Source organism: Myxocyprinus asiaticus, chromosome 26, assembly GCF_019703515.2.
Source record: "Myxocyprinus asiaticus isolate MX2 ecotype Aquarium Trade chromosome 26, UBuf_Myxa_2, whole genome shotgun sequence".
NCBI classification, from domain to species: domain Eukaryota; kingdom Metazoa; phylum Chordata; class Actinopteri; order Cypriniformes; family Catostomidae; genus Myxocyprinus; species Myxocyprinus asiaticus.
In genome coordinates, this window is record NC_059369.1 from 12,497,774 (window position 1) to 12,569,862 (window position 72,089).

The window sequence follows — 72,089 nt, forward strand, 5'->3', positions numbered from 1 at the left end:
ATTTAATTCTACTTGGCTAAGTTCTATAATAGATTCTCGGTTTACCGTTTAGCCCCAGTCAATAAAGTCCTGTTTTACAGGTTCTCAGTCCTACATTTAGTATTCCAATTTAATTCTACTTGGCTAAGATCTATTATAGATTCTCGGTTTACCGTTTAGCCCCAGTCAATTAAGTCCTGTTTTACAGGTTCTCAGTCCTACATTTAGTATTCCAATTTAATTCTACTTGGCTAAGATCTATTATAGATTCTCAGTTTACCGTTTAGCCTCTTACATACTTAACTAATGGGTTACTTCTGAAGTAGCTTAATTAAGCCAACTCTGACCATAGATTTGTAGTTAACAAGAAATATACTAGAAAACAGTCCTTCAGAATGAATCATAATAATTTATTTACCAGGTAATAGTAATACATTCAAACAATCCAATTAAAATAATAAATCAAACTCAAAGCTATCAGTGAACCAAGCATAATAATATAATTAAAGTTGTATTCCATTCAAACATTTACCAAACATAAGAAATACAAATTGCAATTACCTGGTAGTGAAAAAACTACATGCAAACGACGAAGCATGGGAGATCTGATTTACAGATTCCCCGAGCTTCTCTGCCATCCTTCCTTAAGTACCAAACGACTGTCCATTGTCCAAACCATTGTTATTTCAGATGTGTGTGTTTGATGTTATTTAGGATTTGGTTTACAATTTAGGGAGTTGTAGGTCGACCTTTGATTGAGTAGGTTGTTTGATGTTTACAAAGAATACACCTAATCTGCATACAGCATCTGGTCTCTGTGTGAGACTTGGGAGGGGCATGCCCCGGATAGAATACTGTATTTTATTAAGTTCTTAAATCTTACTTGTGATTTGACTTTGCTGAAAGGGAATGAGACCATTTTACCAGTTGCACTAAGACCTCTTGAATGATACCAAACACGTATGATCAGAAAACCTTTTACATTACAGAACAGGATAAGTCATAACTTAGTTTTTAGTGTCCTTAAAGTGACCTAAGGTGAGAGAGAGAGAGCAGATGTGAGTGTGATTTGCGTTTTATGGTCCCCAATCAGTGGGGTGCGTTTTCTCAGGTGGAGCTGCTCCTCTGTGTGAGAGTTTTATGATGTTGGTTCTCGCAGAGTTCTTTGACTTTCCCGGAAGTGATGCAGATAATTTTTGTGACAATCTTACAGCGGGGACTGGCCACAGCCTCGACACTTTGTTTTTGTCCCCAAAATGTAATAATGACTGTCACTACAGGATCATTTTGAACATCCCCATGCACACACCTTATCTTTACCCTCCGGCCTGTATCCAGAGCCTCGGATTGAACCAAGCTTTGGTGAATGGAGGTTTGGTTACAACCTGAACCCACCAAGGTGTGGTATGTACCCCCATTAATACTCACAGGTATCCGGTACGCTCCTGCACGATCGTGGGCGGCCTGTGGCAAGTCGGGGATCCGGACCAGTGTCTCCACCTCCATCGTGGACCATTGGTCCAGGAAGAGCCCAGGTTCTCCGCAGCTCCAGCAGACCGGCCCAGACTTCACGCCCAAACCCACAGCAGCGGATTCACCAGCCTGTGGGGGAGAGAGATAAGAGAAAACGGTGGGTTGAAAGGTCCACGGGGCCGGGGAAATGGTTTTGGGCTCATAATTCCCCATTTCCTGTGAATAGGAACAGGATGGTGGGAAGGAGAGGGGGAGGAAGGAGAGAGAGAGGGAGAGAGAGAGAGAAGAGGGCTTGCTGGCCCCTGAATACACCACCATATGGTCCTCAGCCAGCTGGACCGCCTCGTCCTGCAATGCCAGCGGAAGCACTGGTGGTGCTGTTCTGTGCTGTGGCCGACCAGTGCAAGATGGCTCGCTTCAGGTCCTGGCACCCCAGGAGGTTGGCGACTGTTTTCGGGCTGCCAGTTGAGCTTCCTCTGACAGCAGCTGCAGCAGCCGGACCATCCACTGGGACTCTGGCCATCCCGCTGCTTCTGCCACATGCTCTAATAGTGCCACAAACACCTCCAGGTCCTCCTCTGGTCCCATCTTAGTGAGTATGAAGTGGGTCATGGTGGGTGGCGGCCAGGATAGCGTCAGTAGAATCCCCCTTGTGTATCAAGCAACGTAGCACCTGCTGGTCCTCTGCTTGAGCTTGAAGGATGCCTGGAATCACTACTCCTGTTCCTGGTGCAGCTCAAGCAGAGCCTGATGTTGCATTTGGTGTATGCTGGCAAGGGTCTTGATAATATCGGCGAAAGGCGAGGACTCCATGACAGCGTATCTTCCTCCCAAGTCCCGGGTTTCGGCACCACTATGAAAGATCCCTTGTTACTCTGATGAAGGAGGAAGTGGGGCTGGGTAAACTGTCCACAACAGTTAACTGAGGAGCTAAGCAATGACAAATCACTTATGTGATAAATCAAGTAGGCAATGGAAATGTATGTTTTGAACCAGAGGCTTTCAATAAGGAGCTATCAGAGTGCAGAATCAGAAATATAAAGGAAGCAAGGGAAAGGAAGGAGGTGGTCAACCATTTTAAGGCCTGTTTATATGTGTAATATGTACCATGTTCATTTCAGTGTTGGGAAGTAGCTAACTACAAGTAGCGACGCTACTAACTTAACTACATTTTTCAGTAGCTTGACAGTAGCTCAGCTCATTTTAAAGCAGTCTAGCTTTTCCAGTAGCGAACTACTTTTTCCAGCAACTAGCGGTGTAGCATGATCAAACGCTACATCATGTTTTGGTCAGATTTTAACTAATAGCTTCCTTTATTGCGTAGAAGCCAAACTTCTACCGGCAAAACGTCTGATGAACTTGAAGCGTATTCTGGCTGCTGCTCAGAATCAGGCAGCGTCTTTCTTCTTCTTTTGTAACAACAGATCACAAACTAAAATAGTGTATTACTGCCATCCACTAGCAGCTTATTACAGCTCACGATGAGAAGAGTCTGTCTGATGATAATGTAATGCGACCAACCACAGTTTGTTTACTTTTAGAAGATGTACAGGGGCAGGCAAATGGAAAATTACAAAATGGAAAATTTTATTTTATGAAACAAAGAATGTTTCAGACACTTTGTTGTAAATAGACAACACAACCATATATTTACCTTTACTTTTTAAATTAAATACTTAACTTATTATTGCTTGTATTTTTTTTTATTTTTTTTTTTACATTTCTGTTCTGAATATGTTTATTTCATTCCTATCATGCATATCTATTTGAAAACACATTTTTTCCATTTCTTAGCATTTAATTAACTATTATTTTCATGTAAATGTAATAAAATTACTGGTAAAAGAAATACATTTAGTATGGCATGCATGTAGTATGACACTAACCATCTCCAAGATGGCACCGAGTATGGCTGCTGCGCTGCGAGTTCCGACCCAATATTGCAGTTTTTTGTTTGTTTTGTCTACAATTCTTATGTTTTTGTCTTGGATGTTGTCTGCCTTATTGTCTACGATTGACAAACACTTTTGGACATTGGTTCTGCAATAGCACACCGAAAAACCAGACTTTAAATACTTCAATGCTGACCCGCTGTTTACAAACACGACAGCGGAGCCCTTTGTCTGGGCAGCATGGCCACGGAAACGTAGCCGGAAAAGGGGAAGGAGAGCCGGCATTCTCATCAGACTAAGACGTCACGCAAATCGACCCCCACTATCCAGCATTCTACTGGCAAATGTTCAGTCTCTGGACAACAAGCTCTGCAAACTGAGAGCACGTATCTCTTTCCAACGAGAGTCGATGGACTGCTGCATTATCTGCCTTACAGAAACTTGGATGTCTGCGGAGATTCCAGACCCTTGGGGCTTTCCGTGCTTACAGGCAGAAACTGAAACGGGAAGCACCCGCTCTCAGAACGATCCAGTGCTGGTTGGACCAATCAGATTCTACGCTACAAGACTGTTTTGATCACATGGACTGGGAGATGTTCCAGTCCGCCTCTGATGATGACAGAGGTCACGGGTCCAGACGGCATTCCGGTCCACGTCATCAGAACATGCGTGAACCAACTGGCTGGTGTTTTTGTGGACATTTTCAACCTTTCCCTCTCCTTGTCTGTGGTCTCCACATGCTTTAAAACGTCCACCATTGTGCCTGTACCAAAGCAATCCAAAATCACTTGTTTAAATGTCTGGCATCCTGTTGCTCTGACCCCCATCATCAGCAAATGCTTTGAGAGACTAATCAGAGACAACATCTGCTCTGTGCTGCCTGCCTCACTGGACTCACTGCAGTTTGCATACCGCAACAACCGCTCCACTGATGATGGCATTGCATCTACACTACACACTGCTCTCTCCCACCTGGAAAAAAGGAACACATATGTGAGAATGCTGTTTGTAGACTACATCTCAGCATTCAACACCATAGTGCTCCAGGCTCTGGGCTTAAACAGCTCACTGTGCAGCTGGATCCTGGACTTCCTGTCAAGCAGTTGCCAGGTGGTTAGAATGGGCAGCAACATCTCATCACTGACCCTCAACACTGGAGCCCTGCAGGGCTGTGTTCTCAGCCCACTCTTGTATTCCCTGTACACACATGACTGTGTGGCAACACACAGCTCCAATTCCATCAAGTTTGCTGATGATACAACGGTGGTAGGTCTGATCACTGACAATGATGAAACTGCCTACAGAGAGGAGGTGCACACTCTAACATGCTGGTGTCATGAGCACAACCTCTCCCTCAACGTCAGTAAGACCAAGGAGCTTGTGGTGGACTTCAGGAGAAAAGAGAGAGAACACAGCCCCATCACCATCAATGGAGCACCGGTGGAGAGAGTCAGTAGCTTCAAGTTCCTCTGTGTCCACATCACTGAGGAACTCACATGGTCCGTCCACACTGATGCCGTTGTGAAGAAGGCTCACCAGTGCCTCTTCTTCCTGAGACGGCTGAGGAAGTTTGGAATGAACTGCCACATCCTCACACAGTTCTACACCAGCACTGTAGAGAGCATCCTGACTGGCTGCATCAACGACTGGTACAGCAACAGCACCGCCCTCAACCACAAAGCCCTGCAAAGGGTGGTGCGAACTGCCCAACACATCATCAGAGGTGAGCTTCCCTCCCTCCAGGACATCTACACCAGGCAGTGTGTGAAAAAAGCTCAGAGGATCATCAGAGAATCCAGCCACCCGAGCCATGTGCTGCTCTCACTGCTACCATCAGGCAGGCGGTATCGCAGCACCGGGACCCACACCAGCCGACATCATGACAGCTTCTTCCCCCAAGCAATCAGACTTTTGAACTCTTGATAGCTCATGATACATATATCAGCACTGCACTTTATTAGCCTCAGACTGGACCCATATTTTATACTTCACTTAACACACAGGCAACTGACTATCAACCGACAGCTGAATGTCAACACAACACTTCATATTTATTTCCACTGATTACATGAAGACTGTATACAGTCTTCTTATTTTGTGTATACTGTATATTATTATTTTTATTTTTTTACAGTCTTATTTTGTGTGTACTGTATATTGTATATTATTAGGTGTATATTGTGTTGTGTAACAAGATGTATAAACTGTGTTATTTGTAAATCAGATGTTTATTGTAATTGTCATACTGCTATGTTGCTTGGAACTGCACCCAAGACTTTTACCCACTGTTGCACTTGTGTATATGGTTGAGTGACAATAAAGGGATTTGATCTGATTTGATTATGCAACAATCTATTATAAGGTGACCATATGTCCTCTTTTTTTGGACCTGAAAAAAGCATCCAGATGGGATTTCAAAATTGCCTCTAAATGTCCAGGAGATATTTGAAGAGCAACCTCTGAATGTGACCTGTAAAGCTGGCACTTGTGTGCCAATGGCAAAAAAATATACAAGAACACAGGTGATAGGAAAAACAAGCCCCGAGTCTCTGTTCATATGCAGTGTTATCCATACTAAATATTATGTGACAAAAGCACAAAACTTCAGCCCAAGGAGAGTTTGTCAAAAAAATTTATCTTTAGGAACGTAGGTTAAAGAGGACTGAAAAGCGTGAAATATAGGATAGAATTATTTTTCATATTATTTATTAAATTATTAATTTTAATTTGAATGGTGTTTTTATTTTCTGTTGTTGTATTTTTTATGGCCACTATTAACTGTATTAATGTAACTATTCATTAAATGTATTACATTTAATTAATACATTTATTAAATAATAAATGTTAAGTGTAATTTTTGTTATTATTATTATCATTGGTTTGATAGTAACAAAAAAATTGCCTCAGTTAGTAGCTTCAATGTAGCTAGCCATTTTTTTTTATAGTAACTTGTAGTGTAGCTAACTACTTTTTCAAAAGGGTAGCGTGACTGTAGCTTAACTACTTTAAATTATAAGTAGCTTGTAGCTTGTCAAACTACAGTTTCAAAGTAGCTTCCCCAATACTGGTTGATTTCTTAAAGCTGCTCTACTGAACTTTGTGCTCTCTAGCGACATCTGTGGTTGAAACTTAAAATGCAAGCAATTTTAAGAAGAACACTTTATATGAGTTCCCTTTTATGGAACTCGAGCTGTGTATGATCACTATGGGACACTATCTGAGTGTCACTTTGTCTGAAACCCTTATACAATCATGGCAATTTATTGGCTGATGGCGCTTCAGCGACGCTCCCTAGTGTCCATAAAGGCACTCGCTTTCACACCATCAAGTCAGATTTTCTGTTCTTCAGTGCATGATATCGTATTTAGGTGCTCATCATTTATGCCTGAATACAATAAAGGCAGAAACATTATTAAATCCCATTCAGACGTCAAAATTAAGCCAAGCGCACCATCTAGTGGTTACATGTCACGCTACAGGTGAGAGCAATGCATTAATTCCTCTGTCTGCCCATCTAGCGGCTTGGCAGTCATTGCAGGGCATTTCGAACTGGGTAATTCGAACGATAGAGCATCGTTATGTCATTCAATTCAGGCAGGCTCCACCAGTATTCAATGGGGTTGTTCCAACAGACATCTCTGTTCAGGAAATTCACTCTCTCTTAGAAAAAAGGGCAATGGAGGAGATTCCACCTTCTCTGGTGAAAATAGACAGCGGCTTGCATCCCATTCTGGATTTGAGACGTTTAAAATTCACCCTAATTAACTGTCAATCCAGAATGCTGACGCAGAAACAAATAATGTCACAAGTACAGCCAGGGGACTGGTTTGTGACAGTAGATTTTGAAGGATGCTTATTTCCATATTCAGATTGTGCTGATTCACAGACGTTTTCTCATATTCGCTTTTGGGGGCAAAGCGTACCTACATATGGGCATTGTGTAAGACCTGGTGGTTGTGAGCAATGTACTTTAGATCTCTGTGGTACCCAGTTCTTGATTTTTGCCGACACCTTGCACGTTTCCGTGTCAGCCGGGGGTCCGCCTGAGGCGATCAGAGGTGTCCCCAAGCGGCTGTGCCCCATCGTGGCCATGCTAGGAGCCATTGAAAATGGCTCCCAAAAAGAATCCCTCTTGCAGTTCAACAATCACCCACAGGGTGCTGACACCACTTCCCACGGCAAGTGTATAGGAATGGGTGCTCTCCATTCATATACATTGCAGGTGGATGCATTCTCGGTGGGTTCAGGACCACCCCCCTGACCATGTATTTGTCCCCTTACCTGCTTTTTGGGGAAAGAGCCCCCCAGTGACAGGGCTCCGATTGGCTGATGCCGGGGGGGGGGGGGGGGGGATTGTCTGGGAGGGGGCGGGGCTGTCCAGAAACATAGTATTTGTCAACTTACCAAGTATATTACACCACTTCATCCCAGGGGGGGGTCCCTGGACCCCGGGGGTGTGTCTGGGAGGGGCGAGGCTGTCCATAAACATAGTAATTGTCCACTTACCAAGTATATTATGCCACTTCATCCCTGGGGGGCTGAGGACCCTGAGGTGAATCTGGAGGGTGCAGGGCTGTCCAGAAACATAGTATTCGTCCATTTACCAAGTATAATACACCACTTCATCCCTGAGGGGCTAAGGACTGCAGGGTGTGTCTGGGAGGGGGCAGTGCTGTCAAGAAACCTAGTATTTGTCCACTTATCAAGTATATTACACTAATAATCTCCACAAAGCAAGTATTCAGAAACCATTGTATGCATAGCACGTGGGACCATCCTATTTACAATATATTTAATGGGTGTTCAATACATGGTTGATGGACATTTGGCTTATACAATTTTATTAGTCTTAATACTTTTATTAGTCTTGACATTAAACTTGATTGATTAAACCACATGTAATGCACTTAGTCTACTCAATAGAGCCCATTTATCTAGCCAGCAATTAATTTGCTTAAAAAAAAAAAAAGATTTCCTGTGTTTTTGCTTAGTCATACAGGAAGATCCCACCTGTAATGTATTTATTGGCTGCCAAATACTAGTTTTATGGACAATTCATTTAAATTTATTTAATTGTCATTTATAATATTATTATCGAACCATCTGTTTTGCACTCAGGGTATACATTGCACGTGGGACCATCCCATTTCCAGTATATTTAATGGGTGTTCAATACATGGTTGATGGACATTTGGCTTTTATTAGTCTTGACATTAAACTTGATTGATTAAACCACATGTAATACACTTAGTCTACTCAAAAGAGCCCATTTATCTAGCCAGCAATTGATTTGCTTAAAATATGTATTTGCTTATTAATTTTGAATAAAACATTATCCATATGTGTTTATTTGTATTCCCTGAGTGCAAAACAGGTGGTTCAATCAATAATATTTATTATAAATTATAATTAAATACATTTAAATGAAATGTCCATAAAACTAGTATTTGGCAGCCATTTAATACATTGCAATGTATTTAAATGGCCGCCAAATCCATGCTTCATGGATATTTCATTTGAATGTATTGAATAATTATTTATAATAAATATTATTGATTGAATCACCTGTTTTGCACTCAGGGCATACAAACAAGCATATATACATGTCATTTTATTCCCAATAATGTCTAATTGGTGTAAAAAAAAAAAAAATGACTGTCCATAAAGCATGTATTTGGCGGCCATTAAATACATTGCAGGTGGGACTTCCTGTGTTTTTGCTAAGTCATACAGGAATATCCCACCTGCAATGTATTTAATGGCTGCCAAATACTAGGTTATGGACATTTCATTTAAATGTATTTAATTATCATTTATAATAAATATTATTGATCGAACCACATGTTTTGTACTCAAGGCATACAAATAAGCATATATACATTACTTTTAATTCCTAATAATGTCTAATTGGTATGAAAAATGACTGTACACAGACCATGTATTTGGCGGCCTTTAAATAGAAAAGATGCCTTCAGAGATTCCAGTCAGAGCGAAAATGTTGTCTCAGGCATGGGGCAGCATTTGGCAACCCTGGCCAGACTTGTGGAAGTTATGGGTGTGGCCCCTCAATGGGGCACTCTTTTGAATGATGGGTTATCCCACGCTGTGGTTGATACCATTCTAAATGCTAGAGCTCTATCAACGAGGAGGCTATATACGTTTAAGTGGTACATTTTTGCATCTTGGTGTACAGCGCGAAGTGAAAATTCAGTTCACTGCCCTGCCGGTACAGTGCTGGAATTTTTGCAGGAGCGTTTCAGGGCCGGGGTTGCCCCAGCAATGCTTAAAGTCTATGTAGCGGCTGAACATGCCCTTATCAATGGAGTCTTTATTAGTAGACATTCTCGTCTCTCGCTTTATGCATGGGGTACGCAGGCTCAGACCTTTCCATTCCTTTATGAGATTTATCTGTTGTTTTAGAGGCGCTCTCTGGTGCTCAGTCACTGACAGCATCCACGGCCATGGAGGCTGTTCCCCTGCCACTGCCAGCGTCCATGGACATGGAGACATTCCCCTGCCGCTGCCAGCGTCCATGGCCCCAGAGGCCATTCCCCTGCCGCTGCCTGCGTCCACAACCACGGAGACCATTCCCTTGCCGCTGCCAGCGTCCACGGCCATGGAGGTCGTTCCCCTGCTGCTGCCAGTGTCCACAGCCACAGAGGCCATTTCCCTGTCACTGTCTGTGCCCACGGCCATGGAGGCTGTTTCCCCTTTCCTGCCTGTGCTCATAACCATGGAGGTTGTTTCCCTGTCACTGCCAGTGCCCATGACCATGGAGGTCATTCCCCTGGCACTGTCTGTGTCCACAGCCACGGAGATTGTTTCCCTGTCACTATCTGTGCCCACGGCCATGGAGGCTGTTTCCCCTTTCCTGCCTGTGCTCATAACCATGGAGGTCGTTTCCCTGTCACTGCCAGTGCCCATGACCATGGAGATCATTCCCCTGGCATTGTCTGTGTCCACAGCCACAGAGGTCGTTTCCCTTTCCCTGCCTGTGCTCACGACCACAGAGATCGTTCCCAGTCACTGTGTGCGCCACAGCCACGGAGGCTGTTGTCTTGTCCCTGCCAGTGCCCATGACCACAGAGGTCATTCCTTTGACACTGTCTGTGTCCATGGCCACGGAAACTGTTCCCGTCACTACCTGTGCTCACGAACAAGGAGGTCATTCCCCTGCCAGTGCCCATGACCACTGAGGTTGTTCCCCTGTGACTGCCTCTGATCACAGCCACGGAGGCTGTTCCACAGTCCATGTCGGTCCTCACAGCCATGGAGACTGTTCTCCAGTCCATGTCGGTCTTCACAGCCACGGGGGCTGTTCCCGTCACTGCTAGTGCTCACTGCCATGGAAGCTGTTCCCGTCACTACCTGTGCTCACAGCCACAGAGGCTGTTTCCCTGGCCCTGTTGGTGCCCATGACCACAGAGGCCGCTTCTCAGTTGCAGCTGCCAGTGCTCAAGGCTACGGAGGCCGTTCCCTATCTCAGCCAGCATCCATGGAGGCTGTTCCCCTGACGTGACCAGCGCCCACCCCTGAGCCTTCCATGGCTCCGCCCCCTGAGCTGCTCCCTCCTGAACCCTGTCTGTTGACCCCTGTCAAGCAGCCATCATCCAGTCCTTTGATCCCTGTCCAGCGGCCATCACCCAGTCCTTTGGCCCCTATCCAGCAGCTTCCGCTCAGTCCTTTGGTCCCTATCCAGCAGCCGCCACCCAGTCCTTTGACCCCTGTCCAGCGTTTGCCACACAGTACTCTGTCCCCTCTGTCCTAAGGCTGCCACCCAGGCCTCCAGACCCTGCCTCTGCCCTGAGGCCTCCTCCCAGGCCTCCGGACCACACATCTTTCCTTAAACTCCCTCCCTGGTTTCCCTCCCTTTTTGTTGTGTTTTCTGTTCTATGTTAGGGCTTGTTTTATTTGTCTTGTTTTTTCGTTTGATGTTCCTGTTTGGGACGGCAGGAGGCATCCCTTTGTGGGGGGGGGGGGTAATGTCACACCCCATGACATAATAATATCATCACCCCATGTTTTGTCTTGTGTTTTGTGTCCTATCTTTGCGTTGAGCGCACGGGTCTGGGTGCGAGTTACCGCCGTGCACTCTTCAGTAGTGTCACGGTCCTGTCACTCTGTCAGGTTGGGGGTTTTCTCTGACGGAACCATGACATCGTCGTTCCCTGTCTGTCTTGTTTCGTGTACGTTCTTTATGTGAGCGCACGGGTCCGGTTGCGAGTTACCGCTGTGCGCTCTTCAATCGGTCTTGTCTGGAGCATGGTGTCTGGATCCTGACTTCCTGTCTGGTTCAGTTTTGGTCTGTGTCAGGATCTGGACACTCATGCTCCATGTTCTGTTTGTTTTGGTCTAATTGTGTTGACGTTTTTCCTCATGTGTTTCAGGTACCGCTGGCACGCAGAATCAGCATTTCCATTGGAACTCTGATTGCTTCCATGGGAACGCTGATCATGCCAACTTTCAGCTAGCGAGCGGCACCTGTCCCGTGTTTGTTCCTGCTTATTTTAATCCCTCGTGTGTTGTGTCCCTTGGTGGATTGTTGAATGTGTTTAGTGTTGAAGTGTGTCTGTTGTGAAGTAACTTACCTCACTCTCTCTGCCTAGTTGGTCTTGTCTTGTGTATCTGTTTGGTTGCCTGTCTCTGCCCAAGTGCCGGGTGTGTGGTTGCCTTCAAATTTGCTGTGTGCGTGTTCTCTGTGCTCACGAATCTTCAACCGAGGATTCCTCGTCTCTGCCCACCTGTCGGGAGTGTGGTTGCCTTCCAGTTTGCTCCGTGTCAGCTGCGCTTCAGCGGAGGTTTCCTCGCAGCTCTGCTCCTTGCCGTCATGGCGAGTGCGATCGCCTGCAGGAGCACTCTTCTGAGGATTCCTCATTACTTTGCTGAAGTTTATTATTTACTGTAAATAAATCCTTTGAACTGTTCCTCTGCCCTTGGGTCTCTGTCTCGTTCTCGCTCGTCTGTCAGACTGACTGAACTAAACAGCGTAGTTTCCCCCGGCACAAACACTTGACAGCCGGTACTTTTTTTCTGTGTTTACAGACATAATTTAATTAGGTATGGATAAAAGACATAAGCCTGTGATTTTAAGCCAAATGTGACCCAACAGCTCAAAATACAAATAGTTTTTGTAGGCTTACTAAAGTCAAGGTAAGGGCATTGTTTTGAACAATGTTTATGTACTCAATTAATAATGTCATTTTAACAATTTTTAACGAAATAATCTTCTGTAGTGCAGCTTTAACTTATGTACAATGTTATGTCAGCTGATTAGGTTTGACATATTTCTTTAAATTAATTTAATACTGCCAAAACAATCAGCAGTCATCAGGATATACAGTAGTAGTCATTTGTATGAAAATAGCATTCATTTGTCTTGTAATAAACAAAGAATTAGATATCCTGTGATAATATAATTATATAGATATGAAAAAATAAAATATGATTAATGGAAGTGCACATATGTATTGCAACTCTTTCATTTCTCTGGTCAGCAATTTTATTAAAATAATAATTTTGGCATTTATTTGTTTATTTATGTTTACATTATTCATAAAAGAAAGATTGAGGAATACTAAAGAGGTAGGGACATGGCTCCAAAAAAAAAATGGAAGAGGTAAAGAGGGTGGAATGAGATCCCTGGTCAGACCCGAGGTATGCATTAAATGGTTAGATACAAATTTTTAGGTTGCATTTTAAAAATGTATAATTAATCATATCTAATGTTTTTGGAAATCCCCTGTATGTTGTGACCTGTTAATGGGAATTTTATACTGAAAATCTGAATTACATTGGAATTTAAAAAGCATTCTTAATCAATTCTGAATGGTGTACAACCTTGTTGTCTTGCCCATCAACTTTAAAGCAATAGCCATGGCAAAGTGGCCTTCAGAATATCAGTGCTTTTATTTCACAGTCAACTTAAAAGCCTCAAAAAGAGAGAAGCCGCAGACACTATGCATGGTCAATGGCCGGCCACTAAAACATATTGATATTTTTAAAATGAACTAACAGATGATGAATGCGCTAACAAACTTAGAACACTGGTCCTTTGGTGAGCAAATGCAGATAAAAACTATCTGTAAGACCCTCAAATTATTTTCCAGATCGATATTGGCTTTATTTAGCACATGTATTTAGATTAAAATTGGTTTTCTAGAATCTAGTTTTTCAGCCATTACCTCCTCTCTAATTCTTCTATTGTGATGAATACAAAATGATATGGAGGCAATGGCCAATCGATACAGCTCTGCCTGATCTCTCTGCTCTAATGAGGTTTATTTGAACTCATCTAAGGTCAAAGCACTTACACCAGGGACAAACGCCAGAGCCAGCGATCAAATAAACCTCCACACTGAGGTATGTTTACACAGGACTGTATTGAGCAGAATATGTACCACAGCTCTAATGTATTCATGCCTGAAGAGATACCTATTGATTAGATTAGCCGGTTGAGAAATATAGCCAGGGCTGCTGTATCTCAAATAAGTAAAATTGTATATTGGCACCCCCACAAAATATTATGGATGTTCAAATAAAATGCAAGGTTTCTGAATGAAACAGCCTATATTATTACAATGATAAGTAAGGGATAATGTACAGTCAGCCGGTTGTTATAGCAAAATAAACCTGGCAGGGTGATCTGGACGAGAAGGCGCGGGAGGGGGTCTTGTATCACCCTGAAGGGTCTTGTTTTGTGATAACAATCAGCTGACTGTATATTATCTTGCACGTTACATGGCTACTAACCACATAAATAAATGGATGTAAAATATTGATTCACGTTCAAATTATGTGGAAAGAAAGAAATTGCTGAATGGTTAAATTCCACCTCGGGCATGCATCAGAGTTCTTTTGGGTTTTATTGAGTAAAAATGACTATCTGATTCCTCATTATGCATCTTATTACAAGATTGCTTGCCAAATAAATAAATAAATGGGCATGAAACATTGATTTGAGTTGATTTTATTAGCTTACTAAAAAGTAGGAAAGATGACTCGCAATACCCGGATGACTGTTCTGATATGATTTAATCCCAGGGCCACCGCTACCTATACGCATATTACGCAGTATTCGAAGTGCACCATCTTACCCTTGGGGGATCCTGAAGTACGCCCCATGGAGTCCTTGCAGTTGGCCGAGATCCTCAAGTCCCTCGCCAGCCTACACCAGATGCAGCAACAATCCCTGCTTGAGCTACGTCAAGACCAATACTGACAGTTCTTTGAGATCCTCAGAGCTCAAGCAGAGGACCGGCATGCTTTTTGGAGCCTCCTCAGCCAGGAGAGAGCCCCGACCGCGTCCCCGGACAACCACACAGGTTTCTGAAGATGGGGGCAGAAGACAACCGGGAAGACTTCCTCGACTTGTTTGAGCGAACCGCCGAGATCTGGAGCTGGCCGTGTGATCAGTGGGTGGCCTGACTCCTCCCGTTGCTGTCCGGGGAAGCCCAGCTTGCTGCACAACTGCCGGCGGCTACCCTCCTGGCCTACAAAGATCTAAGGAAGTCCATCCTGCAGCGGGTTGGCCTCAGTCCAGAGCAGTACCACCAGCTCTTCAGGTCCATGAAGCTGGAGAAGACCAGCCACCCGTTTGCCTTCATCCAACGGCTCCGAGACACCTGCCGGAAATGGCTGCTGGCGGGGGATCGCAATGTCGTGGGAGTTGTTGACCAGGTGGTGCTGGAGCAGCTAGTCCATTGACTGCCAAGAGGAATGGCAGAGTGGGTCCAGTGCCACTGCCTGGACCATATGGTGGTGTACCCGAGGGCAGAAGAGCCCTCTAACTCTCTTTCCCCTCCCCCTGTGTTTTCCCCACTCTCTTCCCCCTCCCCTCTTCTCTCTCCCCAGAGCCTGTTCCTGCCCCGCGGAGGCGAGGAGTCCTGCCACCGAAGCCAGTTCCCCACGTGCGGAGTTTTGCATCGCCCACAGCATCAACAGTGCCTTGCCGCTCTCCCCCTCGGGTGGAAGTGTCCACCGACGCAGGTGCGGGCGGGGCCTGGGCCAGTCTGCTGGAGTTGCGGGGATCCGGGACACTTCCGGGATCAATGCCCTGTGATGGAGCTGGGAACGGTGGTCCAGATCCCCGACACTCTGCAGGCTGCCCCTGATCAATCTGGAGCGTACCGGATACCTGTAAGAGTCAAGGGGGTACTCGCCAAGCATTGGTGGACACGGGCTGTACTCATACCACTATCTACCAACACTTGGTTCAACACGAGGCTTTGGGCACAGCTAAAATGGTGAGGGTGAAGTGTGTGCATGGGATACTCACAACTACCCTGTGGTGACCCTTGTGATTAAATTCCGGGGAACAAAACAGAGTGGAGGCCGCGGTTAGTTCCCACCTCACCAATCCGCTGATTTTGGGGACTAATTGGCCTGAATTTAGAAATGTATTAAAGGGAATATGCGTGGATGTGTCCTGCACAAAAGTGATGAGATGTGAAATGTGCAATGCTCTGGCAAGGGAGGCGAAGCCAGGGCCGTCTTCGTCAGCTCCACGTCAGGATGACGTGAGGGGGGAGAGGCTGCAGCCCCTCCCATCCTCAGGGGATTTCCTTTTGGAGCAGTCGCAAGAAGAAACCCTCAAGCATGCCTTTGGCCAAGTGAGAGTGATTGATGGTCAAAAACTCCAGCCGAATGTCGCACTTTCATATCCTTTTTTCACAATTATAAACGTGCGGTTGTACAAAGTGATGCAGGACGCTCAAAGGAAGATACAACCTAGCTCTTAATACTGCAGAGCCATTGGGAAATGGTGTTCCAGGCAGCTCCTTCAAGAGAATTGGAATGAACCTCGTCGGGCCATTAGAGTGGTCAGCACGTGGACATTGCTTTGTATTGGTCCTAGTGGACTATGCAGCGCGATATCCAGAAGCAGTGCCTCTACGCAGCATCTCAGCACACAGTGTTGCGGAGGCACTCTTCAAAATAATCTCCCGGGTGGGGATTCTGAAAGAAATCCTCACCAATCAGGGCACAGCCTTTATGTCATGGACACTATCCGAGCTTTACGAATTATTGAGCATTAAATCAATCCGCACCAGCGTTTACCATCCACAAACAGATGGCCTGATGGAGCGATTTAATAAAACCCTTAAAAATATGATTCGTAAATTCATGCACGAGGATGCTAGAAATTGGGACAAATGGCTCGATCTCGTTATTCGCAGTACAAGAGGTCCCGCTAGCCTCCACTGGGTTTTCCCCATTCAAGCTGCTGTATGGGCGGTGCCCGCACTGCATGCTTAATGTCATATGCGATGCTTGGGAGGAGGGACCTTCAACCAGTAAAAATGAAATTCAATACGTTCTTGATCTTAGAGCAAAATTACACACTTTGGGGCAACTAACACAGGAGAATTTGTTCCAAGCTCAAGAACGACAGAGCCGAGTGTATGACAGGGGAACTCGGCTCCAGGAATTTGTACCGGGAGTTAAGGTACTTGTATTACTCCTCACACCGAGCTCCAAATTACTTGCCAAGCAGTAAGGACCCTTTGAGGTCACACGACAAGTGGGGGATCTCGATTATGAGGTTAAGCGAACCGATAGAGGGGGCGCACGTCAAATACATTACCTCAACCTCCTGAAGTTGTGGAGAGAGGTGGTCCCTGTGACATTGGCTACGGTAGTTCCGGAGAGGGCGGAGCTCGGGCCGGAGGTGAATACAAAACACCCCGGTCACTTGCGGAGACCACCTCTCACCGTATCAACTCGCAGAGGTTGCCAAGTTGCAACAGAAGTTTGCAGATATGTTTTCCCCTCTACCGGGTCGTATGAACCTCATCCAGCACCACATCAAGACTGAGCCGGGGGTGGTGGTACGTAGCCGTCCCTACCAATTGCCTGAGCACTAAAAGAAAATTGTCCGGGAAGAGTTGGATGCAATGCTTGATATGGGAGTAAGAGAGGAATCCCACAGCGATTGGTCCAGCCCGGTTGTTCTAGTTCCTAAGAGCGACGGGTCTGTATGGTTCTGTATGGATTATAGAAAAAAGTCAACACGGTGTCTAAATCTGATGCATATCCAATGCCTTGCTTTGATGAGTTGCTCGATCGGTTGGGCACTGTTCGATTTTATTCGACATTGAATTTGACAAAGGGTTATTGGCAGATCCCCTTGACACCAATTTCCTGTGAAAAAACGGCCTTCTCCACACCGTTTGGACTACACCAATTTGTGATGCTTCCGTTTGGTTAGTTTGGGGCCCCGGCTACATTTCAGCATCTCATGGACTGAATACTCAAACCGCATTCAGCGAATGCCGCTGCCTATTTAGATGACATCATTATTTACAGTAATGACTGGCAACGGCACATGCAGCATCTGAGGGCGGTTCTGAGATCGCTGCGACGAGCGGGACTCACAGCAAACCCCAAGAAGTGCACGATTGGGTGGGTGGAGGTACGGTATCTGGGATTTCACTTGGGCCACGGCCAGGTGCGTCCCCAAATTGACGAGACTGCAGAGATTACGACCTGCCTGAGGCCCAAGACCAAAAGGGGGTGAGACAGTTCCTGGGGCTGGCTGGCTATTATAAGAGATTCGTGCCTAATTATTCAGACGTCACCAGCCTGCTGACTAATCTCACTAAAAGGGGAGCTCCAGAACCAGTCCAGTGGACGGATCAGTGTCAACAGGCGTTCACGCAGGTTAAAGTCGCACTTTGCGGGGGGCCGCTTTTACAGTCACCTGATTTCTCTCTCCCTTTTGTCTTGCAGACGGACGCTTCAGACAGAGGGCTGGGGGCCGTGCTCTTGCAGGTGGTGGAGGGGGAGGAGCGCCTGGTGCTGTACATTAGCCACAAGCTCTCGCTGAGGGAGACCAAGTACAGCACCGTAAAAAAGGAGTGTCTCGGCATCAAGTGGGCAGTCCTCACTCTCTGGTATTAGCTGTTAGGGTGGGCCTTCACCATCTGCTCGGATCACACCCCACTCCAATGGCTCCACTGCATTAAAGATACCAACGCGCAGATCACCCGTTGGTATCTGGCTCTTCAGCCGTTTAAGTTCAAGGTGGTCCACAGACCAGGAGCGCAGATGGCTGTCGCCAACTTCCTTTCCAGAAATTTGGGGGGGGGGGGTAGTGGTGGACAGGCCGGATGTCTCCCCGGCCTGAGTTGGGCGGTGGGGATATGTGGCAGTGGGGGCGTGGTTAAGCGTCTGTCAAGAGAGAGAGAAAGCGGTAAGGGCACTTGCACCTGAGCTAGATTATGTTTAACACCTGTTTCTAATTCCAGTGAGCATGGGGAGAGCGGCATATAAGCAGCCACGCCACCAACAGAGGAGAGTGTGTGTCCGGCACAAGGAAAGCCACGGTGTTCCTGAAGCTGTTGCGTTTAGTCTATTGTGTTTGTGAAGCTGATGTGTTTGAGTGACTACGTGTTTGTGAAGCTGATGAGTGTGTGAAGTTGTAAAGCACTCAAGTGGCCGATTAAAAGTCTTACCTGAACCTGGAAAACCCGCTTCCCTGTGTTCTCCTTCCCTTCTGCTGTGAAGCTGTGTTACAGTCGAGTACGGAACATGATGCACGAGTCACAAAGGCTACACTTTTAGGTCCTTTTTGAAGCTCGAGTCACTACCCACTGCCACTGTATTGAAACGAGGGACTGGGACAATCTTTTAAAAGAGACAATCCCAAAGTGATGTAGATCGCCAACCAAGCAGACCACTCTGGTGAAGATGTTTCATGGTTAATCGAACTGTTTGTGCTATTTCAATGCAGAATATAAATAGGTAGTGAGATAAATAAAAACCCTTCAGGCATTGTTCAGTTCCTGCTGTGCAATATCGATGAGTAATCCCCCCAGAACAGTAATCACTTCATCTCAACTCCTTTCATCTGTCCCTCTGGGAAATGCTTTTCTTGGAGAAAAAAAAAATCATCTGATAGGCCACTCATTCAAGATTTGGCTCCTCTGACCTTCACACACACTAGCTGACAGAGGAAAGGTAACCATACAGCCGAGAGATTACAAATGAAAGCAAATGTCAACACACACACTTACATGTGTACACATTAGTATTATACATCTGTGTGTACCTCTTGAAAACATGTACAGGTAATATTTTACCTCAAAAGAGAAAAAGCCATTACATTTATCATAAATACAATGTACTATAGTCAAGGGTAAATGGGATTTTTAATTTTTTCAAGAAAATAGTCGGCACACCAGAGCTCCAAGGAATAATCATTCAATAGGTGGGATTGTTAAATTGTTCATTCATTGGATCTGTGGTGTGCTGACTTTTTTCTTTAAAAAGCATAAATTGAAGCATATGACTATAATGACTATTTCCATTTTTTGACATTATTTTCATGACAATTAAGCACATTTTCAGACCAAATTTTCATTACCATAATGTATCTAGACATTTTATATTTGAGTTATATTATATATTATATTCTCAATGGTATATCATTACAATGTTTTTTTGTTTTTGTTTTGTTTTTTTACTGTATTACTGTAAAATCTCTGTAATACAATGATTTTTCTTAATTTCAATCAGCATGCATCTCAAGACAGGTAATATAACAAACACTACCATGATGTACAATACATTGTAAATATTTGATTTTTACTCACAGTAATGAGAAGGGTGATGGTAATGTTTTTTATTTAGTATGTTAATTGGGAAAGGAGTTGAAGAAATAAAGTGCTTTATTGTAATAAAAATTTACAATGCAAAAAAAATAAAAAAAATAAACTCAAATGGTACTAAAAAAGGTGTCAAATTATTTAAGTGCTTTATGATATCTTATTCACTTTTTATTTGGGGATGAAATCTGTGCTTCTGTACTTTTGTCGGGGCACAAAGAAAATCCAGAGTTTCCCAGGATCAGGATAACAGCAGAGTTAAGGTGGGATACATGAGTCCAGTCAGAACACTAGCACTCAGGAAACACCCTACAGAGCTCAGCCTATCACTGTACTGGTTAAGCAGCTGCAGAGCAACACCATTGGTCCATCCAAATCCCAACTATGACAAGAATTGAGGAACAAGAGTCAGTCTCATGTCTCATTGGTGCTCCATGAGAATGAACAATTTCTAATAAAACTGGATTTTTACATTTCCTGAAGAAAATGTGTGTGGTGTTTGCTTTTGCAGAACTCACTGCCACAGTGCTAACTTGTTGGTGGTTGCCAGGGCATTGCTATGCAGTTGCTAGTGTTCTTTGTGGTTGCTAGGACATTATTAGGTGATTGCCGTTCACTTGCATTGTAAGGACCTACAGAGCTGAAATCTTCTTCAAAAATCTTCATTTGTGTTTAGCTAAAGAAAGTCATACACATCTGGGATAGTGTGAGGGTGAGTAAAAAAGAGAATTTTCATTTTTGGGTGAACTATCCCTTTAAAAGCCCATGTCATTAAAGTGCAACACTTCTGATATAAAGATTTTTCATTACTCTGAGCTTGGAATTGCATGATCTGGGCTCAAATAATTTGTCTCTTCCTTCTTTATATTGGTCCTTTAGGGTCCCAGAGGAAATGAGATTCTACATTTCAAGAATGGTTCTGCTGGGTTGAAAAACTCTAATTTATCCCTAATTCCTCCAGAGATTAAAAGGTCTCCGAAGAGCAGGGCTCAGCTCGGAAGCCACGTTGGAATTTGAATATGTAAATATGAACAGACCATTAATACCTGAACTTCATACTCGCCACCTCCTCCAGGCTTTCAAACACCGTTGACACCATACTGTCTCAAGGATACCGGCTGAAGATAAAGGGTGAGCAAAAGAGAGCGAGCGAGAGAGAGAGGGAGTTTAGTAATGTTCCCACCCAAAAAAAGTTAAAACAGGGTTCCTAAGCACATTCATTGTTCTGAAAAACAGATAATCCCTATTCCAAACTCATGACATACATATGGCTACACAAATTGGTTAGCATGGTCCAGTTAGCCCCTGCTAGTAGATGTGGTATCTACACCATTACGGGGGCGAAAAGCATCTTTTTCATTGAAGGCCATTTAAAAGTTGACAAGTATTTGAGAAGGGTACAGCTGCAGGCATTGCTCCAAAAAGGGGCAGTCACTCCAAACCACCGTTGAAAATATAGGGAGCTCTTTACCTAACCCTTTTCCTAACCTTAACCGTGAGCGATGCCCCTTTTTGGAGTTGGCACAACCCCTTTGAGTAACCCCACCCTCTTTTGGAGATCCCACCCCTATTTGGAGGTCTCCGGCCTGCAGCTATACCTAATTGATGTATTCAGACTAAATTATTTATTTATTTATTTTTTTACAAGCAACATATAAATCACAAATAATTCATTATGTTATAGATGTTTGCCAGTAATACATTTCTGAAGGCTTCTAAAAGTGTGAAATGTATTCTTATTTTTCCCTGTCTACTGCCTTTGAAATCACATGACAGTCACTAGTGAAGAGCTTGAGACTGTGCACACAGCGTTTACAGTCTTCTGGAAGTCAACCTATGAATTGCTTACCGTTCTCTCTGCACATTACACTGAAATCTGAGAGAAAGAATTTCCCATTGCATTAAACTAGTGCAGAAAGTAATAGAACTCAAAAAGTGATGTGCAATGGACTTCACCTTCTCAAACATGGCCTCATATTTGACATACGCCTGCCAGTTGGTCTGAATCCACCATTGGGCCAAAACAAAGGCGAGCTCTTTAGCGTGGGCTGAATCGAGCCCAGAGAGCCCTGAAGAAAAGAGATGATTGATCGGGTGAGAAGTGTGTGGTTAATTTAAATGGTAAATCAACTACTGAGCATCATTAATCACATCTTATTAGCCACTTCCAAAACTCAAGACAAAATGTGACAGCAGGTAAATTGAATTTTGACAGGAATGTGATTTAGCCTGCACATTTAACACAATTAAGTCTCTTCATGTGCATTGCTTCTTAGATATAGTGGCTGAGGTGTAAAATGTGTATTTGATGCGGTTGTATCTGATATCTGCCAGCTTGTGCTTTTGGATAACCAGTAAACCACTGGCCTAAGTTATATTGTCCAAAGTTGAATGATTGTGTTTTAATTTTCAAGTGGTGTTTTCTATTGGTTATTTGGTTCTGGGATCTGACACTGGATATGCATTTAAAGTCAACATGAAATGGCATCTGCAATCCATTTTACTTTCATAATGAGATATATTTCCAAGAGACATAATATTCAATGAGAAAACATTGTAAGACAGGGTTTGGGCACAATTTTATCCAGTGTGAATTGATTGGATTAACAAAAGTGGGTGTTCCATAACACACTGGAGCCAGACCTAAATGTAAGTTTACAGTGGATTGTGGAGGACTACTCACCTCCTGAAATATCCCACCCATTTTTGAGGAGGCTATTTAACTGGAACATCCTCCGCCACCCAGATTGAGTTACTACGCCACCACGAGGACTTAGAGTGCATTGGGAATTGGGCATTCCAAATTGGGGAGAAAAGGGGAGAAAAAAAAATCCAAAAAGAAATCAAAATATTATCTGGAAAATATTTACTTTGTATTAAGTTGACCACACATCTTTTTCTACCCAGTGTTAATGTTACAAGTAAAATCCAAAAGCAAAAAAAAAAAAAAAATGAAATTCAAATCTATCTGAAGTCCTAAGAAAACAGAATGAAATAACATCAAATATGTTAACTTTTTTTTATCCTGTTTTTACACTTTTTGTTCTCTGAAATTTCCCGTGGACCACCTAGCACTCCCTTGCGGTCCCCGGACCCCAACTTGAAAACCCCTGACCTAGGTGTCTTCAGCCAAAAACAAAAGTATTTTAAGAGTCAGAGCAAAATAAGACATTAAGAAAATTATGAAGGCAAACATGTGTCTTTGAAATACTGTTCATCGGTGAATATTGGGGACATGATATCATCCATTCATTGGAAATTGTTTGGCCATTACATTTCAGAATGGAGCCATGTTGTTGCGCGGGAGCTGAAAAGTAAAAGGGATTTGTGACAAAGGCAAAAATCCATTTCAGAGGTGAAATAAGATATTACAATTTGATAAAATATTACAAAGACAAACTTTTTTTTTCCCTTTGGAATAATGTGAACTAATGAATTGTGCACAAGACTGTAAAGTGTAATGGGAAGTGTGGTTAGGAGAACTTATACCCTCTATAATTATGCGTTGAAGAGGAGGTCAGGCATTAGGCATGTCCCTCTGCTGCCCATTCTCACTCAGAGAGGCGAGAGTCCCGTTAGGATAGTCCAGACCTCCACTATTCTAAACAGAGAGAGAGAGAGACTTTAATCAGGAAAGGTTTTTTTTTTTTTTTTATCAATAATATTGTGCATAGAGTGCCATCTGCTGTTGAGTAAAGAGTTTTGCTTCAGTTAAACCATTGCTACCTCCCTCTGTTTGCAAAATAACACATTTCCTGTGAAACCTAAATATACATTTTTCCTGGTTATTTAAGGTCCTTTGCAAATTAACTGGGGAAAGAAACTGGGAAGTGAACAGGAGTGTAGCTCAAGAGGGCTTATTAGACAAAGAAATTACAATTTTAATTTACTCTAAGTGTCTAAGAAAGGTGCTAATTAAAGCAGCATTAGGTCACACGATGAGAAATCTGGAGTCTGTCTATACTAATAAAGTGTGAGGAAGCATTGCACAAGTTGTATAAAGTCTAGGTGTCCTGACCATGGGGGGAAGAAAAAAAATAAAAATAAAGAGCACACTAAAGATTCAGGATCAGGGTCACACATGTAAATATGTAAGGGAAAATGTACAGTCAGCTGGTTGTTATTGCACAATAAACCAGGACAGGGTGATTGGGACTTGGGCTCATTTTGCGATAACAACTGGCTGACTGCACATTATCCCTTTTAAATGGTTTAAATGGCAATTAAAGGTTAATTTCCTACACCTGTGGCTTTTTAAATTGCAATTAGTGTCTGTGTATAAATAGTCAATGAGTTTGTTAGCTCTCACGTGGATGCACTGAGCAGGCTAGATACTGAGCCATGGGGAGCAGAAAAGAACTGTCAAAAGACCTGCATAACAAGGTAATGGAACTTTATAAAGATGGAAAAGGATATAAAAAGATATCCAAAGCCTTGAAAATGCCAGTCAGTACTGTTCAATCACTTAAGAAGTGGAAAATTTGGGGATCTCTTGATACCAAGCCAAGATCAGGTAGACCAAGAAAGATTTCAGCCACAACTGCCAGAAGAATTGTTTGGGATACAAAGAAAAACCCACAGGTAACCTCAGGAGAAATATAGGCTGCTCTGGAAAAAGACGGTGTGGTTGTTTCAAGGAGCACAATACAACGATACTTGAACAAAAATGAGCTGCATGGTCGAGTTGCCAGAAAGAAGCCTTTACTGCACCAATGCCACAAAAAAAGACCGGTTGCAATATGCCCGACAACACCTTGACACGCCTCACAGCTTCTGGTACACTATAATTTGGAGTGATGAGACCAAAATAGAGCTTTATGGTAACAACCATAAGCGCTATGATTGGAGAGGGGTCAGCAAGGCTTATAGAGAAAAGAATACCATCCCCACTGTGAAGCATGGTGGTGGCTCACTGAAGTCTTGGGGGTGTGTGAGCTCTAAAGGCATGGGGAATCTTGTGAAAATTTATGGCAAGATGAATGCAGCATGTTATCAGAAAATACTGGCAGACAATTTGCATTCTTCTGCATGAAAGCTGCGCATGGGACGCACTTGGACTTCCAGCACGACAATGACCCTAAACACAAGGCCAAGTTGACCCTCCAGTGGTTACAGCAGAAAAAGGTGAAGGTTCTGGAGTGGCCATCACAGTCTCCTGACCTTAATATCATTGAGCCACTCTGGGGAGGTCTCAAACGTGCGGTTCATGCAAGACGACCAAAGACTTTGCATGACCTGGAGGAATTTTGCCAAGATGAATGGGCAGCTATACCACCTGCAAGAATTTGGGGCCTCAGACAACTATTACAAAAGACTGCACACTGTCATTGATGCTAAAGGGGGCAATACACAGTATTAAGAACTAAGGGTATGAAGACTTTTGAACAGGGGTCATTTCATTTTTTTCTTTGTTGCCATGTTTTGTTTTATGATTGTGCCATTCTGTTATAACCTACAGTTGAATATGAATCCCATAAGAAATAAAAGAATTTTTGCCTGCTCACTCATGTTTTCTTTAAAAATGGTACATATATTACCAATTCTCCAAGGGTATGCAAACTTTTGAGCACAAATAAATATATATATATATATATATATATATATATATTAGCATAACAATTATGTAATTTGAGAAGAAATAAATAGCTGAACAGCTGAAATCAACCTCCGGTTTGCATCTGAGTTCTGTTGATGTTTATTTTGTGAAAATTACTCTTGACTCCTCAATATTCAGACTATTACAAGACTACTTGCCAAATAAATAAATGTACAAGAAACATTGATTTCAGTTGAAATTATTTTATTAGCTTACTTGTAGAGATCACACAGTGATCCGAGAAGCAGGAGTGGCTCGCAGAACCCGGATGAGCGGTTGTTACAGAGCAATATCTGACCGCTGGATGGCGCTATTGATCAGAATAGAGTATTCCAGAGAGCCGTGTAATTTTATATATTAGTATAGGTTATTAGGACAGACTCACGCTTAGGTACTGTACAGCCTGATCTGCCATCTCAGGTCTAGAGTAACAGCGTGCCCATAGAGGTACCAGGTTAGATGGGTAGAAGGCTAAGTGTTGAGTCTTGGTTACTAGGCTAAAATCAAACCAGCCTCCTTTCTGCTGTCTTAATTCTAGCAGAAATTGTCTGCTCATATTCCACTGCCTTGTGCTCATTTCCTACAGGAAACTATCGGGTCAGACAATGTCACATGGTGGTTTTAAACAGCATAAAAACCACATTGAACATATACCACAACCTTACAACGTTACCTTCAGGAAACAGAGCTTAGGATATATCCTAAAGTGCTTATTAACATACAAAACAACAAGCTGTATTCTACAGATGCTCTCATGATCACAATATATACATGGATAGATTATTTAAAAAATTGCATGACTGATGTAGATTATTTTCTAATCAGTTATTTAAATCGATTTATATAAATATATATTTAAAAAATATTTTAAATTAATAAATATATATATTTTTTTTAAATCAATTACTGTACAGTATGTAAATATTCAAAATAATCTTTTACTAGTCCTAGTCATTTTGTTTTCTAGTTCTAGGCCACTAATTTTGAAATAAGTTTGGACACATACATGTCTTTGGCCATTTTTCCATTTTTCTTTCATAATATGGTCCGGTTAGGACAGAAAAATTATGGGGAAAATCAGGGGAATGGAATTGTGTTGGCCAAATGAGCATCATAGCTCAATATGTCCGAGAACGTTTGCTAACCATTAAGCCACAGTTACGACTGGACCTTTATATTTTGCTTTTGAATGCTTTAAAATTGATGTGTTAAATATTACATTAAAATAAGGTTTTGTGTGTGTTTTTTCTCTATTACCCAGAATCCTGTGGAAAGACACCAATAGACGCTCATTGCGACAGATTATGGCACTGAGATCAACAGGCAGGATGGAGCTGGTCTATGTGTCACGCAGGGTGCCATTGCTTCAGCCCGTGCTGTCAATATACCAACGAGAAGAGAAATCCCAGCCCGACTCCACTCCAGTTTTTAGTTCTATCCACAGTTTCTCCTGAACATCTGCAATACACAAACATATTCACGCACATAAATGTCACACAGTGAAGCTGATGAATATCTACGTCAACGTTTATCTACAACTCATCTTAAAAGGGCCATATTGCTATTGTAACGCTTTTGTAAAATGTTATGTACTTATAATCCAAAAAGTAAATTTAATTTCAATAAGGTTTTATTATCTGATCAATATTTAAGTCATTTTTTGTCATAAATTCTCCTCCCTGCCCAGTAGGGGGCGATATGCACAAGAATGTGAATCACCAAAAACAGAAGGAGAAAGTGAAGGTAAAAGGTCTTAAATATTGATCTGTTTCTCACCCACACCTATCATATCTCTTCTGAAGATATGGATTTAACCACCAGAGTTGGCTGGAGTACTTTTATGTTGCCCTTATGTGGATTTTGGAGCTTCAAAATTTTGGCACCCATTCACTTGCATTGTTTGGAACTACAAAGCTGAAATATTCTTCAAATCTTTGTTTGTTCAGCAGATGAAAAAGTCATACACATCTTGGATGGCATGAGTATAAGTAAATCATGAGAGAATTTTAATTTCTGGGTGAATTAACCCTTTAAGTAGGCTATTTATGCATCTTGTATGCCTTCTATTTTACATTGCTTTTAATAAACAGATATTACGTCCTGACTGTATTACATTTGAGAATCTAATGCGAATCCTTCATTGAAAATAATGAAAATTGCAAATAAACTCAAAAGTAAAACGTATAACTGCATTACAGTAGCCTTATTATAATTCAGTTGTTTTACAATAGTCATGAAAATTGGGTAAAAATGTGCTTAAAGGGATATTTCACCCAAAAATTGTAAATTCTGTCACCAATTACTCACCCTCATGTCATTCCAAACCTGAATGCCTTTCTTCTGTGGCTCACATAGCAATATTAGGCAGCATGTTAGCCTCGGTCACCATTCGTTTAAAAAAATAAAATAAAAAATGCAATAAGTGAATGGTTAAAATGAGGTTAACATTCTGCCAAACATCTGTGTTCCATGGAAGAAAGGAAGTCATACGGGTAGAAAGCACAGGGTAAATGATGAACTGTCCCCTTTAAATATCATCAAAATCACAATGATCCTAACACTAGGTTTAATTTTCTTTATGCTAAACATTACATCTTTCTTTTGATTTTGGGGTGAAATATGATCTAGACATGTTCTTGTTAGGCTTTGTGAAATTCACCCATCTATGTACAGTGTTTGTTAATGAGAGGATGTACCTGGGCCTACCTGTCTGTACATTGTAACGATTTAGGATATGCTTCACTCTATTCACCTCCACAGCAAGAGAGTGATTCTGCATCCAAAAGCTGTACTCTTTCTCTAGTGCTGGCAAAACTTGCCTTAACACACACACATACACACACACACAGAGAGAGAGCACACATGCAGCACAGAGGTGATGAGAGCAGATCTGCACAACATCTCAATATTCAAGAAACCTGTGGGAGAGCAATTTGTAGAGGAGTTTACCTGAGGAAGTCTTTGTCTCTTGTGACCTCAAAAAGCTTTCCACCATTGGGGGAAGGAATGGAGGCTGACTCCGCCACTCGTAATAAATTCGGCCTCCGTTTGGGACAAAGCCGTACCTGAATGGAATTGAAGGAACAGAGAAATAAAGAACAAGGTAGCGTTTCACTGCTTGAGTCATTTTGTACCAGAAAGCAACATTTAGATAACATATTGTCATTGATTGATAGCATAACATGAAAAAGGACTCATTTGGAAATGAGCCCACCTTTCCACCAAGTACGTGAAGTTCAGGATCATTCCTCGAGCTGTTTCAGTCATCTCAGACAAAAGGAGACCATGTATTACCCAATATGAGTCACTGAAAAACAAAAAAAGAATTAACTTGATTCTTACCTTTTCTGAAGAAAATATGAGTGTTGCTTGCCACTGTATATGCCTGGTTGGTTGCGCAGTGATTACAAACTGGTTACGTATTGGCCAATGTCAAAAGTGCCCACCTTCAAGTCTTCATGATATTCTCGGGATAAGCCTTGGGTCACGTCTTCAATGCAAGTCTATGGGACAAACACGCCTTGTCAAACCAACGAGCAGACAGCACAGCCTTCCACAGACACGCTTTTGCGCTCAGTGACAGCTGGACCGAGCACAACAGAATGCAGCGATCTTGAAACGGGTATTTCACAGTTTCAAACTACGTTTAACTTGACACAGCAGCCTAAAAACACAGCTCTAAAAACTAGCGAAACACGAAGCAACCAAAGTGAGACACTCCAAAAGCATCCGTCTGATCCACAAGTACATATAGTAGACTTCAATTTAAAAAAAAAAAAAAGAGCAGAGGGATGTAGGCCAATAAATGTATTGTTCAAATTTAGAAATAAAACAATATTTTCACTTTTTGTATTGTCAATATGCTGTACTTATCTGTTGCCACAACATTATGTAAAATATTTGAATGATCTGAATTATAATATTTATTAAGCATAAATACAGTTATAATTTAATTATTCTAAATTACCTTTATTGTCCTATCTCAGTAAATTTTGGTATGCCATTAACGGCGATTTCTTAATTGGAACATTGTGTAATTAATTTGATTTAAAAATATTTAATTGATTGACAGCCCTAGTTACAGACTGTACATGTTTAAGAGAGAGACTAACCAATAATAGAGTTCCCTGAAGTGTCCACCTGGCACAACAACAAGGTGTGGGGTGTAAATCTGCAAGTACAGCTCCGGGTGGTCTCCGACATCACAGATCTGCCCAGTGATATATACAATAATAAGAAAATAAACATTAGTTCATTGTTATGGGTCATTCATGAAGACTTTAAACAAAATACTGTCCCATATATTACTGAAGCAAAACAATACCTTTCGACCTAATGACTTCCACAATCCATGCAGTTCTTCAGCCCAGCTGTTTTACTTTTGGTCAGAAATTCTGGAAAAGATTGTTGGGCTATGAAGTGAAAAAAAAAAAAACCCCAGCCAGTTTCATTAATTTTAAATTAGGTTAACCCAAGAAAGAAAATTCAGTCATAATGTTCTTCTAATTTCAAGCACTTGTAGGTCATTCAGCATCAACTCAGAGGTCCCCTCATCACTATTTTGTTTTTGTTTTGTTTTTTTGTGAAAGAAACAAATAATTATCAAAGCCAGAATAAAGTACATATAAAAGGATCTAATTAAATGAAGCATTGGAAAATAATGCAACACAATGTGTTAAAGTCAACTGATTTTATTAAAAGATCTACCTATCTATGTATAATAATAATGATGCTGTCACCTATAAATACTGGTCAAATATTGTAATTTTATATTTTGGCTTTGATGATTATTTGTATGCATTTCAGAAAAAAAAAAAAAAAAAAAAAAAAGAAAAACAGTAGTTTCTGAAATTGTTTGATTTGACATGGAATAACCCTTATAACTTTCTTCTGAGGTACTGTACTATGTTGCACGTCCTGGCTCCATAAAATGAAAGTAAATGGGAAATGGGGCTGTCAAGGTCCAACAAATAAATAAATAAAAATCACCATAAGTTTCATAGTAGTAATTATCACATCAAACATTGTTTCATGTGTCTTGTCTCTTATGTCAAATATGGTGCAAGCAATGGCACCAAACATGGCTTGACGCACCATATTTGTTCATATTATAGGAGAAAATGAATGAGATTTGATATAGCTACAGTAGAAGGGAAGATTTTCAGTGGATAATGACTAAGACTTCACAGTATAGTGCATACATCTTATGGACTTCTTGTATGGTACTTTGTGCTTTTTTGCCATTTTTAGAGCTTGAAAGTCCCAGTCTATATTTAGTTTCATTCAGGGACATTGCTGACATTTTGGCACCCTAGGTGAGATCCCTATTGGCGCCCCCGATGGGGGTGTGGGGATTGAGGGGGGTGTTTATGGTGGCAGCCTCATCTTAGCAACACCCCCACCCTCTCATTTTTTGTTCCACTGAATAAAATAAGTCAAATGGGTATGGAACAACATGAGGGTGCTTTTTGGGTGACTATTCCCTTAAAATCCTGTGTATCAAGTTGACAATCCATTAATGCACACAGTGTTGTCTTACTTAGAATGCCAGTCTGTAGGAGTCCACATCTCAAATTCTTTACCTGGCACTTCAAAGTATATATGAAACTCAGTGGTAAGATTAGCAAAAGCCTCCACAACAACCTCTACAGGTAAGCAGGGGAAATAGCAGATATCACATGAAATCAACAGACTGCAAGCCTAGAGCTTTTTCTAGACATCAGAAGAAACCAAACAACAGACTCACCAGGAGCTGCAGTCAGCTTTATATCTACAAAGTACTTGTCATCACCAAAGAGTTTAGCTATTTGCACCTATCTCAGGACTTCTCCAGTGCAGTAGATCTGACTGGTGGCAACAAACATGTCATGCAACATACAGACATGGTTGGTAACAGGGCAGTTTTTTTGTGACCACATCTTGAACGGTGCTCACAGGATAAGCACACAAAACCAAGATCAATCATTTTCTCTTAACTGTTTTGCTCTCATAAAGGTTCAAAGCTCAGCTTTTCAGCATTCAACACTCCACCTGCTTTGTCATTGCTTCCAAGCTCAGCAATAATGAGAATACCATCTGGTAGCTGTTAGGAGTCTTTTATAATACAGAGAGGACTATCTTCAAAGCTGGACTTACATCATAAGATATTTCACAATAAATACTAATACATTCACATAATCCAAGCACCAAAACCTGTCAGAACATGTTATGTAAATTAGAATAACTCTAACGCAAGGTTTTCATCAATTCAGCTCAATATTTAATGCTTAAATATTACCTGCCTAGTGGAGATTTAAAAAAAAAAAAAAAAAAAGCTTCTCATTTCAGTGACAAAGGCCATAAGAAGTTCGATATGGGAACGAACCTGTTGCAAGGTGCTGGTTGTGTATTTCCATATGAGAAAAGGACGGATGAAAATAAAAATCAGCATTATAAACCAGTGCATTTTGCTGATTAAATTATGGTTAGTAAGAGAGAAACAGTGAAGTGCAGCCTCTAAGCTCTCTTTACATATTAATCATTGGGTCAAAGGTCAGTTTATGGCCCTAGCAGTAAAACATTTTCAGTGACACTGGCCCATATCAAGTTTGTGAAGACTCAGATTATGCAGATTAATATTATAAATGCACATCACATGAGATTTCAATTGGGAAAAGTCATTCATGTATTAAACCAAAACTTGCAGTTGAGTAAGATTTGGGGGATCTCTCAGACCCCAAGCTGAACATGATTTAAAAATACTGTGCAATTCTTTATACTATCACAAGTAGAAACTGTAAGTGCATTAAATTTGTAGCAAAAAAATAAATAAAAATAATTCACTTTCTGATTAGACAATTTCCTTCGTGTCAACACTGCTGACATAATGCCATCTTGCAAATTTAGCTAAACAAAAAGAAACACGCTTTAGTGGAACTTCAGTGAGCTTTATTTTTAAACGAAAACCATCACAGATGTTAACAATTGCATTTACACATCACAAAACCTCAATCTTTAAAATGTAGCATCACTGAGAACAATGCCAATTGAAACTGCCCAATTTCAAAAAGGACAAAAAAAAAAAAAAAACTTGAACTTTTTATTTCAATTTGGTTGGTCATTTAATAATGCAATATCCAACAGATTATCACTTAAAAGAAAAAAAATCCCAAATCTAAAGGGCAAAGTTTAGAGATTTAATTTTCCTTAACCAGAATTACAGAATTGTTGACTTCAATTTTTGATTACCCAATTCTCACCATTCCCCCCACCCCACCCACAAACCCAGGCTGATGTATCCAAACACTCCAACGCTGAACAGGCAGATTACAGTAAACTGGCCAAGTGTCCAGAATTAAGAAATGGATACATCAGGGCAGCAAACCCGCCCCCCCCCCAAAAAACCCTGAAGAATGAGTGGATTTTTATGAGAATATTTTAGTATCCTTCAGATAATTTCTGGTTTTAAACAGGAACAGGTGAGATGTTCTCCACCTCATTCTTCTACCAAAAAAAAAATATATATATATAATGAAAAAAATAACCAAAATCCCAACCACCATAGTAAAGACCACAGCACATCCAATCACTTGCTGCTCAGCAACAAGTCAGGAACAAACTGTGATTTTCACAGCAAGTGGTTAACATATGAACACCAGGCTGCTGCCAAAGAGCCTATTACCTCATATGCTCCTCTCTAGAGCAGATCTCCCATTTAAATACCCCCCCAAAAGAAGCCAAGATGGCTAGAAAGGTGGGGCATCTATGTGCACACAGGGAGGTAATGTGCAATAGAGAAGAGGATACAAGCTTAGAATCAAGCCATGTTACTGTGAAAGTATTGCGAATTCTGGAGTACAAGGATAAGGGGGCCTACAGACACCACAGTAACTTTCAATCATGCTCAATTTAAGCACAACCTTTAGCTTAAATGTATTTGTGGCACTTCCCAGTAGACATTACTGATCAATTTATAAAGAAACATCTCACCTGCATTTGATTTTGAAATGGGGACACGTTAATCCGCAAAGTAAAATTCATGTCAGGTCAATTCTGTGCTAATTATCACAAAAAGCAAAAACTGCATCCCTCTCAACTGCCTACCTATCCTATAAAGATATAACCCTTAAAATTAACGGGTCAAAAACTTATCCAAAAGCAGCAGAAGAGCTGAAGTACCTCAAGCAAGCCCATGTCAATCCCCAGCAAAAAAAAAAAAAAAAAATATTTTTTTTTTTAATTTCAAAAATAGTCTTAGTGTTTGGGGAGAGGGGAGATAAATATTCCGCTGGAGAATAATGGAAAAAAAAAAAAAACAACAAAAATATTTGGTTGTCAGCACCCATGAAATACCCATGTTAAATACCCATGTCCCAGCCACAGTATTTCCTCAAACCCCACACCCCCCAAAAAAAGAAATAACCTGTTCCCGGTCAGTCTAAACACCTCCATCCAAACCGAGCAAGCGCCTTCAGCACAAGTGCTCATTATTGCCCAACCCCTGAACTAGAGTTCAAACTTAGTGCAGCCCACACTGCAAAGGTTTAGATTCTGTAAAGTCTGTGCAGCATCTTATGAAAAGGACAACTGACTAATCGTGCACTAGATCTCTTCGCCGCTATATTGTTAGTCTGTTGTTCATAATTCTTGGCATCCATTTTGTTTTACATATATGTTTTTGTCCATTTTTCCAATGGGAAATGTCCAAGTCTTTCAAACCCCCCAAAAGGTCGTTAAGTCATCATGTCCTAGTGCCAATGGCAGTGAACACACACCCATGTAACAGCTACACATCTCGCTCAAATTAAATTTTTTGCACATTGCCAATTTAGAGCTGCACTGCAGCAAGTAGCACTATTACATGATGAAAATATTAAATTACCTCTATGATTAGAGTTACCCAGGCTAGGGGACCCTGCCGAGTGCCTCGTAAGTCAGTGTTACAAGCAAAAGGCTGGAAAGCAAATACGCCTCATGTTTTCATTCTTAAATGAGGCCGATTGAGCTACTCACATCAGGAACTGTCAACAATGGATAACGGATGAGTTAATTTATAATACACAAGTGCAAATTTGAACTGCACCACCTGCTCAAATGATATTGAGAACAATGTCTACAAGCTTATACCAAATAGACTCTTGAACAAAGTATTTTAGGATAAAAAAAAAAAAAAAAAAACTTGAGTCCAATTTTTCTTAATAACAAGGTGGTGCACTGGTATAAACTTGGCTTAACTGGGGGATAAGCAAAACAGTGCCACCCAGTGCTGACAGAATCCTGAATTTAAAATATATTTTCAACATTCTTCCCTAATGGTCATCCAGCCTTGCTAGCTCATTTTAAAACAATCTATTAAAAAAAAAAAAAAAAAAAAAAAAATGTATTTACAAAATGTTTACAATGTGCCTGGATCTGTATAAAAGACACATTAAGACAGAGTGCCTACCCATTAAGGATGTGAAACTGCACTGAATAAAAAGGAGGGAAAAAAAGGGGGATGGAATAAAGTATCCACATTCATCTGAAGGGAGATTCCTCATGGCCAAAAGAAAAGGCTGGTCCAAGTCTGGTCTAGTCTCTCTTAGTGTTGGCCCACTGAAGACAGAGGGGGAAAGAGTTATGGGTCTCTAGAGTCATGGCATGTTCTGTGAGTGGATGAAGGAAAAAGCCATTGAGAGCCTTGTGGGACTTTTGAAAGCTTGCCACAGGAACGTTTGCCCACTTATCACTGCAGTCATTCTCTTCACTGATATAATCTCAGTTCCCCAGGGGATTTTCTCTTCACACCATGGTCAAGTACGCCAGAGGCCATACAACAATACATGCTGCCCCTACCGCTCTTGCTGTAAAAGTATGTTCTTTTTACTAAAATCACCCCAAATATCTTAAGGTGGCAAATGCAAAATGGATCTTCTGATGTCATATGGCAGAAGGCTGACAAGCTATACAAAAGATGAGATCTAGTCTCAAAAACAAAAAAGTGGTTATTACTTTTTGAACAAGTTAAACTGCTTGCTAAGGCACTTGTTACAAATGACTAGAAACATGAAGATGCATAGGGATAGAGAGCAGGGTGAGGATGTGCTTGCAGGCACAGTAGTCACTTTTTTCCTCTGTTGCTAAATCAGATCCTCCTGTCCCCTCTTTCCCTCCTCATAAGTGATTTGAAGTCTTCAGGGTGAAAAAAATGGTGCAACAGTCCTTTATCAGGCCATGAGTTCATCCCGATTATTGGGCCGTCGCAATGTCACATTCCTTGTGGTGGCACCAGACAAAGAAAAAAAAAAAAAAAAAAAAAAAAGCCCGGGGGCAAGAGGAAGACAGATGCAAGATATATAGCTGGGGAAAAAAATAATATAATCAAATCCCCTACTCCCTAGACACAGTAGGGAACCAAAAAAAAGGCTGTAGGGGACAAACGATTGGTGATCTGGAAGAAAAAGAAAAGTCAGTCAAACATCGTTTTAGAAACAAACTTTTATCAATAGCGTTTATGAAAGCTTTTACATGCACAATCTCACACCGATTATGCTCAAGCCGAAAAGGGGTGTGTGGTCACGTAAACACCTTAAAACACAATCGCACATTGAATAAGCCGTCAGAGTGCTTAATTGGTACCATGATGCTGCTCATCAATCTCGGTCAACTCAAGCTTTGATCCAGAGTTTTAGATTACAACCCCAATCCCAAAAAAGTTGGGACAGTCGAGTGTTTAACACTCTGAAACATTTCTTCTAATAACACTTAAGCATTTGGGCACTAAAGAAACAAGTTTAAGTTTAGAAAGTGGAATTTTCCCCCATTCATCCATTATGTAGGTCTTTAGCTGCACAACTGTATGGGGTCTTTGTTGCCGGATGGTGTGCTTCATAATGCACCACACATTCTCAACTGGAGACAGGTCAGGACTGCAGGCAGGCCAATCTAGCACCCGGACTCTCTGCTTACACAGCCATGCACTTGAAATTTGGGCAGTATGTGGTCTGAAGAAGTGGTCCTGCTGGAAAATGCAGGAATGCCTCTGGAAAAGACTGTGCTGGATGGCAGTATATGTTGCTCCAAAATCTTTACATATCTGTCTGCATTCATGGTATTCTCACAGATGTGAGTTACCCATGCCATGGGCACTGACACACCCCTGGCCCATACAGACACTGGCTTTTGGACCTGACGCTAATAACAGCTTGGATGGTCTTTTTTCTCTTTGGCCCGGATAGCACAATGTCTTTTTTTCAAAAATATTTTGAAATGTGGACTCGGACCAAAAAACACACTGTTCTACTTTCCATCTAAGATGAGACCGAGCCCAGAGAAGTTGGCAGCGCTTCTGGACAGTGTTGATGTAGGGCTTCTGCTTTGCATAGTAAAGTCTTAAATTGCATCTGTGGATGCAGTGGTGAGTGGTGTTGAATAACAAAGGTTTACTAAAGTTAGTCCCATGTTCATGAAATCCATTACAGATGAATGCTGTTTTTAAGACAGTGATGTCTGAGGGATCAGAGATCACACGCATTCAGAAATGGTTTTCATCTTGCCCTTTACACACCGAGATTTGACCAGATTCCTTGAATCTTTTAACTATATTGTGCACTGTAGAAGGTGAAATGCCCAAAATCCTTCCAATTTGTCTTTGGGGAACATTGTTCTGGTGCTGGATTATTTGCTGAAGCATCTGTTGGCAAATCTCGAATGATCCTTGCTCTTGAAGGACTAAGCTGTTTTTGGAGGCTCCTTATACAGTATACAGTACTATGACACCATGGCCTCACCTGTTTCACATCACCTTATTTCATCTTGTCAAATTGTTATTAGTCTTAAATTGCCCGTCTCAACTTGAGCGTGTTGCAATCATCTGATTTGAAATTACTGTATATTTTCAAAAAACAATGAAATTCACAAAGAAAAAAAATCATAATGTGTAGTTGTAGTGCTTTCAATATAGCAAAAGGGAGAATATAATTTACAAATCACTCCTTTGTTTTATTAGCATTTTTCATACTGTCCCAACTTTTTAGGAAGTGGGGTTGTAGTTCACGCGTGTGCACATAAATGAGTGATGTTTGCAGCGAACAGCCAATCACGTGAAACACAGAAAGAGCGCGATTCATTTTCACTTCATGAGATTCAGCAGGATTTAACTCTCCGCTGAATGCCGATCATTATGAAAATATTAAGAATTAAAATGCATTAAACGGCACAAGAGATTGATATAAATATGAGAAATGAAAACGGATTTTATACTGCACAATAGATCGCCATGAAATCATGAATTAAAACATGATTTATACAGCACAAGGGATCACTGTACAATTATGAAGAAATTAAAAGACATTTACACAGCAAGAAGAAACATCGCGGCTGCTGCGAGAGCTTGAGGACTGCTGGAAACAAATTTTGAATGTGAAAAAAATATATATATAAAACAGCTGATATTTCAATGTGTAAGTGAATTCATATGTCCACAACAAGAACATGCAGGCTTTTTAAAAGCTTTATAGAAGCTTTTATATTCATTTAAATAAAATAAAAATATTCGCCATCTTGTGTTCACAATTGGCAGGTGTTATATTCAGCCACCTTACTAGCAGTTTTATAAATAGCTTATATTACGTTTATTTTCATTGATGTTTCATATTTTTATGGCTAGAGTAGGTTAAATGTTAAACAATTAGTGTATTTAAAATCTAAGACTCCATCTGCTGTTAATCTATATTGAAAATTTATTATAGTCTCGATTTTGTGGCTTTAAGATTTTTTTGGGGGTAAAATGCTCTTTAAGCGACGTAGGAGTGACTTCATTGTGTCAGATGCCACTACTCACAGCTGATTGTTTCAGCATTTTTTATCAATCTGTAACCCAGAACAAAACTTGCTACAGAGCAGGTTAGCCATGGAGCGCAAGTTATGATGGCGATGAACACCGGTAAAAGCTGACCAACCTTCTTGGTACCTAAGGTTGACGCAAACTAAACTGAAACATACCTGGCTAGCCACCAAAACCAGCTTCCTGGTACAGGCCTCAGGTTGTTTAAAAAGCTTACGATCTTACCCCAATAAGAGATCACCGTTTAAGATGTATACATGACCACAGATGTTGTCAATTTGCACATAAGAGTAAGATCAAGCATGTAAACGCACTCTGTGAAACATCTGTTAAAGAGCAGACCTGTGTCTGTGTAAAAAAAGTTTCATGCATTGAAGCTTGTATTGTATGCCATAGTCTGACTGAATTTACCTCTTCTGCTCACAGTTTAACCTCCTCCCCACTCTCACTGTGGTACTCGGCCACATAGAGACTCTTGTCAATACTGCTGGGAATGGGCTTGATCTCAGTACCCAGCTGTTCTTCAATACCTTTCAGGTTAAAGCGGTCATCATATGTGATCAAGTTAATGGCGAGACCAAAGTGTCCGAATCGACCTGTGGGGAGAAGCAAGCAAATGTCATGAACACTGCTGCCTTATCAAAAGCATACTTGCCAAATCATGGCATTTCTAAACCTGAACATCCTTTCATTGCGGGGCAGAGACTGAAACTAAATTACATGGAAGTGTGTGCATGATACGATGCTGAGGTCACAGAGCTTCCAACTCACCAGATCTGCCAATGCGATGGAGGTATGTCTCCCCAAGTTTGGGGAAATCAAAGTTGATCACAACATTCACAGCTTGTATATCAATTCCTCTTGTGAAGAGATCTACACAAAGAGAAACAATTCAAGCATTTACAAAACAAATCATGAAGGTAAAGGTTTAGCAATTTGGTTTAATGTTTACAAGAACTTAAAGGGAAAATTAGGCCAAAATTGAAAATTCTCATCATTTACTCACCCTCATGCCATCCCAGATGTGTATGACTTTCTTCTGCAGAAGACAAATATTTTTAGAATATCTCAGCTCTGCTGGTCCATACAATACAAGTGAATGGTGACCAATTTTTAAACTCCAAAAAGCACATAAAAGCAGCATACGTAAATCGATAAGACTCCAGTGGTTTAATCCATTTATTTAGAAGTAATTCAACTGATTTGGGGTAAAAACAGACCAGAATAACTTTCACTATAAATCTTGACAGCAGTCTCCTTGGCGATCATGATTTCAAGCTTTTTTACACTTCCTAGAGCCATCTAGCGCTCTATGCATGCATTAAGCACTAGGAAGTGTAGTCAAGCTTGAAATCATGATTGTGCTTGGAGACCGCAAATGGCAAGATGTACAGTAAAAAAGGGTGTATTTTGGTCTGTTCTCACCAAAAACCGATTGGATCGCTCCAGAAGACATTGATTAAACCACTGGAATAATATGGATTACTTTTATGCTGCCTTTATGGAGCTTTAATTTTGGTCACCATTCATTTGCATTGTATGGACCTATTCTTCTAAAAATCTTCATTTGTGTTCAGCAGAAGAAAGTCATGCATATCTGGGATGGCATGAGGGCAATGAGAATTTTCATTTTTGGGTAAAAGATTCCTTTAAGGGGCAAAATGGCATTTCTTAAGCCAATTTTTCAAAACATGATTAGGGGAATCAAATTCTGTTTCAATCATCCTTTAAAACCAGCACAATCCAATAAAATATAGGTAAGAGACAGTGCCTTTATTTACTGAAGGATGCATGAAATACAGAAGTAACTACTCTGACAAAGACTTTACTGCTCTTACCAGTGCAAACAAGATTTCGACATAAGCCGTTTCTGAAATCATGGAACACGCGGTTTCTGTGTTCCTAAAGAAAGTGAAAACATGCATAATCAAAACGAATATGCAAAAACTAAAATTCTGGATGGTTAAAATGTAGGATTAATCCAGACCAAATTTATGGAAATTACATTTAACTTTAACATCCTAGAGAAAAATTAAACACTTGCTCCATTACAAAATTTTGCCAACAGCAGTGAGGTAACACGGACCCTTCACACCCACCTGTCTCATCTTGGCATGAATGTAGAAACAGGAGTATCCAAGCTGAGAGATCTTCTTGGCCAGGAGCTCCACTCGCTGGGATGAATTGCAGAAGATTATAGACTGATTGATCTGGAGCTAAAAACAAAAAATAAAATAAAACACATTAGAGGCTGATTGTACAGATTCTGTAGTCTACAGTGGAGAAGACATCTACAGATTTGAAAAGCAGCAGGTTAAAGTCTGCCAGGCACAATGATGAAAAAGGCCATTACCCTGGAGAAGAGCGTATTAAGGCAATGGACTTTCTGCCTTTCAGTCACATAGGCGTAATACTGGGTAACCCCCTTCAGGGTCAGCTCCTCCATCAGGTTTATTTCATAGGGCTTCTGCAGATGGGAATTCTGTGGTTGAGGGCACAAATGCATAGTTTTAGTGATCCTAACACTGAGAACACCATCAATGTTAAATTATATAAAATGAACATTGCATCATTTAGCTTTAAAATGCAGCAAACCCACAATTAAAAGGTGATGCGTTTAATTGTTTCGATGGTTAAATGCTTTTTGTCGAAAATTCTCATTTACTCACCCTCATGCCATCCCAGATGTTTTCTCTGCGGAACACAAATTAATTCTTAGAAGAATATCTCAGCTCTGTAGGTCCTCACAATGCAAGTGAATGGTGATCAGACATTTAGCTCCAAAAATCACAAAGGAAACAGAAGTACTCCATACAACTCCAGTGGGTTAATCAATATCTTCAGAAGTGATATTATACGTGTGGGTGAGAAACAGATCAAAATGCAAGTCCTTTTTTTTTTTTTTTTTTTACTTTAAATCCACTTTTCGCACTTGCAAATCACATGTGGTGCCTGTTTAGTTTCACTTTCACATCTGAAAGTTAAAGGAGATGTAGAGAGAAAAAGGACTTAAATATTGATCTGTTTCTCACCCACACCTATAGCTTGTGAAGACATGGTTTTAAACACTGAAGTCATATGGATTACTTTTATGTTTCCTTTGTGATTTTTTCTAAAAATCTGTTTGTGTACTGCTGAAGAAAGTCATACACATCTGGGATGGCATGAGGATGAGTAAATGAGAAGAGAATTTTCATTTTTGGGTGAACCATCCCTTTAATATGCAGGGACATCTATTAATAAGCCATTCGTATGTTGATTGTAAACCTTGTGGTGCTACCAAAACATTGCTCCATTTGAGCAATCCCAATGTATGTCATGAGTTTGAGGCACGACTCAATCAACCAATGGAAGTCACACACTTAACTCTGAATAATTTATAAAAACTAAATCACTTCACTATCTGAATCAGTGGGCTTACCATGAATTTCTGCACACTTAAAGGGAAGGTGGCAGAGTACAGCAGAATTTGTCTTTGCTTTGCCAAAGAGCTCAGAATTTCCTCCATCATCTGTACAAAGTCCTGTGACAGGAGCTTATCTGCCTATATAGCAACAAATGGATTTAAAAATAAATAACATTTAAAAAAAAAAAATGATATACTGTATATACAATTGCCATACCACAAGCTCTGAGGTACTTAGTGTAACTGCAACCTCACTTGTTAAATTAACTACAATCTTACACACCTCATCCAACACGATCATCTGTACTTGACTGACTTTGGCCACCCCCTTTTTGATGAGGTCTAAAATTCTTCCTGGAGTGGCAATGACAACATGCACTACATAAAACAGGGAAAATGTAATCTGTTATATCCAGGGATTTTGTAGAGAATAAAACAGCTCAAATAATTCAAAACCCCTTCCCCTAATTTATGTTCACACACCCGTTTCGTCGAGTCTCATGATGTCATCACGGAGGTTGGTTCCACCTGTAGTTGCCATGACCTTGACCCCGCCCATGTGTTTGCTGACCTGGATACAGATCTGACTCACCTGCAGAGCCAGTTCTCTAGTGGGCACAATGACCAACGCTGCAAAAGTCACAAGTGTTCAGTTGCTTAGCCCATGAAGCCACTTAAAGAACAAGTGAAATCATTCATGAAAATCTAAAAACAAAAACAAAAAAGGTAAACAAACACAGCTGCAGTCTGTTATGAAACCCAACCATTCACAACATCTTTAAGACGCCCAACCCAATACCCCACCATTAGACAGGTCAAGCAAGTTAAGTTACCTTGTATGCTGTCTTTCTTCAGGTCAATTCGTTCAAGTAAGGGAATGAGGTAGGCGCCACTTTTTCCTGTGCCGTTCTTGGCTCTGGCCAGAATGTCCCTCCCAGACAACGCAATGGGAATGCTCTCCTCCTGCAGGAATGAGTGGGAACACAGTAATGAGCAGATGGGCCAGATTAGACACAGACATCTGTTATACAGGAGATACTGAATGGTCACTGACAGACAAGAAGGTCTAAACAGTCTGAAGCCAGTTTCTCGAAGAGAACTAATCATTTAAAAGTGAGTTTAAAAAGCAAAATTTAAAAAATTCTTAAAGGCTTGGCTGCTTAATTTTGGCAACAAGCTTGTTTTTCCATTGATGAAGATGAATATTCAATAGTAGTGCAGCAGAAGAAACAAATGCAAAAACTTCATTACATTACATGTTTCACCAGTGCATGATTTTTGGAGGGTCTAGAGGGAATTTTCCGGGTTCAGAAAAGTTTGAGGATTTAAAAAGGCAGAAATGTGAAGCTTATTTTATAAAAGCACTTACATTAATTCTGTTAACACATTGTTCTGTGGCCATTTTTGAAAAAGTATTTTAAAGTTCACAAATTGGCCCCATTTTCTGCCATTGAAAGTGCCTCACTGTAACCCAGATGTTTGCTTTTTTTTCCTTGAAGAAAATGAAGTGCAAGTCAAAAGTAATTTGTGGTAATCAATATTATGCCACAAATGCTGCCGATTGAGCTTAACTTGTATTGAACCCAGAACATATCTTTAAAAGGGAACTCAAATTACTTTCGTCTGTGTAACAAGATATTTTGAAGGATGTGAAGTGTTTTTCCCCACCCCCCATACAAAGTCAGTCAATGAGGTCCAAAACATTCAAGCTGCAAAAAGGACAAAGGCAGCATAAAAACAACCCATACGACTTGAGTGATGTAATCCATGTCTTGAAGTGAGTTTTTTTTTCTCCTCCCAATTTGGAATGCCCAATTCCCACTACTTAGTAGGTCCTTGTGGTGGCGCAGTTACTCACCTCAATCCGGGTAGCAGAAGTCTCAGTTGACAGTCAATTCGCGCATCTCATCACGTGGCTCGTCGTGCATGACACCAGAGACTCCGCATGTGGAGACTCCGTGATCCACACACAACTCACCACGCGCCCCATTGAGAGCGAGAACCACTAATCGCGACAGAGGTTACCCCATGTGACTCTCCCCTCCCTAGCAACCAGGCCAATTTGGTTGCTTAGGAGACTTGGCTGGAGTCACTCAGCACACCCTGGATTCGAACTCACGACTCCAGGGGTGGTAGTCAGGGTCAATACTCGCTGAGCTACCCAAGCCCCGATGTGATTGTTTTGGGTGAGAAATAGATACAAATTAAGACCTTATTCGTTATAAATACATCTGCTGTCTCCTTGTATCTCAACACACTTCCTTACGATTAACGTGCAGAGTGCTCTACACACACCAGACACATTTTGCCAGGTTTGTGGTTTTCACGCCCAGTTTGGGCGTTTTGAACAGCTGTTCAGACACGAGTTAAAATGGATTCGCAGGTTGAGTTTTTTTGGTAACTTTTAGAATTTACTACATTTGCCAAAAGGTTGAAGGTAAACACTAGAAAATGTAAAAGCAACTGATAAAAAATGTCAGAGTGAGTACCTGACAACCGTACACAGCAAAGCATCACCATCTCAAAGCCTACACTGTGTTCCAATTGGATGTCAAGATTTATAATGAATAAAGACCAACAAGAATTTAAGGAGCTTGATGTTTTGGACAACAGATGTTAATGAATAAATCAATGATAATTTGTCGTTAATAATTTGATCGATTAAGCATATCAATCATCAATTTCAGCATAAATGCGCTCAGTAATTGTCAGCAGATAGAGAAAAGATGGTCTATACAGTCATCCGCCACTAGAGGGCACACTGTCGCTTATGCGCTGCATGTCACACCGTGTCAGCAACACAGATGAAGCGGCACTGTGCCACTGATGAATTATGAGTGCTGCTGTTGGAATTTCACATGGTTAATTTAATATTCTTGACGCAACTTAATTCTTGCCAGCCCCAGTCAGCTGTGCACTTTCTACACTGCGAAAGGGACCCCATCACACACACAACCCGTGTCAAACTCGCTTCATTTCAAGTGGCAGGGGATCGCAACGTTTCACTGAATAATCAGTTAGCGCTATCCTTGTGAATATTAATGAGCCTTCCCCTGTCATCTGTATGTTTCGGAGAGCATTTTGCTCACTTCAAAAGCAGAATGAAACAGCACTACTTAATCATAGCAGCACGAGGGCAGAGCAGGTGCGGTAATTTGCAGACTGGTCTCAACCGACTTTTTTTAAATGCGCCTGTGAACCAGTGAGATGCGCGGCGATCGCGAAACTAATTTGAATGTGGTACAGAATTGTCTGTTGCAAAACTCTTGTGTCTCGGTGATGAAACTTGTTTAAAACAAACAGCCAGCAATGGGAACATACTTGAAAATGTATTTAAAATAAATACAAAATACCTCAGTTTGAAATTTATCAAAATAAAATACCAAATACTGTGTGGAAAAAATCTAAATAAAATACATATGAAATACATTAAAATTGGCCATTCAATGAAATATCACTATTAGGCCGATATCTAGCTGGACCTATTCTGAATGCTAAGAAAATTTTGGTGTACAACTGCTTAGAAACTTAATTTCAAATTTAGTGCAAAATGCCAAATAGCAGCCATTTCTTCATTTCTGTCCAGGTTACACTGCAGCCTGCTTTTACTCGTGGCGAACCCTATTAAATGAATAGTGTAAAACAGTGGGTACTTTTCTTGCTATCTAGCAAGGAGTAATGCTTTACACACTTGACTAGCTAATAAATACAATCAGTTGTTAACACCAACAACCGATTAGCTAGTAACACTGACTAGCTAGCGCTAATGTCCAGTGCTAGTGCTAACACTATTTTCCCCATGCCAGTGCTCTTTTATTCCATGTTAACTGAAGGGCAAATCTGAATGACGTTCCATTTTAGCTTGCTAGATAGCGATCTAGCTAACAATACCTAGTGAACTCGCTAACGATAGTTAGACTAGCTCAATAGCTGGCTGCTGACTAGTTTTGATTTCCTCACTGTTGACACGCATTGCATTGGCTGGCAAGTATCATAGCTACCTTAATATTTTAATGGAAATTAACAGTAGCAAGCAATTATTGTTTTTTGCAACAAGTAGAATCGACCATCACATCCTCACCTTATCTTATGCTGCATTCCATTCATCTCAGAAAGTCGGATTTACCAACTTCCTACTAGGAAAAGTGCAATGGAATGGCCAAGTAGGAATTCCAACTGGGAAACTCGTGTGGAAATTTTCAAAACATGCCCTTCAACTGGATTCGGAAATATCGTAATTCCGAGTTCCGAGCACATGAATGACCCAGCGAAGTCGCATTAGCAAGTGGGAAACTTAGAATTCTAGATGATACAGGAGTTTCCGAGTTGGGACGTTGGAAGGGGCGTGTCGATATGAGATGAAAAGCAATGATTTTGCAAAATGATTTCAACTTCTATAATTTCAATAATATTAATTTGTTATACACGAGTCAACTAACTACTCACCCTTCACGGTTTGTTTTAAGCAAATTAATCAATATGTTAGATGCCACGCATTAATAAATCATGTCACTTATAAGTGACGCTGGTTTATTCACAGAAAAAGGGCTTTTGCCATTGTACATTGTGTGATTAAGTTTGGCTTCTTCTGTTTTTTGTTTCCCACATGAATGAGTGACATGTCATTGTCGCATGACTTCACACAAACATATCATCAGGGGAGATTATAGTCTGAGATATACAAAGTGATAAACATTAAGGAATATCGATAAATGTGTCCAAGTTCTTACATTACATTATATTAAAACTTGTTTAACAAAAACCTGCAGAAACAGTTGTATAAAACATGGTATATTATACTCTTTTTGATAAACATACACCTGCAGCACAAATGCTAGCATTGCATCAATTGGGTTTCTAAGAAACGTCTCTGATGACAGATGCTAAGCTAACAGGAGCGTTGCAGTTTTGTTTTCTTACGTCATCTTCTGAGCATCTGGCAATGGAATGCCTTTATGGTCTGAAATCAGAGATATCAAGTAGGAATATCCCACATCCGATTGAATGGATGCAGCAGGACTCCATATTTCCTTGCAGAAATGCTAGATGGAGCCATTCTCTCTGACATCTGCAGCTCACGTGCATGAAATCTGGGGTTGGGAGGCATGCCTGAACTAGCTGATATAGGAAATCAGCAGCCTAAAAGAGGTTGACTGGCACAAATTATTTTATGTATTTTGAAAATACACAAATACCAAACTTAAGTATTTAAATACAAATTACATTTGATTTTTTTCAAAAGACTTTAAAATACAAAGTTCAAAATAGTATTTTGTATTTCAAATACATATATCTGAAATACTGCCCATCCCTGCAAACAGCTCCCACATTCTAAACGGCACTGACAAAGAAAACTGGAGAAACAAATTAGAAGGTTTTTCGATTCTCAGATCACAATGTTTACAAAAATTTACCATGGATTTACTGCAGTAACACTAACTGTACTGTATTAACCATGGTAGTTGAGGCAGAGAAACTTTCTAAATGTATTTAGACTGCTGTTTTTCATTACAAAAATGCCATAGTTCTTTATATAGAAACCATAGTTACTAACCATGGTAGCGAGGAGCCATGCATAGTTTTACCTATGGTTACCATGAACTATTACAAATACCATTGTTAAAACTATGGATACTATGAAAGAACTATGGTGCATTTTCATAATTATGGACCAAGCTATCAGTTTTCCATCTGTATAAAATCTGAACTCTTGTAATGCTCTCTGATTGTAGGAAAATGTAAGTTGTTTTGTTTGCCTTCAGAAATTCCAAGACATGGCTATAGTTTTATCAGACAGAGCTTGATGAAAGGAATCTGTAAAGCAGACCAAACTTATTCACACATTTCAATTTAGCCATATATAAATTAGGGGTTTTTTTCCCCCCACAGATGTCACTGTTGTTAAACCTCAAAATCAAATGCTGTACATTTTAATGCACATAACATGTAATATTTGCATGGGTGCTACCAAAGCAGGTGCTGGTGCCACATTTTCAAAGGGCCGTTTGAGGGCACAAATAAACCCTGATGTGGCCCAGGCTGAAATTGAGTTAGACAAAAGTTAATAAAATTTCTCCAACACGCATTAATACGGGTCCGGTGTTGCAGGCTTGAGGACACACGCACAACAGCACCGCTGCTGAAAAATAATCCTTGTGGAAACACTACACACGATGGGAGAAAGGTGTTTCAAGTCCTCTGTACAATGGGCTCAGTCACAGTGTGTTCCCAATAGGTGAACATTACGTTTACTGCATAAAACGTGTTAAAGTACAACAAGCACTGTTGATCCGCCAGTCTCCCTGCATCATCAACACCAACAATCATGTCAGTTCTTGCAGGGAAAGTATGAGGTACAGATTATTTAGCAGAGATGGGCCACTTCTATTAAAATGAATGGGAAAAATTGGAATGCTCAACCAAGGAGCAGAGCACCCAACGGTCAACTGATGTAGAAAGGAAGTCCCGCCTTACAGTTAAGAGCCAATCACCTTTTAGATACAGACAGTATTAACAGTGTGAAATAGAAGTTTTTCCCCTTGCCTGTTGCAAGGAACTCTATTAGGGTTGTGCCGACAGATGATGATCTCGGGGATCGACGATGGTCAGAGTGATCACCAACAGCTGACGACTGATGATGTCAAGATGATTTGTCCCGTTTTCCCATTAATGTATTAAATTATTATTAGGCTATTATTATTATTATCATCAAATTAATATTACAAATAATTTGCCAATAGACACTTGCAGAAACACACTATTATATTAAGAACAGATGACAGAAAAGCCGTCTACGAACACGTATAACATGCTGTTTGTATGGAGGCGTGCGGTCTCGTGGAACACACGCATGTAAAAGGTTCTCACTCTCTTTGTTTCTGTCTTCTGATTTTTTTTGCAAGAACAGTATCATCTATGAGTGCTGCAAATGACCCAAGACATCTCAGGAGGTGCCAAGTTCAGTTCTTTATTTCCACAGAGCAGTTCATTGTAACAACTCTGTAGCTTATACATCGGTGATTAAAACATAATACAAAAAAACACGGTCACCTCGAACCATGATTTATATTTCAGTGATTATTATCATTAATTATTTTTACATTTATAATTGTTTTTGTTCATTTGTGTAAGTAATTTTCCGCCTGCATGTTTAGACGGATACTTGCCTGACGGTAAATAGAAAGGTGATATTTGTTCACTTCGTTATTTTAATTGCTTTTTCAAATCAATTGGAGTGCAATTTGAATTTAGAAATGTATTTAAGCCTTTCATTTTTTTAATAATTTAATTTTCAATGCAAAATCACTAAAGCAAGAATATTCACCAACCCCTCAGCCCGGTTGTTGCCGATGTAATTGGATATTGCAATATACACACACACTATGTATTTTCCCGGACAACTAAATACCCGGTAGAGAATGCACAGATGAAGTAGGTTCTTTGCCAAAGAGATGTCACCCTTCACCTGTTGTAAAGCCATATTTCAAAAAGTTGACCACCACACATTTTAATTGCACTTAATTTTTTTCCAGTTTCATTTGAATTTATTAAAATAAATACAAAAAGTTCAAAGTTTGAAATCAAGGTGTCTTGTTTTATTGTGTAGGCTTAACCCTAACCCTGCTTAACAAAAATTACACTATAGTACCACCTAGCGTCCAACCAGCGGTAATACCAGTGCTCCTATGAGGTATATTTTTTCTGCCTCTTACCTGTATAGGTGACGGTTTCTCCCAGCCCATCTCAAAGATGCCCATAAGCAGCTCCCGTTTCAGGCAGTAATCTTCAAACTCATTTCCCTTGGTCGATGTCACATCCTGTAAATGACACAATGAATGCTTGTGAGTTCCAGACTGCAACAAGCACATCAAAAAAAGGATTCTGGCTCATCAACCATCATCGGATCATGTTTTGTATATCTGAAACAAGTATATCTATTAAAGATTGACTTACTGAGGTTTTCATGCGCAAATCCTTTGGGGGAAGCTTTAGGTTCTTCTTCCAGTCGTCCCCAGCCCTAACAGGGAAAACATACACCAAGTTATGCCAATTATCATGGCACTTAAGTATATGATGGGCATTGACATTGCAAGGACTTACTTGATGATGGTGTTAGCTGTGGGTGCAGGCTGGGAGTGGCCATTGTTGACTGTGCTGGAGGCCTTGACCTGGGCAGGCTGCGTTGTTTGGGAACCCCCTCCACCACCTCCAGGCCCCCCTGCTGGCTTCACCAAGCCTCGCATTTGGCCATTCTGATTCGACAGTCCCAGAATCACTGGATTCTCCATTCTGGCTGTACTCATGACTTAAATATTCTCTCTCTGCCAAACAGTGAGTGACAATGCCAACAGTGGTGATAATACTTTATCCTGATGGGCTTGCAAAATAATTTGCAAGTCACCCTTCCACAGCTTTCTCAGTGTCCAAAGCACACACAAAAAAAAGTTTAAAATATTTAAGCGGTTTCTTGTTCGTCAATATACAAGTCCCTTGCGGAGCATCTTAATATGAATGTCACTCAAGCAACAGGTCACAGATATTATAAGCGGGAAGATTAGCTTAATTTATCCTTCCACAAATTAATGAATCCCTCCTCTGCAAAGGTTTCACAGACCAGGGGCCAGGAAGCCAGTGTAAGTCTCTTCAAATCTTTTGTCCATTCCTTTCTCATCTATGCATCAACATCAGAGATTTCAAAGGTTTTCCACCTGTGTGAGAAAGGAAAACCTGTGTGAGAAATGAAAAACTGTGTTTTAAGATGCTTTCTAAGTGGCGTTTATAAAGTGCTTTGCAGAAGACATTCACATACAGATGGAGAAAGAATAAGATGGTCTGAGAAAAAAATTAACCAAATAGAAAATAATAAAATAAAATCCAAAAAGGAGGGAAGGGTTAAAATTAAATGCTTGAGGAAAAGCCCTAGTAAACAGGTGTGCTGTGGGATAACCTACTTTTTAAAAGAGCTACCGGTAATTGAATCAAATGCTCGTAGGTTGTCTGGGAGTGAGTTAATCAGCTTGGGAATTGCAGTTGGATGATCTAATTATGGGCATATTATGGAGAAAGAGAATCTTCAACGTAAATGTCAAGTTACCATCCACTTTTTGCACTGTTCTGTTATCAGCTAAGTGTAAATGTGCAAAAAAATTAAAGTTGGAGTTTGCTGCTCGTTTCCATTCAACTGGAATTTTACAGATAAAATGGTGTGCATGACGACATCAACCTTAAAAACAAAAACACAAACAAATATTGGATAAGTTTAGGTTCATTGCAAAAGAAATCTGCCCTTGGGACGTTCAATATAGAGATGTGTACAGTAATGTCAAAAGCACCGGTACTTCAGTACCGAATCAAGACAAAAAAACAAATTAATGTCACGATACCAGTGTTTCTACAATACTGGCAGTTCTGAGCACAGACTTCATTCGATACAAGCACACTGTCTGACTGACACACGACTGCTTCCAAATGCTCACGCTTATGAGTGTGCGCTCCGTTACTCCTTTTACAATGAAATGGACAATTAAATTAAAATTGTAATGACCTAGTCCACCAAATTTAGCTAACAGCTACTGATAAAGCTGGCTAGCTAGCTAACACTGACATATGCTATCGTATAAATGCAGTCAATGTATCATGCAAAGAAAAGTGATTACTTCATACTACAGTCTCGCATAGTCAGACCTATATCCACACTTTGCTTTAGCCCTGTTCCAGCACTGGAGAGTCAAATATAATATAAAGTCTCAAAGTTTGTAGTAAAACAATCATAACTGTGTAATTTTAATTATGCTACCTCATCTGTCAGCTGATGCCGGTGAATCATGTTGTCTCTTTGTATGTTACATCATTGTTTTGGCCGATGCTCGCTCGCGTCCCTATGGAGTGTGTGCACAAGTGCGAGCAACAGGTAGCTGGCTGCAGTTCACTTAAAGGCCACAGGTGTCATTAATATTCAGAAACCCTTGTTCTTACATACTGCACCTTTAAATAATATACAGTCATATGCACGCCACAGAAAGAATGAGAGGCCCCGTTCTGCTCAGTCATCTCCTTCACACACACAGGCTAGGGGTCTGCAACCCCACCCAGGGCCCGTTGGGACCCAAGAACCTGACGGGTTTCAGGCTGGGTTTGGGACAGTTTTTCCAAGTAGGACTTCGGGTTTGGGTCGGGTTTGGAATTAATAAAAAAAATTTTTTTTAAAAACTTACCGAATTTGTTTCGTGCCCGCGCTCTCACTCTCACGCGCGAATGGACGAGTTAGGGGCCATTCACACCGAACGTGATTTTGCGCACGTCTGCATTGTTTTCCTATGTAAACACATGTTGGACGAATGTCTTTGACTGTTGCACCACATCTCGCTTTTTCTTCAGTGTCTCGTGCAGGACCGGCATATTTTAAACACCAAGTTAAAAAGAATTTCACATTTTCAAAAACACATGTAGAGATATCTGCGCACCGTTTCATTCTTTGCGCTGCATCCAGATTGTTGAATCTTTGACAGCTGCGCTAAAAACAAATCTGAACAAGTTTTTGTTCGTTTTTGTTTGAAATCTCAAGTCAAAACTCATCAGTTACCTTAAAAATAGCCGCTTAGTTGACAATATGTATTGAAAATATTAATATTAAAATTATGAAAGAACTGTGCTGCATAATTAGTTATAATGTATATTGAAAACAGATTATATACAATAGATCATTTATATTATGTATATTATTAATATTATAATATTTATATATTATTGTTTTATGTTACAAAAAAAAATTAACTGACTGATTCAGATGGCAGAGAATATACCTGTATGTCAGATGGAGCTCTAGAGAGATGGAGATGAGAGATGTAACAGGTGTAACTGTAATTCTGCAGCTGAGTAGTTCTATTAGTTTTACAATTCTTGTCAAAGGTGATGTAAAAGGAAGCGCCACGATTAGAAAGGCGTCAAGACGCTTCAACCTCGCGCGCTTGCAAATTGCAACGCTGACAGCTTTGTCAATTATAAACAGGAGCGACAGTGTTAGTGCGTCGCTCGCTTACAGAGACGCAGAATAACGGTATTTGCATTTCGGATTAATGGGTTTATTGTCAGCTGCTAAATGTTGGATGTACAAGAGAGAGAGAGAGAGATGATTTTGACTCAGATTACGCTGTTTTAAGAGTCTATTCACGCCCCAAAATTTAAGACCTCCACACATGTAATTTAAGACTTCTTATGGCCTTAAATTTTAAAAAGTAAATCAAGACCAAGGACCCACGGGTACCCTGGTATTGATACCGAGGTACCAGGGCTGGTATCGTACCGAAGTCCTATCCCTAAATGAATTTGAAAACTCGAGTCTCCTCAACGGTTCAAGTGTCCCTCTACACCAAGCATTCTGAGGACACATGCGATGTAAAAATCTGTCATGCGAGCCTAATTTTTGTGCCTTTTTTTTTTTTTTCTAGTTTTTCACGATATTTGAAGTATCGACGTAGAATTTATGGGCTAAAGTTAAAGCTGCACTATGTAAGATTTTTTTGGTTAAAAATTAACAAATTGCCATTATTGATTGAGTACTTAATCAGTGTTCAAAACAATGTTCTTCACCCTGATTCACTATGGTAAGCCTATAAAAATTTCGTATTTTGAGCTGTCCGATTTGGCAAGAAATCGCTGCTTATGATGTATATTCTTGCATCATTATGTCATGTCCGTGAACACAGGAAAGAAGTCTCAAGGCTGTCTCATTCCCACATAAACTACAGTTCAGTCAGTCCCACTTACATTTCAGGACAGCAATCTGGATGGATGTTTCGGTTATCTGTTTGGCGAAGTGGTTTACCTGCTATAATGCTTGGATATGTTTTCTGGTAGGGCTTCTGAAGCTAATATAGCTTTTCATGCTTGTATGAATCAAACAAGTTGTGTTAACCGATCATTATGTATCTACGTTGTTGTGGGGAGTTAGTGACGTTTACTAATATTTATGACTTCTGAAATTGACAACTGTTATATTGCATTTTTAAGCATATTTTAATGTTTAATAAAGTATATATCCCCATCATTATTGAATCCTCGTTTTATGCTTTTAGTTTACCGTGTTATTGTGTGCATTCATAGACATACTATTGTAGTATTACGGTTCACTTGCATTATCAACTGATGCTGTACAATATAATACAAATAATAAATCTTCCATTGAACTCGTATCAGCCATATCATGAGTATCACCTCTTAAATTGATAAGTGTAATACAATACAAACATTAATAGTAGATAAAACACAATTATATTAAAATATAATGGTAGTGATTGAGTAGAGAACCCCTGTTCTCTATGTAAAAGCACGTTTGAGTGTAGTGTCAGAAAAGTGCTACAAGTATAAAATTCATTCATTCAAAACATGTGAATATGCGTGTTCTCTTCAAAGCAAGTAATATTTCAGTTTTAAATGTTTAATCGTATAACATTAAATTAACATGAAAATAGCACGCCATGACTCCGGCTCTTAATATCTCGTCATGATCACACACAGGCAAAGATCAATACATGAGATTCATCCGCCAGAAGGGCAGTGCCAAAACATGATTCACGTAGCGTCCTTCCGCAAATTGTTTGCAATTTTAAGTTTCAACCACAGATGTCGTTAGAGAACAGTTACATAGTGCAGCTACGGAAAGTGTTGTCATTTGTGAAAATGTATCGATAACTCACGTTTCTATCAGCTGCATTGGTAAATTTTAATTCGCAAAACCTTTTCACAAAAAAAACTAAATAAAAAATAATAAAAAATACCTACAGTGATCAATGGAAGGCGTCATTTAGCAGATGTGCTATTAACGCAGCACATTTCCACTACTCATCAGGAAGATCTGGACTACACATCTTTGCGCAGGCCCAAGGCCATGCCACATATATTAGGCCACTTTGGGACAGTAGGAATTGGAAGAATGGAGGGGGGGGTTTGTTTGCTTGGCCGATTAATTGTTAGTTTCCCCTTGTGTAAAATCCAAAAAATCTACTGACAGCTTTGTCAATTGACAGTTTCAGATGTCAGATTTGTTTAGTAAAGAGTAGTTATTGTAAATGTGTTCATTTCAGCAATTTTGGTGTCATTGTGTTGTAATACTAGGTACATATGGAACATATCTTGTTCTTTAGCCTGTATTTAGATAAAGGCCATTGAGAAACCCCTATTATTTCACAACTAAAGTAAACTTGTATAAGAGGGGAAACTTTACATTTGCAGTATTTTACGCCAGAGAAATAAACATTTACAACACAATGAGAAAAGCCCTTGCTCTGGCAGCGGTGACAAGGCTGTTTGAACAGCCAAAAAAAAAAAAAAAAAACACCTCACCCCCAAAAGCATTTCAAACAAAGCTAATAAAGCCGTCCCACACAGTCCCATTTAGCAGGAATACATGGATTTAAGACAAACTTTAGAGAGTCTCTTAAATGTCATGTCTAATCTAATGATGACAGCAGCAGCTGGCACAATGTCAACACGACAGGCCTTATTGTTAAGTAGGCCGGCGGACAGTAACAATTTACCTGCACTTATTAAAATAATTCTTAAATAATTGCTTTAATAAAACAAGTTTATTGATAGTGTTGCTGTGAAACAGGTGCAGCAGCTCAGACTAAACAGCTGTGAAATCACGTTACGTTTCAAGGAAGAGTAGATTACATTTAGCTAAAGTTAACCGAAAGTCTGTCGTTCAAAGAACTCGCTTTTAAACCACAGAAATCCAATTTTAGTCTTTCGATACTGATAATATTATTAAATAGCTTTATCGTCTTGCTTCCACTCAACTTGAATTTCGCTGGTACATAGCAGACGCTAGCAACGCAGCTAAAGCGGACGGCTTCATATTCGTCACATTTTAACGGACACATAACTACATTATGAATAAACCGATCAAATAAACACCCTTCAATGTTTTGGTTTTTCTGTCAATTAAATTGTTAAACGGTGCAGAATCCTGTCAGTGCTTGAGCTGGTTAGCTCGTGTCAGAGCTCGCGAGTCCATACACAGGCCGCACGCGCGTTACATCTCGCAAAGATTCGCAATTAACGCTCAAAACAATTAACATTATTATTACGAACAGTCAAATAACATTTATCGCGGTTTAAAGCCACTACCTAAATGTTGCAACTGAGCCAAGACAGAAAGGAGAGACAGCAGACACGAATAAGTAAACACACCGCTACAAAGCGCCTAAAAACCAAGGTAAAATTTAACTAAACAATACGTAATACATATCGTTGACTTTATAGGTACTCACCGACTGTGGCTGAGTATATCTCTCTGTGTGTTTGTCTTTGTGAGTTTTAGGTGTTGAGTTGTGACATATTTGGGGGGTGTAAAGCGAGTGCGTAAGATGGCTCCCAGTCACCTTTAAACCCTCCCAGAATCAGTCACATGAGAGTCCCGTCTAATCCACAAAAACACCAACAATACCTGGCTTTATTTATTATATTATAATTATTGTAATGCCTTTTTCATGCCTTAAATGTGTTTATATATTTAAAAATAATAAACAAAAAAAAAATTGTATATATATATATATATATATATATATATATATATATATATATATATATATATATATTCTTATTCAGTGGCGATTTTAGGGGGTGATTTTCTGTGGCCACCCCAGAACTGACTGGTAGTTCATCATGTTCATCAACACAAGGAGAACCAATAGAAACACCTGTCAATCAAAGATGACATCTCAGATCATTTGTTGATTTAGAGCCACACTGACCCAGGGTCAGTTTTATATTTCTGACCATTATAGTAGTGGTGGGATTGAAGCTGTGTGAGCTGATCTTTGATCAGTGGGGGGAGGGGCAGACCACGGGTGGCCAGGCAGGTGCCGCAGGTCGCAGGCAGCAGGGTTTGTGCTGTGACTGTACTTTAAATCTTTACATTAGTTATTTATGAGCTCTTTCTGTGTATTATTGGTCAGTCAGACCAATAAAATCTTCAAAGTTTTTATACCTTATTTGACATTTTAAATATGCAGAGGCAGGGCAAATTGCACTTAAATGCCGCAAATGATTTGACACTATTTTATTTGGTAATATTCAAAGTAATTGAAGCTATCAGAACATGTGGAAAATAAACCTGAGTAGACACTGTAAATAGAGTTTTGTTTTTTACTGTATACAGAGCTCAATCTGCAATTTTGGGGTTTCCAGACAGACACCTATAAGCCCTCGTAGCCAATTTCACACACTGATTTGTACCCAATTTAACAATATTTCTGCTGGACAGTGCAGTTATAGCTAATAAATGAATGAATAATTGATTGAATGATTGATTGAATTGCGCCTCAATCAGTTATCACCTGTACCTTTTTATGATTATACACTATACCTGATGTTATACGCAGATTCATTCTCTACAATGAGAATAGCTCTTAAAAATGTGTAACTGACTTTTCCAAAACAATTACTGATTTAAAAATGGATGTTATGTTAAAATAACCAGAGATTCCCAGAAACTGTAATAGGTTGAAATAGAACAGGAATAGAAAACTGTCAAATGTCAAAACAACAGTCTGATATTGAATACAAACAATTCAGTGAATGCTAACATGAGTTTAAGAATTTATTTATTCTACATGTGTAGATGTTGAAGCAAAGCAATGCGATATTTACACATTTTGATCATGTGCCATTCATAAAGGTTCTCCCGGTATCGCCACCCCACACCCCACACTAGGTCTGTGCCCCATCTTGGCCACCCCAGTAAAAATGTCCTGGATACGCCACTGTTCTTATTGTGAAGCTTTTTGCATTATTGTAGGAGTATTAGATCAAGTATAAATGTATCCTTAACACACACACACACACACACACACATATATATATATATATATATATATATATATATATTGAAGCTTTCTTACCACAAGTCTGTTTTTGTGTTGGCTCTCTTGGCAGAAAATGCAAACCTGATACCAGCTGACAAGCAGGCGTAATTAGGTCAATATGTTTGGGGTTCACTAATTGGAAAATGTATGTCTTCTTTTGATTAAAAGTGGACTGCCACTTATTAGTATCCCTCAAATGATAAAAACTTCCATTTTGCTCTTCTATTGGGCATCTATTACTTTTTGTTTTTCCTTAAGTGTTGAAGAGGTTTGTTGTGCACAAGGTAGGAATCCTTTGATAGGGACACCTGTAATGATCAGAAGTTGTTAATTAATTGCCTTAAGTGGCTGGAAGACTCTTTACTGACCAGTTAGACTAACAGAGACTCACATGTAGCCAAGGGCGTAGATTTGGCTTGAAGGGGAGGGGGGAGGGGGTTGTACTTGCTTGTTTTTATTATTGGGGGAATCTACGCCCCTGCATGTAGCCATACAATAAAGTCAGACAACTTTTTCACAGACTGTGATGACGCGTTTCCCCCTTATTTAGCAGCATAAATCTAGCAAACTTTTTTATATGATGTGTTTATAACATTATGATTTGTGTTATTTTACCCTTAGTTTTAAAAAATGATTTACCACAGCTGTGATGGGGTTTCGATTAAAGCTGCTGAGAGAGTGACCGTAAATTTGCCTTCTCTCATCAGACTGTCTTAATCCACACTCTCTATTTTTTTTTTTTCTGGAAAGTCATTCAAATGTAATAGTGGCTTTTTTTCTTTTGGTCTTGGAGCAAATAGGTTAGTGAAAATAATATTTGCTGTGGTCTCCCATTCACCACTGTCGAAGTTTACCCTGCAAACGTTTACTTCCGCGTTCCAAAACCCAGAGTGTGAAAAAGGCCTATTGAACTCACATTTATGCTAAAGTGAGTGAAATGATAGAATTTGTGTTAAAAGTTAGATCAGGGGTTCTCAATGGGGGTGGTACCGCCCCCCAGTGGGCATTCAAATGATGCCAGTTGGAGCTGAGAGCAAATTAGTAGAAAGGTTAGGTTACAAATGGGGGGTGTTTATCAGTCATAATAATGAAATCTATCATCAAGTTCCTGTTTGGATTAAAATGTTTATCTAGACTCCATTATATGGGTTGGTATGCATTTGTACCGCGGTTCATCTAATTCTGAAGTCTAGCGACGCATCTGAAGTCTGAACTTTAGCAGCGTCAAATAGACAGGCGAAGTCACAACATCTGCTAATGCACCTGTGTGGCTCCGTATGTGGATACGGCTCATTGGACAGGGCAGCGCAAAGTCTCTGCTTTCAATTTATGTCACATCTATATGCACTCGAGGTGATGTCCTCCCTAGATAGTAGCTGTGTCTAGAAGGTAACACCCCGGTAGCCTAAGTCTTGTGAGAGTCTCAGTCGCTGTTACTAAGGTTAGGTTTAGGGTTGGATTTAGTGGTAAGGTTAAGATATGTAAAGGGTAGGTATAAGACTCCAAATAAACAGTGTGTGAACATCACATGCGGCTTTCACAAGACTTTACGTTGCCGGGCAGATACCTTCTAGACACGACCCTAGATAGTAACCTTGAAACACTCCAAAAGCCCCAACCACTCAGAATGTGTCCCTTGTTGTAGCTAGCTGTCATTATAACAAGCAGGGTTTGACATTTTATGAAGAAAACGTGAGTGGTTGTTAGCCAAGGCATTGCTGTTTGGTTGCTAAGATGTTCTGGGTGACTTTTATCACATATCTGTGAGGTTGCTAGGGTGTTCTGGGTGGTTGCTAGGGTACTTTCTAGCTGGTTGCTTACTGGCAAGTGTAACGGGTTGTAATATTCATAATGTGAATATTTTGTTTCACTAAAATCCTCTTTATTTTGGTGATGTTTATTTTCCTTCTTGTTTATGTAACTGATGGTATTTTTGTGAATAACTGTTTTGGGGACTTTTAAATTGGTTTTTGTTCCCAGCGCCGGGTTGACGCCATTATGTATCTGTATGCTTCTTTCGCCAGTTCCCTCTATGCTTGCTTGAGAGGGAAGTGTTTTCCTGAGCTCTTCATCTGAAAGTGATTGAAGTTCATGAAATATATTAAATAAGTTAATTTGTTATTGTAATGAGTATTGTGAAAGGTCATACAATGCTTTAATTCCAGTTTTATGTTTGGATGGCATAAATATATGAAGTTATATCAAGTTCAGCGGGCCATGAGATATGAGTTGGCGCGTGTTGTTAATGCAGACTAGCTAATGGGTTTTTATGTCGTGCAGGAGATGTGTACGATGTGTTTTACCCCGCGAGTAATTTACTGAAATTTGATGTTTCACACAGGTGTTTCCCTTTAATCCTTTTTATGTATGTTCATTTATGCTGATGTATTTAATGTATTGGTGTAACGGATGATTTATTTGGAATGTGTTCACACTGTCTGTGGGGATCCGTGTGCATGATAGCACGTTATTCCAATAAAGAATTATTAATGTTAATGTGTATCTTGTTTAATTGTTATGTTTAATTCAAGTGCTTATGTCACTTATTTATATTGAGAGTGGTGCTACTCGTGCCAGTTCGCTCTATGCTTGCTGGAAAGAGCAGGTGTGTATGATGTGTTTTACCCCATGAGTAATATATTGAACTTTGATGTTTTACACAGAGTGCTGGATCAATAAACTTCCTTTGGTTCAGCGAAAGTGGCAGTTGTCCGACCCCTTCTTTACTTACACAATGCAGAACGAGGAACAGCAGTCATAGACGGGCCGGTTACATTGGTGCCGTGACCCGGATGAAGATCAGTTCGCACTGGGATCTTCATCTAAAGAATCAACGTCAGTTGGGTCACTGAGGGATGCTGCATTGGGGTTTAAAGTTTCAGCAGTAAAGGACTGTAAATCTGTCAATGATGCAAACTGACATTTGAAATTCCTAATATTGATTTCTATGCATTTTCTCATTTGAGTGATTCATTTTCTCTGATTTTCTGATTTTTCAGGAGAGGTAGTGTTTTTTGAAAATTTATCTTCATTTGTAGTATTTTCATGTATAAATAAACATGGCATTTAGTCAAAAAGGGCACACATTTGATGCAGATGAGAGAATGACTGGTCTAGGTCTTGGGAGGGGAAGGTTTCTTGGTGAAACCCCAGTTACTACTATTGTGAGGGAAAGCAATGTGAACAGAACACCTCCTGTATTATTTTCAACTCGTGTAGTTGACCATGCTCTCAGTCCCGCAGCTGACACTTTACCCTTAGCTGTTCCAGACATAACCGACCCAAACTGGCACAGTTTGATTGCACACACTGCACAACAAGTAGGACAGACCATGTTAGCATTTCAAAAAGAGACTGGTTGTGGGGGAGGAGAGGACAGAGGTGCACAGACACAGGAGTTTGGTACCAGTAAGATGTTCTCAGACATACCCTCACTTTACCTGACTGGAGTGAAGCTGGTCATGCAGTCTGAAGCCAAAGGGCCCCCAGTCTACTGTGGTAATGGGTCAGATAAGCTCGGTGTGCATGAGTTGGAGGAGCTGATGGATGTGTATCTGTGAAAGGCATACCATTAGCAGAGCAACATCAAGAGATCTTATGCAGATTGATGGGTAAAGCTAAAGATGTTATCAAGGTAACACTTCATTGTAATTCAGCTCTAAACCCAGTTGAGAACCCAAAAGTTATTACTGACATCTTGAAACAACATTTCAGTGATGTTAAATATTCATGTATGCCCCTGGTTGATTTCTACGGCACTGTCCCGTTAGCAGGGGAGGATCCTGTCGAGTACTGGGTGTGACTAAACAAGGCAGTGGATCTTGCAGTGGAGGCATTGAAGAGGCTTGGGTGACGAATGGAGGACCCATGCCAAGAAGCAGCCATGATGTTCGTGAAGTACTGATCTGATTCTACTCTTGCCGCAGTATTCCGATTCAAAGCTCCTGAAAAATGGACTGCACAGGAGATCCAAGAACAGCTTGACCAGTACCAGACCAAATTGAAAGAGCAGGTGTCAACCAAGCTGAAGCGTCACACTATTACAAAGCATGTCACGGCTCATATTCAGACATCCAGTGAGGATGATGCAGTGGATGCTGGCCCCCAAGTAGAGCCAGGTGAGTGGGCAGAGTCCACAACATATACACCGCACAGAGTGACAACAATTGTATGAGAACTTTGGTCAGACTCCTAGACTGTGCACTGTCTTAAAACACCCAGAATGTGGTTAAGCAGTTGCCGACTCACCAGCCACAAAGTAAGCCCTGTAGAGTATGCAGATCCCACGAACACTACTGTAGCACATTGTCGGCGAGAACGCCTGTGTTTCGCATGCCTCCAGCCTGGACACAGTAGGAGAGACTGTACGTATGACAGATTCAAACCCAACCCTGCAAGTATACAGCCATTTCAGGGTCAGTCAGGTTTAAACTAGATAGCTCACGTTTGGAAGGGGGATGCATGGGCAAGAGTGAACAGCCCCTAGAGAGTGCTGACCTTCATCAGTTTTATGAGAGCAGAATGTCCAAACAGTTTAATCGTTCGACGAACAGTTTGTTGGGCCTCATGTATTCAGATAGAAGACAAAGGCAGGCCTAACACAGTCGTAAAACCTAACTCAGGCCCCCACATACCAGGTCATAAATTATACTGATAAAAATCGCGCCAAAATCAAACAAAGGGAGTCCAAAACAGACTACAAATCGCATGAAGCCTTGCTCACTAAAGGATCGCACTCTCAACTCCTATTGGATGAGGCACACAACAGAACGTCCCTCAAACCATGACATCATCAGGAGTAGAAATACCTCTGAAATGCTTCCTGGATTTGCTTCCAGCAACTTTGTTTGCAGTGTGTAGATGCAGCTCATCGCTGCTCTCAGGTGCAACCTCATGGCACAAGGAAGTAACGTCCGACTTGAAACTGTGGCCATACAATCTCCATCTCGCTGGACAAGTTGAGATTACTCTGTGTTCAACCGAACACTCTAACGGATCCGAAGGAGACCGCCGAGCAATCCGCATCTTCATCCGTTTGCCTGCAGAAGTGAAGAGATTAAAGATTTCTCTTCCATCTTCAATCAAGTCGACATTTCTGAGTTCTCCGCCAGCCCGCCGAGAGCGAAGAAACGGCCTCCCGTCATCACCCAAGCCTCAAGGAACTGGGTCGGAGTTAAAGGGTGGATGAACACACATTCTGCATCCTCATGCGATTCAAGTAAGAGGTTTACGTCTGGGCAGAGATAGAATATTATAGTGTGTTATTCTTGTGTTGCAAGGTTTGTGCTTGTACAGTTTACGGACCGCCATGTCCGCTCATTATTAATACTCAGGGTATTAATTATCACAAATTTGTTTTGCTGTATTGTGGTCCAACCAAATTGGACTGTTGTGCATTTTCACCATCGCGGGTGAGACCGGCAAACTGAGTTTATCCATAAAAGAGTCAAAGAACTCGAGACTTTTACGAGCTGTCCACCGCGTCTCTGAGCGATAAACTAACAGCTGCTTTCTCTCCCACGATCGCGAAATTGGCTTTAGGGCCGTCACTTTATTCTCTCTCTTTCTTGTACTAACCACACACACACACACACACACACACACACTCACTCTCTCACACACACACACACACCCTCATGTGTAATAGAATTATTTTAATTTCCATATCTAATCATATCACTGTTTAGTTTGTTGTTGTAAGTCGGAAGTTTATTGACTGTATTGTATTAATTATTAATTGATATTACTGCATAAATAAACTTTGTTTATATTACAAAGAGAAGTGTTTTGGTTTGTTTTGCATATGCCTGTGTCATGCTGATGGGATGTCAGTGCTCAGATTCAAGCCTTCATTCATTGTTTTTTTCCCAAAAATCAATATTCTTCGGATGTCAATTTTCCTAAGAAAACAATCTAATATTGAGACTATTTTACTATCTGGTTATTAGACCCTGATTCCAGGGTGGTGCCCTGTCAATGTTAATCCTTATTAATATTCTGTTGATTTTTGATAATTATCTTTGATGATTGTTGAATTTGAATGATCAATAAGCTAGTGTTAATTTTAATTAATGTTTCATCGATGTTAACAATTAACGATTATCTTTGATAATTGTTGATTTAAAGGATTAAAAAAACTAACATTGATTTTCATCAATGTTCTATTGATTCTATTGATTGGTTAGTAGCAATAATTAATAATTATCAAAGATAATTATTAATTATTGCTACTAACCAAACCCGCTCCTAAACGTAGCGCACTACATTTACTGGAGACCCATATGAGGTTTTAATGAGTTAGATTCAATTAATTAATTTAAATATTAATTCACAACTAAAGAAATAATTACCAATTACTTCTGATAGTAACACTGATCTAAACAACCAGTAAAGCCCTACAAGTTCTATGCACCAGTCAGTGATTTTAATGAAGGGAATGCTTGATACGGGGTCCATGGCCTGCACCTTCAGTGATGAAGCAGAGAGAAGGATGTTAAGTGAGAATGTGCTGCCTACACCAACACCATTCGGGGCAGTGGTGGCTCAGTGGTTAAGGCTCTGGGTTACTGATCAGAAGGTCAGGGGTTCAAGCTCCAGCACTGCCAAGATGCCACTATTGGGCCCTTGAGCAAGGCCCTTGACCCTATCTGCTCCAGGGGTGCTGTAACATGGCTGACCCTGCACTCTGACCCCAGCTTAGCTGGGATATGTGAAAAAAAAGAAGAATTTCACTGTATATGTGCAAATGTGTGATAAATAAATAAAATTATAATAAGCAGGGAGTCATAATAGTAGGATGTGGAGGTAAAGCCACAAAGCCAAAATGTATGTATGAGATGGAGTTAAAAGTTTATGGAGAAAGCTGTCTAGTGCCTGTTCTTGTTGTACCTGGACAGCAGGATGATCATTGGCACAAATGTGATCAAGTTTCTCGAGCACTGCTTGAAAGGTACCAATGATTATTGGAGACTCATTTCTAATCATACTGTGGAACCAACAGCAGGATGTGAGCAGTTCTTGGATGTCATGGCCAACACCTATTGGTGGAAGGGTTCAAAGTTGCCAGACATGGTGGGAATGGTTAAGCTACAGCAGTGTGTTACTCTTTTGGCGAAACAAGAATACCTCATCTGGGGAAAGCTGCCGAAAAATGTCCCCATGTCGCCAGGAAGAACAGTTGTGGTGGAACCAACTTTTTCAAGGACCATGTCACGAGACATCATAGTCTGCTGTGTTGTCACGCCATTATGGGGTATCGCTGGGTCCCCGTCAAAGTCACCAACTTCTCTGACAAGCCAGAGGATGGTACCCTCAAGAGGAACCACAAATTGGCAGATGTGTTCCCATGCATTGCTGTAGAAGATTTAGAACTTTTCCAAGGGTTGAGTCGAGCTGAAGTGGCTGGGGAGGAGAGTCAGTGTTCACCAAATTCATCAGCTGATTTCAAACAGAGGCTGGAAAACATGGGTCTCGCTGATCTTCATATCAGGTCTTGTTCTGTCAGCCATGTGACCAAGGAGAAGCTATTGCAATTACTGGAGAAATACAATGTGTTCTCCAAGCATGCATTGGACTGCGGAGAAGTCCATTGCATTCGACTAATGGATGAGCGCCCATTCCAACTCCCTTATCGTAGAGTGCCACCTGCACATTATCAAATGTTGCGAAAAGTCTTGTCCCAAATGGAAGAACGGGATAATTCGGAAGTCCGTGAGTGAATATGCTTCCCTTTGATATTAGTGTAGAAGAAGGATGGCAGTCTGAGGATTTGCACAGACTTTAGATGGTTAACTGCAAGAACAATAGAGGATGCACACCCACTCCCACACCAGTCTGACAGCTTGGCTGCTGTAAAAAAAGAGAATATAGGATAATTTTCTATCCGTTCTGGAGCGGAACTTCAATAAATTGCCCTTGAAGGTCTCTGCGTTGTTCTGTCTTTTCTGAGCGCTGAAGTAAATCAATTATTGTTAATTCACACATATAATTCCATTATTCATTTTATCTGACTCCAATTTTATATTAATCTGACTCCAATTTTAAGTTGACCTCTAATTTATATTTAAGCTCTAATTAATTTCTGATCATTCTTTTAATTTAACATTTTTAGGTTATTGATTACTCTAAATCCTCTTCTATTCATTGTCCTTTTGATCTTTGAAGACTTACGCCGGCCATTATTAAATTACGTAAACCTCCCGAAAATGGATAGCCAGTTCCATTCTTAGTCAGCGGTTGTAGGGTTAACTAATATCATCTGGTATGGCTTTTCTCATAACCAGACGATATTGCCGCTTAGTCACGTACATACAACTTGCAAAGATGGGCGGTGAGCAGTGACAGAGTCTTTAAATGGCTTTCTCCTACCCGGTTGTCCTGAGTGGTTTCTCCTATATTAAAGCTCCAGTATGGTCTACCCTGGTCTATTGAAATTCAAATCCTACCCGGATGTCCTAGGTGGTTGTCCTACCTGGTTGTCCTGAGTGGTTTAAATTCAAACTGAGAGTCTTTAAATGGCTTCCTCCTATATTAAAGCTCCAGTAATGATTTCAGAGGAATTCAGAATAAATCAAATAATAACAATTTATTTGTCAGGTAGGATATAAAACATTGTTGCAGAAATTCAAATCAAAGCCAATTTCACATGATCAGAATAAACAAGCATTACTAAAAATAAAAGACAAGTCAAAGAAACATACCTGACAAAACTACATGCAGTGGTACAGCATGGGAGATCTGAGTACAGATTCCCAGAGCTTCATGCCAACTTTCCTTAAATATCTAGACAGAATAAACATTGTGTACCAAATGGTATTATCCTTTGTACAATGAGGATTTGGGGGTGAATGGGTTCTTGACTTCCTGGGGTTTAACCTTGTTAACATATAAGAGATAATTTCAATTGTAGGTCAAGGAGGGGGAGACACCTCCAGAATTATGCAGTATTTGGCAAAGACCTTATAACTTTGTTACCATTAGTTTTATCAACATGGGAAAGAGACCACTATACCAGTCGCACAGAGACCTCTTAAATGATATCAAACACATACAGTTGCATTCTTTGTTTTCATGTTATTTGTTATATTTTTTACATATAAATCTTATGTCTTTGTGTTGGTCCAGAGCTGTTGAAGGGGAGAAGGGGAGAGAGAAGGGGGGGCAGCAAGGTGATTTGCAATTTATCACACTGTGGTGATATTCAGGTGTAGATTTCAGCAAAAGGCGATTTGCACTTTATCACACGTGGTGATATTCAGGTGTAGATTTCAGCTTTTGTGAGAGAGTTCTATGACGTTGATTCTTGCAGAGTTCTTTGACTTTTACCGGAAATGGCGCCTTTTGGTTGTAGACATTCTGGTGCCAGCCTTACACTGCTCTAGGCAGAAACATCCTTTTCAGTACCATGGATCTGACATCAGGATTTTATAACATATCCATGGCTGAAGAAGATAAAAAATACACTGCATTCTCAAATCCCATAGGGCTGCATGAGTACAAAAGGATGCCACAAGGGCTAATCAACAGCCCAGCCTCCTTTATGCACATGATGATGAGCATCTTCGGAGACTTGAACTTCAGCAGCTTGTTGTGTTATCTTGACAACTTGCTAGTATTCACTCCAAATGAGCAGGAAGCGTTGGAAAGACTGGAAGTTGTGTTCAGTCGACTGAAACAGTACAATCTTAAGCTGAGCCCTAAGAAATGTCACCTACTTCGGGCATCTGTCAAGTTCCTGGGTCACATCATAGACCGTGATGGAGATTCTGTGGACCCCACCAAGGTCAAGGCCATCTCGATGCTGTCTAAGTTTGATCTCATGGAAAATGACGGATGTACCCCATCAGTGTGGAGAATTAAATCAGTCCTTGGTTTGATCTTATATTACCAACATTTCATTCCGGGATGTTCTTCCACTTTTCACTCTCACAGCTTGGAAGAGAGGGGCTAAGGGAGATGCCAAAGCAGGTACCTACAGAAAGCTTAAGACCACGGATTGGACTTCGGAATGTGATAACACCTTATCTAGCCTTAAGGAGAGTCTGCTACACATTGTGGTATTAGCACACCCTGACATTGATACTGTTAATCGATGCTTCTTTGGATGGACTGGGAGCTGTATTATCCCAAGTGCCTGCAGGCGAAGAGAGAGCTCGCCCAATCACATTCGCAAGCAAGACCTTAAGCAGCTCTCAGAGGGATTATCCAGTACGTAAGCTCGAGTTTTTGGCATTCAAGTGGAGTGTGTGTGAAAAATTTAGTCACTGGCTGAAGGCTCATTCATTTACGGTTTGGACCGACAACAACCCCCTTACTTACATCATGACTATGCCTGTGAGCAATGTTGGGTATCCAAACTTGCAGCTTACACATTTGAATTGAAGCATATAGCAGGGACAAGGAATGTAGTGGCTGACAATTTGAGCAGATACCCCTTTGTTAAGACAGTGAGCAGCTAATTGATGATGGAATGCTATCGTGACTTGCTCATCGAGGCTGAAGAGGTCAACGGAGATGGAGTTCAAGATGACTTTCGTCAGGGAGCCCAGAACTTACAGGTCTTACTCCAAGCCTGTTCTGCCATGCCTTGTGACAGTGCCACCGTCAAAGCTTGCTTAAGCCTACACAATCAGTGGGAAGATACATCCCAAGTAAGAACTGTGCAGCTAATCCAGTCCTTTCAAGATTCAGTACCAGCTGGTTTTGACGCCCTTCCTGCAATCACTGCGGATGAAATTCAGGAGAGTCAAGAGTCTGATCTGGTCATTTCAAGGGTCATGTCATTTGTAAACTAGAAGCATCAACCATCAAGATGTGAGATGGTCGGAATGAGTACCAGGGTTTTGACACTTTTCAGACAATGGAACAAGTTAAAGATCCAAGATGGGATACTGTACCAAGTCACACGAGATCCTTGCAGTAAGCAGAAATATTACCAGCTAGTTTTACCGTCCAGTCTCAGGGGACAGGCCTTGAATGGTGTACATGATCTTGCGGGTCATCAGGGGCAAGCAAGAACCATTCATTTAACCCACCAATGGTTCTTCTGGCCAGGAATGGAACGAGATGTTTGTGAATACATCAAATGCTGCCAAAGATGCATCTTGGCTAAGACCCCAGAACCTTGTGTGCATGCTCCACTTGAAAGTATCAAGACTTTTGTGCCAATGTTAGTGTGTCTGGATTTCTGGACAGCTGAGGATGGAAAAAAATGCTCTGTTGATGTGCTTGTCATGAGAGACCATTTCACAAAGTTGCCCCATGCTTTCCCTTGTGCAAATCAATCAGTGAAACAAGTTGCAAGAAAGCTGTGGGATCGTGTGTTCTGTGTTTATGGGGTCCCAAGCCGTATTTATACGGACCACAGACTTTCCAATTTCGAGAGTGCTTTCTTAGCAGAGTTGTTAAGACTGTTAGGTGTCGCACACCACTGCGTACCACCCCATGGGAAACAGAGGAACAGAGAGGTTCAATTGGACTCTAGGCAGCATGCTCCGTACCTTGCCTTTGAAAGAGAAGCACAAGTGGCCTGAACAAATACAGACTCTGACATTCGCCTATAATGCCACAGTTCATGAGACGACCGGGTACACCCCATTTCAGCTTATGTTTGGCCATGTACCGAGACTTCTGGTCGATGTCATGTTCAGACGAGTAATGCACGACCCTGTGGTTGTTGATAATGATACTTACCTGAAGTCGCTGATGTCACACCTCCATGAAGCGGCAGAGATTGCACAGAAATACTCTGAAAAAGAGCAGAGCAAACAGGCCAAAGTTTACAACAGAAAGTTCAAGGGAACATGATTGAATATCAGAGACCGTGTGCTTATAGCGAATAAAGGAGAAAGAGGAAAAGAAAACTAAGCCCTAAGTATCATACACTATTATACAGCAACCTTCAGACACCCATTTATAAGCTAGTGGACAAGAAGGGGAATGTGAAAGTAGTGCACAGAAACCTGATACTGGACATCAGTTTCCTGCCTGTCGAGTCACCTAATGAGGAGGGAAGTGTTCCGACTATTGTGGAAGATTCAGAGAGTGAGTCTTATGGCTCGGAGAGTGAGTTCGGTGTACAGGATCTCTCGGATTTCTCACAGAAACACCTAGAATATAGAACCAACAAATGGGTGAATGAGATTGAAAGTTCTGTAGTTCAAGAACTGGTTCCAGAACAGATAATTTCATTCTGGATGAAAGAGTGTCCAACAACCAGATGCAAACCAAAGAAAATAGTAGCGAGGGTCCCTCTGAGTATCAAGTTGATCTCAGCTCAGCATCTCTTGATGTCAACCCTGACTGTGACACAGATATACAAGCACTGGTTCTGACTGACACCCAGACTGGCAGCAATACTAACATTCAAGCTGATATTAATACTGATATACCAGCTTAAGTTCCAGCTGACACTCGGGGTGTTAGGACATGGGCAGGTAGAGTTGTTAAGAGAGTGAACAGATTAGGGGGCCTGGGTAGCTCAGTGAGTATTGATGCTGACTACCACCCCTGGAGTCGCGAGTTCGAATCCAGGATGTGCTGAGTGACTCCAGCCAGGTCTCCTAAGCAACCAAATTGGACCGATTGCTAGGGAGGAGTCTTCGCGGAGTCATGCACAACGAACCACATGATAAGATGCACGGATTGGCAGTCTCAGAAGCGGAGGCAACTGAGACTTGTCCTCCACCACCCTTATAAAGGTGAGTAATCGCGCCACCACAAGGACCTACTAAGTAGTGGGAATTGGGCATTACAAATTGGGAGAAAAGGGGGATAAAAATAAAATTTAAACAAAAACAGGGAGCAAACAGATTAATTGACATGGTTTAGAAACCCTTTTATGTTCAAGGGGTGGGAAGTTACTTAAAGAAGAGATCTGGGTCATTTTTTTCTTTATTTTAAAGAGTATATATTTTATAAAAAAAAATATATATATATATTTTTTTTTGTTGTTGGCAGAGGACACCTTGATTCTAGATATGGAATATAAGGGTCAGGTTATATTATGGTGCACAAGGCGTCATATTGTTCCAAGAGAATCTTAGGTTTGATCACCCTTGGGTTTTCTTAGCATGTTAGCGGGTAACTCACAAGTTGAACTAATGAATGTTTCATTGCAAACCTGTACCAGTTTACTATTTGAGTTCGGTACAGATTTTAGTGAAATTCAGGAGGGGTGAATGTAACGGGTTGTAATATTCATAATGTGAATATTTTGTTTCACTAAAATCCTCCTGTTATTTTGGTGATGTTTATTTTCCTTCTCGTTGATGGTATTTTTGTGAATAATTGTTCTGGGGACTTTGTTTTTTGTTCCCAGTGCCAGGTTGACACCATTTTGTGTCTGCGCGCTTCTTTCGCCAGTTCATTCTATGCTTGCTTGAGAGGTAAGTGTTTTCCTGAGCCCTTTGTCTGAATGTGATAAGTTCATAAAATATATTAAATAAGTTAATTTGTTATTGTAATGAGTATTGTGAAAGGTCATACAATGCTTTAATTATGTTTGGATGACATAAATATGTGAAGTTATATCAAGTTCAGTGGGCCATTTGATATGAGTTGGTGTGCTTTGTTTTTTTTTTTGTGTTTTTTTTTTCCTTTTTCTCCCAATTTGGAATGCCCAATTCCCAATGCACTTTTAAGTCCTCGTGATTGCGTAGTGATTCACCTCAGTCCGGGTGGCGGAGGACGAATCCCAGTTGCCTCCACGTCTGAGACCGCCAACCCGCGCATCTTATCACGTGGCTTGTTGAGCACGTTGCCACGGAGAATAGCGTGTGTGGAGGCTTCACGCCATCCACTGCGGCAACCACGCTCAACTCACCACGTGCCCCACCGAGAATGAACCACATTATAGCGACCACGAGGAGGTTACCCCATGTGACTCTACCCTCCCTAGCAACCGGGCCAATTTGGTTGCTTAGGAGACCTGGCTGGAGTCACTCAGCACGCCCTGGGATTCGAACAACGAACTAGCGAACTCCAGGGGTGGTAGCCAGCTTATTTTACCACTGAGCTACCCAGGCCCCATGGCACACTTTTTTAACGCAGGCCAGCTAATGGGTTTTTATATCGTGCAGGAGATGTGTATGATGGGTTTTACCCCGTGAGTAATATACTGAACTTTGAAGTTTCACACAGGTGTTTCCCTTTAATCCTTTTTATGTATGCTCATTTATGCTGATTGTAAAAGATGAGGCGAGGAGCAGTTTTTCCTTCTTCAGGTGAGGCTTTATTTTCCCCTCTTGGCGACACCACTTTACAGTTTACCTTCACACACTAAACTGACACTAACACACACTGCTTTCATAAATAAACTTTCACTACTAGACAAATCCTTGCTCTGGCTCGGCTCTGTCGTATCCAGTCTCTCCTTCGACTGAGTGTTGTGTCGCTCTATTTATGCCGCTCTCCCCGTGCTCACTGAAATTAGAGACAGGTGTTAGACATAATTTAGCTCAGGTGTAAGCGCC

General features: G+C 40.8%; 2 protein-coding genes across 3 annotated transcripts; both read right to left on the reverse strand.

The window, feature by feature from the left end:
- Positions 1–19,475: 19,475 nt before the first annotated feature.
- On the reverse strand, positions 19,476–31,958 carry treh (trehalase (brush-border membrane glycoprotein); the record flags this gene model as incomplete). The annotated part of the gene is given in 16 exon segments (XM_051656213.1): positions 19,476–20,330; positions 20,995–21,048; positions 21,905–22,017; positions 23,438–23,549; positions 25,930–26,068; positions 26,070–26,124; positions 26,802–27,002; positions 28,251–28,363; positions 28,494–28,524; positions 28,527–28,609; positions 28,759–28,851; positions 29,657–29,754; positions 29,869–29,956; positions 31,084–31,189; positions 31,291–31,391; positions 31,909–31,958. Coding segments are annotated over 16 exon segments (1,578 nt in total), but the record flags the coding sequence as incomplete, so codon positions are not given.
- Positions 31,959–32,457: 499 nt separating this feature from the next.
- ddx6 (DEAD (Asp-Glu-Ala-Asp) box helicase 6) lies at positions 32,458–56,124 on the reverse strand. 2 transcript variants are annotated; one of them, XM_051656304.1, is made up of 15 exons: positions 56,023–56,124; positions 50,704–50,975; positions 49,853–50,479; positions 49,706–49,769; positions 49,465–49,569; positions 42,586–42,715; positions 42,236–42,382; positions 42,036–42,130; positions 41,768–41,890; positions 40,700–40,828; positions 40,446–40,562; positions 40,185–40,248; positions 39,118–39,219; positions 38,758–38,942; positions 32,458–35,952 (listed from the first exon to the last, which is right to left on the reverse strand). In XM_051656304.1, exons 3-14 carry the CDS (start codon positions 50,053–50,055, stop codon positions 38,767–38,769), a joined length of 1,455 nt encoding a protein of 484 aa, XP_051512264.1. In that variant the 5' UTR covers positions 50,056–50,479; positions 50,704–50,975; positions 56,023–56,124; the 3' UTR covers positions 32,458–35,952; positions 38,758–38,766. The 2 variants fall into 2 exon arrangements, with proteins under 2 accessions (XP_051512264.1, XP_051512265.1); XM_051656305.1 differs by lacking the exon at positions 50,704–50,975 and having other exon boundaries at positions 49,853–50,460; positions 56,023–56,118.
- Positions 56,125–72,089: the final 15,965 nt, after the last annotated feature.

Excerpts from the sequence above, each read along its gene's own strand:
- ddx6 (XM_051656304.1), bottom strand. The coding sequence starts at position 50,055 with ATGAGTACAGCCAGAATGGAGAATCCAGTGATTCTGGGACTGTCGAAT. Across the intron at positions 42,131-42,235 it reads CATGAGACTCGACGAAACGG|TGCATGTTGTCATTGCCACT; the intron begins GTGTGTGAACAT and ends TGTTTTATGTAG. Across the intron at positions 38,943-39,117 it reads CCATCGCATTGGCAGATCTG|GTCGATTCGGACACTTTGGT; the intron begins GTGAGTTGGAAG and ends TTCTCCCCACAG.